This window comes from Sebastes umbrosus, chromosome 16 (assembly GCF_015220745.1).
Source record: "Sebastes umbrosus isolate fSebUmb1 chromosome 16, fSebUmb1.pri, whole genome shotgun sequence".
NCBI lineage: Eukaryota > Metazoa > Chordata > Actinopteri > Perciformes > Sebastidae > Sebastes > Sebastes umbrosus.
In genome coordinates this window covers 16,987,930-17,060,018 of record NC_051284.1, presented here as the reverse complement: position 1 = coordinate 17,060,018, position 72,089 = coordinate 16,987,930, and the positions used below count along the sequence as shown (strand labels likewise).

General features: G+C 42.5%; 1 protein-coding gene across 2 annotated transcripts; it reads left to right on the top strand.

Annotated features, from left to right (window-relative positions):
• Nucleotides 1-28,405: 28,405 nt before the first annotated feature.
• bmp4 (bone morphogenetic protein 4) lies at nt 28,406-38,667 on the top strand. Of its 2 annotated transcripts, none has more exons than XM_037747457.1 (4): nt 28,406-28,655; nt 32,459-32,575; nt 33,241-33,605; nt 36,323-38,667. In XM_037747457.1, the coding sequence occupies exons 3-4, from the start codon at nt 33,248-33,250 to the stop codon at nt 37,174-37,176; spliced, it is 1,212 nt and encodes a 403-aa protein (XP_037603385.1). In that variant the 5' UTR covers nt 28,406-28,655; nt 32,459-32,575; nt 33,241-33,247; the 3' UTR covers nt 37,177-38,667. The 2 variants fall into 2 exon arrangements, with proteins under 2 accessions (XP_037603385.1, XP_037603383.1); XM_037747455.1 differs by having other exon boundaries at nt 32,453-32,575.
• The last annotated feature ends 33,422 nt before the right edge of the window (nt 38,668-72,089 follow it).

The following is a 72,089-nucleotide window of genomic DNA, read 5'->3' as shown; positions in this document are numbered from 1 at the left end:
TGTCAGCTGTAGTCTGCCCTTGTCGGAGGTTTTTCGGCTGATTCAGCAGGTTGAAATGGTGGTGGACCTCATCGGTGAGACAAATCACTCTGATTGGCTGTTCAGCTTAAACAAATCAGTGCACGAGAAGAGAAACAGAAGAGAGCAAAGCAAACGAGTAAAGTCAAAAGGAAAAACACAGAAGGCTCTTCTCATTTTTCATCTTCATCTCGTCTGACCATTCCAATGCACGGATATTTTTACAACGACATGGTCATCTGGAATGAAGCTAAGTGATGAGTGAGAGTGATGTGAAAATGGTCGGCAAACAGCACTTTACTTCATGTACGTATCATAAAAACGGCTTGTATATCCGCCGTCCTCGGTCTTCCGGTTTCCCTTTTGGGTTGACGAATGCAGACTACCACCGCCTGCTGGTGTGGAGAGTTATTTCTTCTCACGCAGGCGCAGAACGTACGTGCTAACCGGCCGTCGGCTGTAGTCTTTGTGGTGTGTTCAAATGCAACTTGTTGGCCAAGACAAAGCTGACGTGAGGCGACGCACCAGTTTAGTTCTTTGATGTCGCCTTGGTGTGTCTGGGCCTTAAAAATCACTAGATCAGAGGTTATGAAGCTACAGCAAAAAAAATACGAAGTTCAGTGACTGAAAAAAGGGTGAAAAGAGTAGCTGTGTTTATGGGGATGAGTGGGGCATCCAAGCAATAAGTCACATCAGACACCAGCCAATGATGATAATTTATAGTGTTTTAATTGGGGGGTGAACGGGTGTGTGGGATCCCTCTCCAAAAAAACCCCTGTGGTTGTAAGTGATACTTAAGCGAGAAAAGGAACCACTTGAGATCTTTTTTTTTTTCGGTCCTCCTCCCCTCTCCTGTTTTACTCCTGTAATTGCATCATCACACCATGTCTTCACTTCCTTCTCCTTCGGTTCTCTAGTGACACCTCTCCGGCTGACTCACAGCGATACCTACGTGGTGTTATTATGGCTACCGAGCGGAGCATTTGGGTGAGGCCCACTCTTTGTTGTTGACAGGATAGCGGTGATTAACGTGCCTTCTCCTGACCCCAGCTGCAGCCCGCTCCCTCGTCCCCTCCCTCCTCGGTCCCTGCTGCTCCTGATGCCTGAACCCGCGGCCCTGGAGACAGCCTCAGCCTCCGCCGTGTGTGTGTGTGTGTGTGTGTGTTTGTGCACATGTGCGCCGCTTTGTATGTTTGGGGAGGCAGTAACGACGTGTGAGAACGATGGGGGGTTTGTGTAGGTTTCTTAATTATTGGCTAATCGCTTCCTATAACTTTATAGTGTTTCCACTGTTTTATAGAGAATAGCTTCAACCGTTCCTTTTTTTTTCTTTCATATGGAATTTGCCTAAATGGTGTGATGTCAGCCTCCCCCCCGCCCCCGTCCAACCCGCCTCGGGGCACCATAGACAAGGAAAATTAGAGGGGAACTTTCACATAAAAGACGAAGGCTTGGCTGGTTTCAAGTCAGGTGATGCGAAAGAAAACAGGTATTCACCGGCCGGGTTCATTTCTGCTGCTCGGTAGCGACAAAATTCATTTTTAATTACAGAATAAACATCCTGGAAGTCGTTTCATTTTCCAGCCAGGGCGCTGTAATCAATTTCTCTTCAGCGCGGCTTGGTGGAATGGGTAGTTGACCACAAAGCCTGCAAGTTAGTTAACCGCATTAAAGTTGCTCTGTTGAGAGACGTTGGATTAAAGAACAGGCCTAAGGGGAGCTCCCCATGCCGGCCCTGAAACCACCCACTGTTCCTTGTGTGGTTCAAATGCATGTGGGTGGAGATGTGCATGCAAGGTGTGTGTGCCTGTGACGTGTCTTGACATTAAAACGTCTACGTGTGTGTACGCACGCTTACCCAAATTGCCACTGCCCAGAATGAAACTCGCCACAACAGGCTGTGTGAACTTCCATCTCTCCTCACTGTTTGCCCAAACACAACTTTGTTTCAAGGCAGAAAACAAATATTAAATGCACAGCTTTCTGCTTTTTCACCTCTCCTACTGTGTGCATCTGCCCGGCTCTCGCTCGCTTCTGTTCCTTCACGTCCCAGATATAATTATAGCTGTCCGAGGGATGATTATATGTTTACTCTGGAAGCTGGCCGACTGCCTGTCCCCAGTCCCTGAGGAGCTGCCTCTCAAAGGGGTTCCTCTTGAAAAGCACCACAAAAAGACGCTTCGGCCGTGCTCAGGGGAGCAGATAGAACGACTCAAGACGGAGAGGAAGACACAGCGAGAGAGAGAGAGAGAAAGTGGCGGTGCCTTTATGTTATAATTTCTATTTAAGCGGGTCGATCCACCACCAACTCTGCCTCTTCCCTCGGACGGGCTAGCGAGTCTGGCCAACGAGCAGCAGACGAAGGGTGGGATGGAGGTTTTGGGAGTCATGAAATGAATGCCTTTAGTAGACGACAATACACTTATATTTATACAGACATCAATCCGTCTAACATGCCCCGGAGATATATGTCGTTGCTGGCGTTGAGGCTGAGCGAGAGAACAATGAACAAAAGCTTTAATAATACCGTTCATTCCTCGTTTGCACAAATAGCTTCTGTTATCTTTGCATTGTTTAACATGTCGCCGCTTTTTAGTCAGCAAATAAGTATACAAATTATCAGTTATTTTGGGTAGCCTAGCATTAACAGAATATAATTTATATGGGTTAAATCATAGCTTTACAGAGCATGTAGTTCTGGTGTCGGCATGGCCAAATGAAGTGTTTTTAATGACTTGAGGACAGAATTTGCAGACCGCTCCTTCATGTTGCCTAGCAATACCTATTAATCTCTCCGTGGCTGCTATGCATAAAGGTCCCTTTAGGCCAGGCAAAGGTCATCATTCCACACCTAATTAACACTCCCCACACACTGACACCTCACTTACGCCAAATGCATTTTCTTTAAATAAAATCAGCTTGTTTGAGGGGTACAGTAGAATGTCGGTCTGCAGCAAAGCTGGACCAAAACATGTGCTTATGTCATGCTTTGACTTGTTTACAGTTTGGTATTTCTGAAGGCAGGCAGGGCTGACCTGTAACTGTTAGTTGACTGGTAATCCTTGGGAATTTGCTACAGCTAATCACCTACCAATCATCAACATGCTCAGAACTGTGGGCCAGTTTGACAGGAATGAGGAGCAAAAGTTGCGCACAAAGAAGCAAAAGCAGGAAACTCAGTGTCTGCTATCAAAATCGTTTCCATCGGTGTGTAAACAACTGGATAGTTTGTTGCCGCCGGGCACCGGGAGGACGGAAGGACAAGCCAATGGCTGACTTTGCAACATTATTTTTGTTGAGCTGTGACCGTCAACATAATGTTTGCCCGAGGGGTCCACAGAGTACATGTTGGCTCCAGTAAGGTTAAAAGTTGGATGTGCACAGCTTGTATATTTGTGGATGTTTGGTTGTAAACTGCTCTTGGTTTCCAGTTACCTCATTTCCTGAATGAGAACAAATAAATACACACTTGCATAAAGAGACTTTAGACGACTAAGCACACTCCAGTTTTATCGCCATAATTCTAGCTCTTTTTTTAGTGGACATACATCAGCAAGCGGACGAGTATCCACACAGATACTCCTTTTAGCTGCAGACATAGCGAAGCCCACGCATCCAGGCTCGCCTCAGTGCTGTCCTTGTAATGGGCGGTATCAGTGCTCCGGGAGCTCGCGAAGGACGATAAAAGCCAAGATAGCTGGGTTTTATCTGCTCTGCTGAAAGTCAGCCATTGACACTATGCACTTTAGAGGAAGTATCACTCAGTAGGAGTGCTCATCTATCCTCTCATCTCCTCAGTGACAGTTAGTTCCCCTTTCTGGGGCAAGATCAGACATATAGACAGCTATTAAATCTATTACTATCAATACAAAATTAAATATTCAGTGTTAAATTGGATTATAGACTCATCAGTAACTCTGCTCTCCTGTTTCTGTCTAACAGATGTTAAAAGAAAATTCTGGTTTCATACAATCTGGGTCTTATTGTCATTGCACACCATGTCCGTATTTTTCGCCTGTGTTTTTTTTAATCAGTCATCCGTCAAAAAATGTGACGCGCAGAAACCTGGCACGCTGAGTCTGGTGCTTTTTATTATTCTATTCCATGCGAAAATTTGAAGTAGAAGACAAAACTGAATTATTTCCTAAAAAATAATAGCAAGAAGCTATCATTGAGCTGCGTAGAGCACAATCACTACTGTGTAATGTTTCGTACATCTTTTGTTTTGCAACCATCACGATTCCAAGCTGTTCTGCGATCACCTGCCACAATCTATCTTTAAATTCTGCATCTCTGTATTCTTTTATTTCTTTATCGTGAAGTGCTTTGTGCTGGGAGACAACTTGCGTGTTTATAATGCTATTTTGGAGGATGACGTTTGCACAGACGGTGGCTCTGAGTGGTCAAACGACACTCATTTGGCTTTTGACGGATGTGAAAACTTTAATGATGGACGAAAGTTTCGTTGTACGTGATTGACACAACGTGCGGTGTGCAAAGGCCTTTATTCTTGTAGTTTCCTTTCATTCCTATTGGTAATAGTAGCCTACTACTGTACATGAGAAGTTAAGAGCTGAGTAAATTAGCTCCATACAGCTGCTTTTAACAACTGTAAATGACAGGAAGTGCAGCATGCTTGACAGGGAAGCGTGTGAAATCAGAACGACCAGTCTTATCTACTGCATGGTGTCCACACTGGCTCACTTATAGCTAACAATGACTCAGCGTCTCCTATTTAGACTCTTTATCCACCCAAACTGGTTGATTTTTGTCAGCATTGTAGTGAATATAATTCTTTCGCAATCACCCACTTCACCAACGGCAACCTCAACAAAACAGTCAATCACGGGCAGCGCCTATTTTTTCACCAACAGACAAAAGGAACAAAACCGGAGTCGGTGGGTTTGTTCGCCATAATTTGATTGCTGACAAGTAAGGGGAAAAAGGTCTGTCAGCTTAGCGACGATACCCGACAAAGGGCAATCTCATTGTAAACGTTGTAGCACTCAATTGCTGGATGATGGGGCGCTGGACAATGGAGCAGCAGGCGGCGCTGGGCACGGCGAGGACCCTCCCCGTGGCTCTCTGCCGCAGTAATGACAGCCTAAGTGCCAACAGCAGGTGTCTTCCATTCAAGGCTGGGCAGGTTAATAAAGTTTCTCCCTGAAAGTCAATAAACAAGAGCTTGTTCACACACTGGCTAATTGTGCTCGTTCTTGTCCCCTCTCTCTCTCTCTCCGTCTCTCTCTCTCTCTCTCTCTCTCACTATCTGTCTCTCGTCTTCTCTCTGCACGTCTGCAGTTTGTGTGGAGAGGAAAGACACGATACAAGATAACAATATAGACCAGACCTTCCAAGTTCTGAAAACCAAATTCAACTAGAACTGTAACAAGATTATCTTGTCTAATGTATGTTATGTGGTCATTTGTCTAGAAAGGGGTGGTCCTTTTTAAATAAATAAATAAATAAAAAACAAACATGCAATATTATTAATATTTCAGTTTTAGCTGCCTTTAATGAACACCGATTCCCACAAGGCCAAGACTGTTGCAGATTAAACATCACCAGATTAGTCAGAAGCCAGTCACTGCACTTTTTATTTCTTTCAAACTCAGCATCATCTTTGCATCAGATATGGTTTGTAAAAGGGGATATGAGTGAGAGGGTTTGCCTTTGTGTTTGTGTATGTGTATGTGTATTACTCATGTGGTGGGGACATAAATCTGTTCACACACTCACATTGTGGGGACTCGCCTTCCTTTTGGGGACAAAATGCACATCCCCATAATGTAAATCATTACATTTTAGGGAGAAGACTTGGTTTAAGTTTAGGTTAGGTTAGGGTAAGGGTTGGGATTAGGCAAGTGGTTAGGGTAAGTCTCCAGGAAATTAATGTAAGTCAATGTAATGTTCTCTAAAGTGATGGAAACACAACTGTGTGTGTTTGTGAGAGAGAAGCAACCAGTGATGATCAGTGATGAGTTCACAGTTCCTGGTATTAGATTTAGTCAATCTACTGTTCCACAAAGCAAGCAGCTCCCTGAGGCCAGTCACTGCAGGAGACAGGAGTTTGCCTCTCGTCACAGACACAAACTTTACCTAACCATGCCTTGGCTAACCTTAACCATATCCCACAATTGCCATGTGCAGATATTGTAGAGGGAAGTTTTTTATTTATTTATTTTTTTTAAATATTGTCATTGTCATTGAATGTAATCTGGGGTTTTACAGCATCATCCAATATCATGGTTCTTTAGACAGCAAAGATTAAAGCAACAAAAAAAAAGAAAAAGGGGGGAAGTGACGTTAAAAGAGAGCATGGGTGGATATCAAAGATAAGGAGGAAACAGTTATGATGAATTGTTTTTTGAATGCTAGCAAATTACATTTTTTGGGGGATTTGTGCTTTAGTTGATACTTATTCATCTTAGAAAATAAACAATAAACCTCAGGAACATGTTGATGTTTTACAGAAAGACAGATGAAACAAGCCCTCAATAAGGTCCAATGCCAATGTTTTAAAAAATTCTTGCATTTTACAATACATACGCAGGGCAAATACGGTCTGGTTAAGGAGCTCAAATACATAGTAATTAAAAGATGGGTGTTATTGTGGACTCCTGCATAAAAGGCCTCATGCATTGGAAACGGTTTGGAAAAGGGCAGGCTCTTTCAAAAAAATACTTGGCAGGTGATTGGATGAACCATCTGTCAATCAAACACTTGCTGAAGCCAGTCGGGAGAAGAGCGAAAACATCGCCTTCAGTACATTGTTCTTCTTTCAATGAAGAAATACAGCGTCTACGCTAACCTCTTCAGGAGCTGCCATTGTTGTCGCCTCTCCGTAACGTCACACGCACCAAAGCCATGGCCGTAGCTGCCAGAAGCTGCTCACAGGACGCTGATTGGTCCGTGATCAGGCTTGCCGGACACAAACACAATTGAAGCCTGACAAGATGGACTTTTGTGTGATATGTGATCCTGTGATTCTAGCGTGATCTCATGACATTGCAAGAATCCAGCTGCCATACAAGGTGAACTACTTCCTGCATTGGCGCTGAATGTCGGCAATAGCCGGTCGGTAAATCACGACGCGTGGAAAGGTTCAATATGGATGTAATTCCTAGAAACACTGAGCCGCTCCTTCTGTTGTTGAGAAACAAGATGATGTGTGCGAGTTCAATTAGTGCACGGGGATCACAAATTATAAACAACTGGGAATTTCAAAATACGTCTTTCTGAAAATCCCCAGATACTTCCTCTGATGTGGAACTTGTCAAATCTTGTTGTAATCCCCTTTAATGCACGCTGACCGTCTCTCCGTGTTATGCAGATCTGTCACGTACATGTTGTTGTCATTCACTCTAACTACCTCAAGTCTCTGAGGCTTGTGTTCCATCTTTAACAAGAGCCAAGTAAACAACTCCTTATGTTAAAGACAAGAAAAAAAAATGAGCGCAGCAGCCGGGAAAGTCAGTGGAAAAGCTTTCACAGCGAGAGAGAGAGAGAGAAAGAAAAACTCCCACACCACAACCATGCAGCAAATTGGTTCAGTGCAGTGAACCTGTGTTCTGTGTTTGGGCAGGCAATAAGCAAAACGGGGGAACATGAAATGATATCTCAGCGCATTTATCTTGATAAGAGCGGAGGATGTTGAGGCGTAATAGGAACAACATGGCTGGTAATGAGAGGAACAAGGCATGATGGAGGAGTAGACATGGATTACCAGCATTCCTCTTGATGGGGTTTTATGGAGGAAAAAAAAGGAAAGAATAGAGCTCCCTCGTTTATTTGATTTTAGAGGTTGTGGTTGGGGAGGAAAAAAAGCTAGATAAATGCATGTTTCATCAGGGCTAAATATTTCCACCCTGTGAAAAAATGCCGGAAAGCAAACACAAGCCAGATTGTGGACTAGTGGTAGGACGATTGTGGGTATTTGTTTACATGCTCCTCTGTGTGTGTGTGTGTGTGTGTGTGTGTGTCTTTGCAAATAAATACCAAGCCTAACCGCTCTCCGTGGCATAGCAGGTGCTTCTAAAACAATGGTAGCTTAACGTTACTGTTTACCGAAGCTGCTTTTACTGTTTAAGTGTTAAACAAATAAAAGAGAGGAGGGATGAGGCAGAAGATTGATTGGAAGTGTTGGGAAGAAGAAAGGCTGAACGCATTCATCGCTGACAGGTTTGCTAAAAGGCTTCCATCAAAGTGAAAGAGTCATAATCTTCCCCGTCTCTTCAAGTGACAGAAAATCAGTAGCGTTTTTTTTTGTACTCACTCTATCTACAGATCCTCAGCCCTTTCCTACATTCAAATCTTAAATCTATTCTTTCACTTTTTAGCGTCATCTTTGCATAAGATATGTTTTGTCCAAGATCTACGTGTGTGTGTGTGTGTGTGAGGTCACACAGACACAATGTTGCAGCTCAGCGGCGTGTTCACAGTTCCCGGTGTTAGGTTTAGTCAATCTCCTGTTGGATCCACAAAGCGAAGCAGCTCCCTCGCATTTCTGGAATGACTCACATTTCTTCCCCTCTCTTTTTAATTATTGCTGATCTTCTTATGAGTTCCACGCCAAGATCCCCCCCCCCTTCTTCCCTCCGTCCCTCCCTCCCTCCCTCCCTAATGACTCGTCTTTTCTGCCGTGTCACTGTCGGAAACCGAGGTGAGATCAAGAGAAAGCGAATCAACCGAGCTGCGGTGAAGGATACCCATATTCCTCGCTCATCTGGACTCCATTTTGTTTCCTTTAGATGCTATCTGTTCGTCAGAGTCAAACAATAAAGTGGCAAGATTAAGAACAAACCCCTGTTATGGTAGTGGATTAAAGTGCTTAAAATAAACAGGACCTGTAAAATGAGAACTGTTCATTTTCTCGACACTACATCACCGGTGCCAAGTCTTTATTTCATAAACAAGATTAAATACCACTTGATGTCATCAGTGAAACGTGTTTTTCCCATGCCCTCTGACAGCAGGGCTGGTATACCAAAACACATTCATGTGCAGAAAGTGGAGGGATGAGATTATATCCCACTGCTGGTCTGAGAACAGAAGCAGTTAGTTAAGTGAGATGATAAAAATGGTGACTATACAAGAGGTACTGTGGCTAAAATGTGGGGAATCTTTAATTTGTTATTAAGTGTTACCGTTTAAATTTAGTTAGTCAATAAAATAATTTCTGTTTGGCGTTCAAACAAGATTTAAAGTGCATGCAAATTTCAATAATTTCAGTGGATTTGGAGGATGTTAATTCTAATTCAGGGCCAGAGAAATTACTTTATTTAAAGCTAAATTCTGGTTTATTTTAAGTCCATCCATCCATCTATCTATCTCAGTGGCAGACCCAGCTGTAGATCTTTCAGTTATTACGAGGCATTTCCAAACCAGATTAGATGCATAATCTCTCCAGTGTGTTAGCCCGGGTCTCCTACCAGTTGGACAAGCCCAGAAAAGCCTCAATGATAGGCGCCAAGGTAAAAAAAGTTTTTGCCATAATTTCTATCAGCTATGATAGCATTTTATCCAACAAAGTATTTGCTGAGAATTGCATGGCAACATTGCTAAAAAGAAGTAAAAGAAGTAAAAACCACAAGTGGTCAGTCAATCAGACATGTTGGAGACAAACCAGCATGTTTAGCCGGGTTATCTAAATATTCATCACAGCTACGGCAAGCCCAACAGGTCAGAGTTTAACCATGAACTCCTTCAGTAAACATGAATGGATTTCTACAACATACAGTGGGAATCATTTTTACTGGTTGCTTTGTTTTCTCTTCACAATACATTTGGCTAACCTGGAGGTTTGTTTAAACGCTGTATGATCATCTGACTGCAGACTAGTTTTTGTGATGTTACCAGATTCCTTGATCTCAACATTTTTTTGCGTCCAACAATTTTTGTAAATATCCGAAACTAATTTAACAAGTATGTCCACTTCATACAGTAATTGGCCAGGTGTGCAGAGGTGAGCAAGAATGCATGTTCAGACTTTTCTCTTTCTTCACACAACTACTTCTGTCACTTTTCGTATGTACAACTGAGAATGAAACTTTTGCCTTTAGACGTGTTTGTGACGACACCTTGTACTGTTTGAAGCAAACAAAACCCTTTAAGGTGCTCAAAAATCACAGCAAGATTGAACAGCTCCGAGACAACTGAGCAAACACGATCTGCTGATGAGGACTATGTGATGCAGGCGATGAATGCTCTAGTAGTGGACCTTGGGCTGAGATTGTTTTGTCCTCAATTTTCCTTTAAATTCTACAACTGTTCCTGCCGTGCACCATTATCCATCATCTGCCCAGAGCTGTTATAGTATCTCAGCTAATGGAGGAATGTTTGCAGCGGAGGTCGATTAGCTTGAGTCTCACCTGCAGATTTATTTTCTGGGAGCTGAAAAGTCTGATGGCAGAAAGTAACTCAATACTTTCACACATTATCCTTATCACCTCAGCCTCCAGTTAAATCACCACTGTAATGGCTGCCGTGTTTTCCTAGCTCGCCACCATCAGTTATCCCGTTCTCTCTCTTCCTCCCCTGTGCATCGCCCCCTTTTTTCCCCCGTCGTTGTTTTTCCCCTCCTCTTTTTTTCCTTGATTTCTTCCAATCTGCCCCACGGAGACTGAGCCGGAGCACCTGCAAGTGCTCACTTTGAAAGATGTTGCAGGCCCAAGAATGCGCGCAGTAAACACATGAGAGCTGTATTTATAATAAATCAGCTTTATGGCCCTCTGATGGAGGTGATATCAGTGAAATTTATGCTGAGAGACCTCGCCGTCCTTTTGCAAAACAGCTGCGAGATAGCACTACACCCCCTCACCCTTCACCCCCACCTCCCCGCCACCACCGCCTCGCCCCGCCCCGCCCCGGCGAATAGCCTGGTCTGACTGGGGTTAGAGAGCCCAACACAGTCTTCTCTATGTGGCGGGGCCTGCGGTCCCTGGAACGGTAAAGTCCAGACTGAAATAGAGTGTGGGCAGGGTGGCGGTAATGGGTAACAGTGTGTGTGTGTCTCTGTGGTTGTGTGTATGTGCAGACATACGTGTATTTAATGTAGGCTGGGTTGCACAAATAGCATAAGCCTCGTGGACGAGACCGGACGAGTGTCAGAGAGTTTTAAGGTTCGTCAGCGCTCCAGCGACTCCAGACCCGGTGTTATCGCCGCGTTTCTTCAACATTTTCTCATGATCTCGCACATCGTTCTCCTGCAGCTTTGCCACAGATTTATAACTTAAAATCTTATAGTGAATCCCAAAATACAAGCGTTTAGTAAGAATGGGCACACATACTGTCCTACACACACACACTGCTACTCCCTTGATCATCCACCAGATGGTTTCCGTCACTGCGAGCGAATGCACAGAAAGCAAATTTAAAAGCAATGATGTCACAGCCATGTCTGCGTCGCACGGTTTCACCTTACAGAACCCATTCCCATCATTCCATGATGAAAGGTGACCACCCGCCATTATTTGGTTTTCAGCAGATGCAGGCAATAATAACAACGGCCGAGGGCCCCGCTGGTAAGAAGTGTTCTTAAAGCCTCTAAAACGCTGTGGAGTTACACACAATCAAGCCCCGAAATAAACGGCGCAAACAGTGAATTACTGTGTTTTCCTCTGATGTCATCTCCTGCCCGTCCTGCCAAGAAGGGTGCAGCAGCTTCTGTAAATGTTTGTTGTCCTTTTGTCAACAAGCCCTCTTCTTCAGGAGCCTTCACTCACACGTGTTTGCCAATTTGGTATCGCGCCGAAATGACACGAAGGTGGATGAGCAAAATCTGGGGAGTGAGTCACGTCGGCCCACTGTATGTCATACTGATTACATAGTGGAAGAGCGTTACAGGGATAAATGTGTTATTCTCTCTTTTAGAAACCACTGCTGAAGTGCCTTCGAGCATGGCACTAATAATAATTTCTCAGAGGCAGTGAAAGACTGCAGCACACAAATCCTCCAGATGTGAATGCCTCCAGCTGAAGAGGCTATTACAGGAAAATGTCACATATTGCAGGTGCTAAAGATACCAGTGAGAAAATCAAATATGATCCAGGAAGTTGTAGTTTGATTCATACAGCCAACTTTGAAGGCTCATCTGTTGCCAAAACACTCCACTGATGGAAAGTAATGAAGTACATTTACTCAAGTACTGTACTTAAAATGATCTGAATACTGCCTCCATCATTGCACAGCGGTTTATAATACTATGATACAGGATTTTACTGCTCTGGAAAATGATCACTGTGACAGTCATCGCCATGTTTGTGAAGAATAATAATGTGATTCACTCTACCAGGCACGGCTGGAGCTACCACTGAGGACACTGAGGTCATGTCCTTGGTAATATTCTTGGGAAATTGGAGGGTTTAGTGACATAAGTCATAAGTTTACAGTCAACCATATATTACATATATTTTTTTTGTAGTAATTATTATAAGAAAATTTTGAAAATATCGAATATCGCGACATTGTTTTGCGGTACTGTATAGATTTTTTTTATTAATAGTTTACATGCAAAGATTAACTCAGTCAACACTTTATTACATTTGCAAAGATATGCGTCCTCTCAGTGTATATGTCCTCTCAAATTAGTGCTATAATGTTGGATGTTACAGGGACTGTGATAAATGCAAATCCAGATCCCACTGTTCTGATTGCATAAAAAAGTAAACTTGTTTTTTACTCAGATTTTATGCATATGGTGGTTTCTTTATAATACCACAGTTTTCCTAAAATTAGATTTGAAAAAAAAACGCAATATATCGCCTTTCTTACAGTATCAAAATACATCTCAATATATTGAATTGTAATCGCTGTATCATGATACGTATCGTATCGCCGGATTCTTGCCAATACACAGCCCTAGTAATTATCATACAATTTAACAAATTATACAAAAACACATGAAATCATTATAATATAATATAATGATTATAATACCTGGCAGTTCAGAGAAGGCTTGAAACAACTTTACAACATAATGGACGGTAATACAGTTTACATAAAATATAACTGAAAATATAAATTAATAGATATAATGTGAAATAAAAAAATAATTTAAAAAAAATACATAGATTGGTTGGTGGCTTTCCCAAAATTTCGTATAGGCCTGGGGGATTCTGCTGGTGGATTCATCACCTCAGTATTTTTAAAAAATATAAAAAATTGGTCCTTTCATGTATTTGATTGGCCGTTGCAGATGAGGTTGTATTGTGTTGCAGCAAAAGCTGACAACTTTTTTTTTTTTTTTGCAATGTGATGACATCATCAAACTGAATCATTCATGCTGAATATGGCCTTCAAGTTTGGGAAAATACAACATGGATAAATAAAACAACACATCAAAAACCATGACCCCTTTTAGCTTCTTGTGTATTATGTATGATAAATAAATAAGAGCCAGCTAGAAGCTCTGAGATGGGAGGAGAGAACAGGAAACCACGGAGAACCGTGGTGTGATTTTACTCAAAGCAGCACGAGGAGGGATGGAGACTTCTGGGAAGTCACTGGGTTGCTCTCTTTCCCTCCCCTCCCTCTCTCGTCTCGGTGTTCTCACCTCTTCTCCCCAGGCTCCCTGTGGGTGGGGCAAAGTGTTGCAGGGGAAACCGGCAGAGTAACGCAACAAATTTGGCAGTTACCCCAACACCAACCACTGGTGTGTTTGAGCAGTTGCCATGGTGACCAGCGGGCTCCCGCAGCAGGGTTTGGGCCTCCCGTTTTTCGCACCTACAGCTCCAGAGGAGAGGAAGCAGGCTTGGGATGGAAGGTGTTTGTTACAGGAACAAAGAGGGAGGGAGGGAGGGAGGTTTACTCACATCCACTTCTCTTTTTTTGGTAGTTGTGTTCTGGTTAGGATCAAATTCAGGATATGTTTATACATATCTTTTTCTGCTCCCGGATATCCCCAAATAAACAAAACATTTCAAATGAGGCCTCAGATACCATTTAAAGTGTGCCAAACCGCTGAAGACAACAATAACTGGAATAACATGCACACATGCATCATTATCCTGGCTAATATCACTAAAACTGTGGTACTTTTTTTCCCCAATAAGCTTTTATTCCATGAGCTTATTTAGGTTTTTGTGAAAAGGATACGATGTTTGCATGCGTCAACACAGAAATGTTGTATTTGTGTTTCCTGAACGATAAAGGGATATTCATATGCGTATAAACACACAGTCATTATAAATTAGATTTTCCGATGGGGAGAAGGGCTTTGAGTGCATGACTTTTTACTTTGAGACGTTGGAAAAGAAAATCCAAACGCTTACTGTTAGCATTCGGTGCTCTAACCCAGCGGGCCCCTCGAGGGCCTGGCCCCGTCTTCCAAGTCTGTGTGTGTGTGTGTGTGTGATCTCCAGCTGCAGCCCTCAAGTATGCTCTTGCAGTAAAAAAAAAAAAAAAAAGCACAACCACTCTTAATGCTCCTGACTCATTTTGGAATCATCAACCCTTTGTGTATTTATTTATTTATTTTATTGTCAGCGGAAAATTTGTGTCATGTCAACGGGCCCCGGGGACCGGCGGTGAAGCACAGAGAGGAGAAAAATGTGGCTTCAGTTAGCTGGATCCGTTACCACGTCTCTGAAACTACAGCGGAGAAATCGGACTGAACTTTCCTCCCCGCTTTAGCTTTAGTTTTTTGGTTTAAACCGGGTTTGTTTGAGATTGGAGCATCTTTTTTTTCTGGTATTCCATTGCTCGGGCATTACGCATCCTCTTCTCCGAAGCAGACTTTCAACAAGAAGCTTGATTTGACGTGGAATTACAGGTAATGTGACTAAGCATGCTTTTAAGAGCTTCCCAGCAGTCAACAACTCGAGTTACATCTGGCCTCTTAACTATCTGATTTAGGATCTGCACCAGCCCACCAGAGGTGCAGACCATAACATTAACGAGAGAGTATTAAAAAGAGCCTAAAGATTGATTCACAGATCGGATTCAGCTCAGCACCGGTACGGAATTAACGCTGATGATATTCTATAGTTTTCTTATTGTCAACAAATCTTATGAAAAGACCAAAACCAACAATTAATTGATCCTATTAACAAGTCTTTGAGCCATAGACCTCCAAAAAGTCTTAATAACACATCAACGAGCCACACCGCTGTACTGGGTGACGTGTCACTTCAGTACAAGGAACCTGGGTGCTGTAGTTTATTTTTAGTCAATCCCACATACACCGTTCTGCTATCGTAAATACTCAGTCACGCAACAAATTCGAGTTGAAAATAGTCCCCCAAAATATTTACAATTTACTCCTGTTTGAGTGATATTTGCTAAATCATACAGATCCCAGCTGTTTTAGCCTGTTTTTATAACATTTTAAAGTATATTTATGACCTGTTTTTCAGTAAGAACAAATGGGCTTGGGGCTGAGAGCCAGAGGCCGTGTTTCCATTCAATTGTCAAGCGAATTTTAAGCAAACACTTGAAATGTTGCAAAACAGAAATGCGTATGAGGCGCATTTCCATCAACTGGTTTAGAGTGAATAAACTAGACAGCATAGTTTCATCAGAAATTGGCAATATAGGCTACGCTTTACGTGATGATCATGTGATTTAAATGTTTGCTTTTTTGACAAAGGCAAAAACCATCTGAAGTGAGCTTCAAATTTTTTTGGGGCAATTGAGAAAGTTTGATCAAATTTTGCCATTTTAAAGTGAAAAGCAAAAACACAGTTTTTCATTCACTGGTCAATTTTGAGATTTTGCTTCCATAACATGTCTTCTTTCAGACTAGTGAAAAGAAAACTTCCTAAATACACATTTAGGTGTTTATTTTACTACTTTGTCTATTTGTGTCTGAGGATTTCTCCTAAATTCACCAAAAGTTAACATCAGATAATGACTCATTTGCATATTTAAAGATAATATTTCAGAAAACTTGTAATACAAAAAATAATGTCTTAATATAAGTAATCAACTGGGGATGTTTTATGGTGATATATATGAATTAAACTGTCCTGCATAATGTATATAGTTTTACAATATCTTTAAAGGCCGTTTTCTCAAAATATTTTTTTCCCATACTGTGAACCATAAATCTCCACTTCAGTAGCACCAGTATCCACCAAACTTTCCAGATTAATTCCTATCTACTGAAGGTTCTGAGGAGTTTGTTCATATATCATTCAGAGCCTTATTTATAGAACATTTTATTCCTAAAAACATGACAAACATTTTTTTTTCTGATTTATGGAGTGATAAAAAAGATATCCAAAATTCCCTCAGTAATAACCTTTGACTCTATTATGTCAACAAAATGAAACAAGAATTTTGAACCTGACGTGATCCAATGTTCATTGATTCATGATTTCTGTTCTGGACATGTATACAAATTTGCACACATTTCAAATAATAATGCCTCATTTGCATATTTACACACAACATTTCAGAAAACTTGTGTCACCTTTCAAACTTGTTATTGCTATAATGTAAGTAATCAACTGGAGAAGTTTCATGGTGATACCAAATTTGAATTTGACCCTATTCACCTGATGTGTCTCCTTTAATAGGATTCTTCAAAATGAGCATAAAAATATGTGAATGGAAACACGGCTACAGAGGAAGTAGGAAAGAATGGAGATTTCATAGGATTTGTTGACCATGAGAAAAATATAGAACCATTCTTATTATTAACGTGATGACCTCTGGTTCCTCATGCATGTGTGCATGTCTGTGCGCGCTCATACTGTACAGTGTGTTGTGTTAGCGTGCCTGCGTGAGTGTATGTGGGGTAAACTGTATCCCACCCCTGAGCTTCAGCTCTCAAATCAAGGCCCTGAAAGTAAACAGTGCGCTGCCAGAGGACCTTGTTTATCAAATCTGCAATTGCACTCATAGAGCAAAATGACCTACAATTACAAGCCCAGCTAGAAATTAAGTTTTCAGTCAGCCATCCAGAAAAAGATCATAGGATATCCTGCAAAAGGGAATTCTTCAGTAGTCCTCCCCTTCTCCTTGTACCTTTTTTTTTTTTCCTAAAATGCCATATCGTCATGGCTGCTTCTGTGACTTGCTTCTGAAATATGTTCCTAGGGTTGATGTAGTTACCATGCACACCAACACACGGTGGTTGAAAGTGTATATGTCACATCATGGTCATATTTGTAGAATTTCCTCCCAAAACAACCACAACAGGCTCATTCTTCCAGGCACGAGAGCTTTGTTGCTACCGGCTTCGCCAAGATATTCCGACCACTCCTAAAACGTCAACCGTTCCAGCTAAAGCAATTACGAGCCGCTGCCCTGAAAGCAAAGTGGAGAGGTTCTCTCTTTAAAGTGTGTAAAATTCCCTCCTAGTTTAATTATGTGGTGCTGGGTGGAACCTGGAGGCTACTCTCTTCTCTCTGCTTTAACATAAGTGCATTTTCCATCGCACAGGCGCGCAACATATCGGTTCCCACAGCGAGATCGGAAGCACGGCGGATCCCAAAAAACCTGGGTTACAGCATTCCTGGATCTCGGAGCAGTGTGGTGACCTAATCGCCTGACCACCTACTGCTCCGTGCCAAATCCCAAGCAGCAGGCCAGACACCCCTGAGAGTAACATCCGACTACACCATGAAATATTACGTCAGGAGTGAGTCATTGGATACTGAGCCTCGGTTAGAACAGCTTTACATACTCAACAAACACAGGAGCTTTACTCAGACTGGATTAAACCGGTGAATAAACCGTATCACTGAAAGGAAGCTTGTCATTTCTGGCAGCCATATTGTTCAGTTTATAGACTACAGAACATTTAATGGACTCTGTTAAAGACCAAAAAGTGACCATGGAGATTTTTTTTTTCTCACAAAAAAAGCCTTATGTAAGTTTATGGTTATGTGAAATCTATGAGCTATATGTAATAGCTTCAAAAGTCATTACAAAATCAGTTTAGAAAACAAACATGTATACTAACACGCTCAAGTCAATCACAAGTATTTCTTTAAATTTGCACTCTGACAAAAGTCTCCCCTCTATTCTGCATCCAGCTGTTGTGCTGTGTTGACATTACAAACAAATTTACTCTGACGAATATCCAAGCTGGAGACCCCAAGTTTGATAAACAAATCTGCCTCTCCTAATAAATCAATTCATGTTCCTTTTATTAGTGTTTTGACGTATCAGTCAAGCACATAATCAGTCAGCAGATTACTCACAAAGCAAGCAAGACCGTGGCCATAGACCAGTAGTCCCGACCTCTAGATATATGTACAGTATAAGACATGTATCAGATATATCATCAGAATCATGCTTTATTAATGTTGTACCCATTTAATTAACTAGTGATAACAATTCATAGAGAATCATGTAAGCAATTCAACACAACAGACATATCCATCATCATTGTGATTATACTTTTTGCCATCTTGCTTATCAATTTTGAACAAAGCATTTCCCACAAATTCTACCTGCTTTTGAGCCAGCTCATACGATACTAACCAAAAATTAGCATTTCTGTTTGAATTCAATTTATGTTGAATTTGAGTCCAGCTTCCTGTTGTTATTGACACGGATCAGAACTGACCATTCGTTAAACTCCTCCCCTGAACAGTGATTGTCCAATCATAGCTTAGCAACAGTAACTAAGCACGGCACTTCTGTCACGTAGGCTGTATTCTAAGCCACATACTATACTAGCAGTATGTACTGATTTGGCCAAAATGTAGCATATGCAGTATGCAAACAAAAGCAAAATCTACAGTACGCCAAAAATACCCGGATGTCGTACTGATTTGGAAAAAATCTCCAGTACCCATCGGAGCAGTCTACCTCGCCTACCGTACCCCACAATGCAAAGCATCGGAACAGTCCAGGTCTATGGTCACAACGACAGCATACTGCAAAATAAACTGATTTAACAGTTTCATACTACTGAGGAACGCAGTATGCAGTATGTACTGTATACTGCATACCGCATCCGTCAGTAGTGTGTAGTAGGCGGTTTCAAATACAGCCATAGACTGTATATAAAGATGGACGACATGACAGCTCCCCAAAAGTGAAGCTAAAACATCTTGATCGCCCCCTGGTGGCTGGCTGTGGTATACGGCATAAATCCCGCCTCCTCCATGTTAGCGGAAAGTCAAATAATTTTTTCCCAAAGATGGTTTCTGTCATTTTAAGTAGTTCTTATCACGCTGATGTATGTTCAAGTGTTCAAGGTTTTAAGTTATTTGATGCTATAAAAATAGAGTGTGACGCCATGACTGACAGCTGTAATTCTCTCTCGCTAACAAACTTCGGACGTGCTTGGCTCGTGATTGGCTCGGCGGGTGTGTGGGCGGGACCTCAATACCGCAGCTCCACTGCCCGATGTCTCAAAGGGGCTTCTTATGATGTTATTTATTTATTGGTGTATTGTGAATACTTTCTTGTATTTGGAGAAGTTTACACTGACGTTACATGAGATAGCGTTACGTTCAACACATCAGATCATCCTCATCCTAAAGCCTTTTCTCTTGAAATGTTAAAAGTGAAAACATACTGCTTGGAAAAATACGTAATACGCAAACAGGTTAGAATGAAATAACAGTCTGGTACATTTTATGTTTATAATACTTATAATAATATAGGGGACAATCTGGCTCTACACTGCAGTACAAGAATGCTGCGGTTTCTTTTATTTCCATGTCTTCAAAATAGATTATCATTCAACTGATGCTGACTTCTAGCCGGGGCCATGCAGCTTTATCCTCATTCTTTTAGCTCAACATACATGTAAGCTGTAGCTATTAAGTGCATGTTTAAGACTCCTTTTGGTTCTTATTTTAAAAGTCAGAAATCTGTTTTTTTTTTATTTTATCTGGCCCAAATGAAATGATTGAATGGCCTGCCTGCGCGCACTCTGCCCGTGCACTCATTGCGTGTTACTGAAGTATTCTACAAGCTGCTAACTTGACAGCTATGAGTACTAACAATAGTTATGTTCGTGGTTTACGTACAGAATGATAATTTTGGGGGAGTGGCTTCGGAGGGAGGCCTGAAGGGACGGACTGTCAGTGTTGCCGACTTCTAGATTTAGGGATTTATGGAACTATTGGGCTGTTTTTCGGTTGGACAATTTTCAAATTCTGGTGTAATCTTACTAGTTTCTCAAGATTACCGACCCTAGCTTTAAGTATTTTTCTGTTTCAACACTCCCTCGCCTCTCCTGTTGCCCATGGTTCGCCCACACAGGGATGTTAGCATATTCCAACTGCTTGGAATTCCTTCCTGCCGTCTTGGGAGCACACACTGCGTTTTAAAACTTGTTGGGCCCTTTCAAGTTTTATTTGAAAGTATGTAATTACATTCTTGAAGGAATAACGGGTCCCTGGAGTGATTTACATGCTGTATTATATGTCATGGTTGGAAAAGACGCTGTTGACACTCACCCGAGCTTCTTGATAGCCTCAAATGATTAGACAGCTTTGGACGACACAGATGCAGTGAAAATATAATACCGAGGTAGGTTTGGTTGTAAAGTCTTGTTGATGTCTTACTTCACAGTGGTTTGTTGGGATGTCTGCGGCTGGTCTCTGGTCCATTTATGATTTATGAGGTTAAACCCCTTTGCCGCTGATGGAATTAAAAGCTTTAGTTGACATGCAGTTTGAATTATATCAATAATTGTGACACTTTTGCACTTTCTGCTTTCATTCAGGGTCACTTAAGGTGGTGCATGACTTCCTGAAAATCGGATTAGCTGAACAGCAACTTTTGTACAGTAACCTCATAACCCGATTTCGAGAATAAAGTTTGATTGCCACACAAAGAATTCCAGATATTCAACTTTTAAGCTCTGGTCACAGGACCTGTCATCAGAGTCTATACCGCATCAATTTCCATCTATTCAAGTCTAATCTGTTTTTCTGGAGCACCAGCACAAAACACTTGGAAGGTTCTTCGTCACAAAGCAAGGGCCACCGCCGGAGAATTTATTTGGCCTCCTCTTAGCTTGGCCTCTTAGGGGACCGCGGTGTGGGCAAAGTCAATTCCCCCTCTCAGATTAAAGGAGTATCTTCAAGTGCCAATCCAAATGGTGATAAAAAAGCTTTTTAATCCATTGAGAGAGTTTACCGGCGTAACCCCCCAGAGTCCCGGCATCAGGTGTTGCCCCACTCAGGCTGCGTCTGGACAGTGTTGAGGCCCGAGTGTGTCTCCTTGCACCCTGACAGAGGGAGAGAAAGGCCTAAAAAAAGGCCCCCGCCGCCACTCACTTGACCAGCCCCCTTTGATAACATCTGGCAGGGGCAGGTTTGCGCCAGCGACAGCAGGAGATGGAGGGACATTAAAGTCCTGTCACTCACTTGGCAGGACGGCGGTCAGTAACTCCACATCATTTGGCAGACTGAGCCTCAATCGCTTACGCTGGAGTGTCACTGATGATCTCTCTTTCTAATGGGCCTGATGATTTTCTCCAACAAGAGTGTTATACGAGATGATGGCTTGGCATGGCTGCTTTTAATTCTGAAATCCCTTTATCTTATCATTAAAATAACTTAGACTGCTAATACCCACTTCAGGCCAAACGTTTCTGTACAAAAAAAACAAAACCCTGCGACTTGAAACCTAAACATTCTTTATAGAAGGAAACTTATAGTGTTTATCTAAACAGCGATGTCTGTTGAAGGAGATGGGCCGGAAAAGACTTCGACCTATCTTTGTTCTGGGTGAAAGAGTGGGAGGGGGTTTGCAAGCAGTTTAAATGTGAGTTTCAACACAGCTCCCCCCGGAAAGGCTCAGACCAATTCAACATCCATCCCTCTCCATTTTCTTTCTGTTTACTTCTCGGTTCATGAGTTTACATGCCAATTCCATTACAGGGATTAAAATAGTTTGTCCAATCCATCCTCAAACTCTGCTTCCCTTGTCCTTCTCCCTTCCCTTAACCCCTCACGCCACTTACAGGCTTTCAGGTCCCAGGGCTGGGTTAGGGGATTACAGGACAAGCAGCGCGAGCACCCAGAGAAACACGAGGCGGCCGCGTTGAAGAATGTTCCAACGAGATGTCCAAGCATTAGTGAAAGCTGAGGTTTGATCAATGGCTGTGGCGCGTGTCTGCACTAGTGAGCACTTCACGGAGTGTCTGAGAGAGAAGAAAGAGAAAATGAAGGTGTGTTATGACACGGGGCTCGGGGTCAAGGCGGCCGGGTCACCTTTGAGCTGCTGCTGATTAAGGGCTGGTGTTCACAGGTGAGCGGCTCCGAGCAGGATTTAGTGACACAGGCACAGAGGTGAAATCACCCCACTCTCCGGGCTAACGTCTAAGCAGCAAAGCACTGCTGACCTCTCCCCTAAATGGCCAAAGGCAAATGTCAGAAGATATGTGAGCTCTGTGAGTCTGCTCACGTAAAAAGAAAAGTGACGGCAGGTGAACTTTTCAAGTTTTTAAAGTCAATTTTCACCAAATTATGTACCAAAAAAAGGAGAAGACTTTTTTTGCACTGTTTTCTCATCCACACACACAAAGACCCAGACTTTGGGATCAGAGGTTCATATTGTAAGTAGTGAAATAAGTCAATAGTGAGTCGCTGCCTGTGGGTCTAAACCACCCGCAGTTGGTAATCTCCTTCGGAACTGGAGGGGCTCAAAGGGGCTAAGCCTGGTCAACACCTAGGAAGGGACGACCACAGCATATCTTCAAGTGCTCCCAGCAGCCTGGTTGGTAAAACACAGCTGAGGAGGCTTCATGTGTGGGAGAAGCCCGTATAGGCCGCGTCGCTGGAGGACATACGACTGAGATTTTAACTTATTAATGATAGAACAAAACTTAATAGAAATGTTTCAGTGTGCAACCACAACACAGTCTCACGGAAGTTCATGAAATAGTCACGGAATTGAATCGATTTGATTCGCGTACATAGACAAGAATTTCCCTATTTTCCCGTTTTTTTCAATGCTCAGCTTGACTTTCAACAACAGACACGTGTCAATTTCCACTCCAGTCTTTTCAAAATAAAACTACTTAGTTAGGCTTAGGGAAAAGATCAACTTGGTTAGGCTTAGGCAACAAAACCACTAAGTTAGGTTTAGGAAAAGATCAGGGTTTGGGTTAAAATAACACCGGAAGTGCCGTAACTTAAATACGGAAGTTACGTGACAAAAACAACTTTGCCTAACAACTTGGTTAGGCTTAGGCAACAAAACCACTAAGTTAGGTTTACAAAACCATTGTGTTTTGGGTTAAAATAACTCTGGAAGTGCCGTAACTTAAATGTTCCAAATAAATCAACTTTGACTTGTGGTTTCACACGGGACACGAACAGCAGTCTCCTGGGTGAAAGTCTTGTGTTTTTGATCCACCCCAACATCCTCCCTACATGGTGTTAGCAGCACTTTATACTTCCCAGTTCACAATTACATGGATTACACATGAATTGATTTCGTGCTGACTATCACGACAAAAATGTGAAAGTCGTGTCTGTGTACTCTAATCAATACATTACAGTTTTGTGACTATTTCACAAAGTACTGTGCAACTGGACTGGCAACCAATCTCTTAAAAAAAATAAATAGTGAAAGAGAGCGAAAGAAGGCCAAATGTTCTTTAAAAAAATAATAAATACATAAAAAAATACACTGAAAATCTCTCAAGTCCTAAATAACAAATAATATATGCATTAAGTAGCTACAGGCATGCTGCTTATTTGATCACCAAAATACAGTTTTTGTTCTGAAACAAGGGTAATCATTTATGAATGAAATATTCATCTTTTTTCTGCATCACATCCATGACATGGAAAACATGATTTTACACAAACCGATGAATATATTTGTGTGTTCTGGCAAGAAAGAGAAAGACAAATGGATGCTCTAAAGAGTAAGATGATCAAACTTAAACTCAGTTTAAATGATAAAGAAAAGTATCAGTGACACAGATCCTCCCAAATAAATAATGTCATGGAAATGTTTCTTTGTTTCTACAAACTCTCCTTTTTCCGTTACAGGTACATGCACAGGTACAGATTGATCTTTGTGTTATCTGTCCATCACAAATTGTTCCATAACTCTGGTTTGTTTTTACGTGTTTTTGAGGCTTCTTATCTGCGGTTTGCATCTCGTAGTCTAAAAGGTAATGCTGGTGTCATCTTGCCTGCTTGTCTTTGACACAACCACAGATTACAGTACGTGTATCATGCTGACATATTACAATATCTCTTACATCTCAAAACATCCTTCTCTAAAATATGTTAGAATTTGCTCATTGTTAGTTCACCCTACAGACGTGATATTATAATGTCTCTGTTACACTGCACCAGTGTCCTGTCACTCATTTTATGCACAGTCACGCGACATCACATGTCTAACAATACAACATGTCAGTGATGTTAAGCTGCAGCAATGTTCAATTCAAAGTGTGATATGTCTTTTTTTTATCAATGTTGAAATCAGTAGAGATGATTAAATGACCTACACTGAAAAACACAACCTTGAAAACAGTTCCAATACTTTGTGATAATAATGTAAAATATCTATCCATCTATATTGCCAGTGAGCTGCGACACTTGTTGACCTTTTAGAGCCTTCAGCTGTATTCAATATGAAACTGTGGCTCCAATAATCGAAAGATATGAAACCGTGCAATGTGGCTGACGTAAAGGAACATTTGATTGTAATACGATGGTGCAACATCAGGTCATCAGCACGATCAGTCACATTAGTCATTAGAACTTGAAAGTGAAAACATGAAATATGGATCCCACAAGAAAGGCTGCGTGATTGACCAAAAATAAATTGCCCATGACAAGGTCCCCATCAAAGAGACAAATGGTTTTAGTAATAGCGTTGAGATGAGACGATCACAGCCAGTGTCATGCAGAAGGTATGAGCGTAGAAGGTGAAGAGTATGACGTGGCCTGAGTCACAAAGGACATCCCAAATGCCACACATTCACACACATAAACACATGTGGACACACGCAACATGCCAATTATCTGCAGTTTTTGCATAACTGTTTTGCGCAGGGATTTATCCTCAAAGCCAAGCAGTTAAGAGGTGAGCGAAGAACCAAAGTCTGTCACGGTGACTGAGGAGATCAATAATGATTAACAAAATTAATTATCTGATTTAAAGGAGCCCACGGTGCAAACAATGTATTGGAGTAGAACAACACAAGTGAATGTAACATGACAAACAATGTCAGATTCAGACAGTTCAGTCAACATGGCCTCACAACCAGAGCAGATTTAAAGCATGAAAGAATCCCTGAAGCCAATTTATCTCCATGTTTCAGCAATAACTGTCACACCTATGTGTATACGGCATTAAATGTTTGGTGGAAATTAAACTTTCTGAACTATTTTCAACCAAATCTGTCTGAAGCTATCTTTAACTTTCTTGTTGCACTCTCATTGGACATAAAATCAGTAAAAATGTTTGAACCAAACGTAATGATTACCTGAGGGTAAATCCTCAGGCTGTGACAACGACACTTCGGAGATATGCAGCTTATCAGTTAGTTATTCTACTCCAGCAGTATTGGTCATTATGAGTACGTAAATTCCCAAGAACCTGGAAGCTTGACAACATGTTGCACCTAAAGACAATAAAAAGCTCCTTACTTCAAACAATAGCAGACCAGCTCCGTATAAACTATTGACAAGTGCAGTGTGTAAACATCTACGGGGTTATATTGAAGAGAATTACTTATTTTTTGAAAGTCTGCATAAGAATAAATGTGCTATTCTTAGATTTTAGTTAAGGCTGTCAATCGATTAAAATAGTTAATCGCGATTAATTGCAAATTATTCGCTAATTTTCACACATTTTCTTATCTGTTCGAAATGTACCTTTAGGGAGATTTGTCAAGTATTTAATACTCTCATCAACATTGGAGTGGGCAAATATGATTGCTTTATGCAAATGTATGTATATATTTACTATTGGAAATCAATTAACAACACAAAACAATGACAAATATTGTCCAGAAACCCTCACAGGTACTGCATTTAGCATTAAGAAATATATGCTCAAATCATAACATGGCAAACTGCAGCCCAAAAGACAACAACAGTGTGTCAGTGTGCTGACTTGACTATGACTTGCCCCAAACTGCATGTGATTATCATAAAGTGGGCATGTCTGTAAAGGGGAGACTCGTGGGTACCCATAGAACCCATTTACATTCACATATCTTGATGTCAGAGGTCGAGGGTCCCCCTTTGAAAATGGCCATGCCAGTTTTTCCTCGCCAAAATTTCGCGCAAGTTTGGAGCGTTATTTAGCCTCCTTTGCGATGAGCTAGTATGGCATGATTGGTACCAATGGATTCCTTAGGTTTCTTAGTTTGATATGATACCAGTACCAGTTCAGATACCAGTTCACTCTGGCTGTTTTACAGCCCGGTATAACCTCTGGAAGATCGATTACGTTAAAGAAATTAGTGGCGTTAAAACAAATTTGCGTTAACGTGTTATTATCGTTATTATAACTTTGACAGCCCTAGTTTGAGTGCAACTTTTGATCACAGGACTACAGATGAAATTGTTGTACTATCATGAGATCAATTACAGTGTGGTGTGCCACAGGTCGGCTCCCTGGGTCTCCTATTTTTTTTCAAATATTCATAAAATATATATCTTCTGCTTTGACTAAATGTCAGACAATATTGTTATTTTGAGCAAACTATCCCCCTAAGAAAATAAACGGTGTCACATGACGTGTGCAGATGTCTGGAAAGGTGCTACAAGGGGAGACATCACTGCAAACAACACGAAACAGAGCTTCAATTGTTATTTTGAAATGCTGCAATGCTTTTGGCTGTTGGATCGGTCAGACTGACATAAATAGGAGCAGAAAGTATTGGTTCCATCTCTCAGACATCTTAAGGAAAAACAGATTTGTTTCTTTCTGCCAAACAATAAATTGAATTAAACAAGCAATGTCTGAGAAATGCTTTTGAAAAGTATGAAGAATATTAAAGATGCAATATAAAGATACTAAAGATGAATGTGTAATTGTGGTGTTCTAACCTTTTCTGCATTTTCAACATATGACAACATGTTTACATGAGGAATCGTGGAATGAAATGATTAAAGGGTGTTTTTTTTTTTGAAGAGCTCTTGAAAGAGTAGCGCAATGACGTTTCTAATAAAATTCCTGTTTTACAGCTCCACATGTACAATGGGAGTCACTCCAAAGATATTCAAGCACACTGGTTTCCTCTGGGGTTTACACTTATATTACACCCTAATGACCATCAGAAGCTGTGTAACAATTCCTCAAGGGTTCATGTGCACAGTATTCATGTAGCTCTAACTCTTCTCTAATGGGGTTCAGGGAGGAAAACTTCTAGTTTGCATATTTATTTATTTATATATATCAGAACTATCAAGGCAAGAGCCTCATTAACACCCATGATCACCTCTATAGAGACCAAATCTCTGAATAAATGTCCCCACATCTGCTTGAGGACAAAAGAAACAAAAAATACTTATTTTTTTTCAGGGAAAACTATTTATAGCTTGACCGCCCAAAAATGTAATTTGCCTGGGAGGATTTTCGGTGGATGGATGAATTAGCAGCAGGTCAACAACAATTCAAAACAGAGTCCTGCAGGGAACGTTGTTTATGAGAACGTGTCTAGTTTTTCATTTGATTTTTTACATTTTAATGAGTCTGATTTGCTTATTTACTAAATTGCTAAATTTGGATATGGTCAACAAATGCCACTCAAATACTCTTTAGACGTATTTCATTTGATTTTTGACAAATTTAATGAGTCTGATTTGCTTATTTACTAATTGCTAAATTTGGATATGGTCAACAAATGCCACTCCAATTCTCTTTAGACGTATTATTTACATCTGCAGGTACACATGGGGTCCCTTTGCCACAAGTAGGTTTACTGTCTGGATCCCAGCATTTAAATGCAGATTGAGCATTTGAACCGTCGGCTGTTATTCACAGTCAAATTACAAAGTTTCACATAATGAAAAAAGAAAACTTTTTTCATTATGTGAAAAACAGGGTTCAGAGCCTGTTTATGAGAATGTGTCTAGTGTTAGTTTTTCATTTGATTTCTGACATTTTAATGAGTCTGATTTGCTTATTTACCAAATTGCTAAATTTGGATATGGTCAACAAATGACACTCAAATTCTCTTTAGACATATATTTACATCTGCAGATATACATGGGGTCCCCTTTGCCACAAGTGGTTTACTGTCTGGATCCCAGCATTTAAATGCAGATTGGAGGCTGTTATTCAGTCAAATTACAAAGTTTCACATAATGAAAAAAGAAAACTGTGCGCTCTCTTTATTTAAAGTGGAGGAGGAAGGAGGAGAGAGAAGGGGGGTTATCCAAGGTGTTTGAGACAGATGAGGGAGGAGGAGGAGGAGGAGGGATGAATAGGAGGAGGAGGAGGCAGGGACGGTAAATTGGGCGGACACATAAAAACTGCAAGGGGCCATAGATGCTGGATCATTTGGTAAAGTCTTGCCGTCCTCTGCGCACCAAAACGAGCTGAACAGGAGACGGATAGAAGACCCGGAGCGTCTCCTCTGGTGCGCGCAGAGGTGTCTGTCGCTAGAAAAAGGATTAATGAGCCAAAAAGGCATCCAGCTGCACCTTTAAAGGCTCATTTCGGCGCTTTTACGCCTGGACTGCCTCACACCTTCCTCTTTCATATTCATATCGAGGATACCTGTACCTCTACTGATGGTAAGCTGCTCATCTGCTCAACATATTTACACAGAACTGATCCAGACATGCGCTGCTTTTAGAAACGTGTTGAATAATACAGGAGGGAATTTGTGAGTGTGTGTTTGCGCGACTTCACTGACAGTTTGGATAGGGTTCCCGGTAGAAATGTAGAAGGATAAGTGCCCATAAACATCTTACAGTCTTCCTCATTGGCACAGAAAAAGGAGATAAAGTGAAATAAGAGCGTATTTGGAGACAGAATAGCGCAGTGGTCCCGGTGGAGCGTTTTGTGCCGGAGAGTTGAGCAGTGACAACATATGAGGTCATTTCCAAAAAAACGGAGCGTCTAATTGCTTTACGTTTGTCTTTCTTCAACACAATTAAAAATATTTATATTCTTACCGATTTGTACCGTTTTCCAGAAGTTTGGCACCGATTTGGCAAAGATTAAACACCTGTATGTCAACGCGTCATCCCGGTGTGTAATATGGAAGATGGAGATGACACACAGCTCAGGATTTCAAAAAAAAAAAAAAGTTGATTTCTTAAGCTTTCTTTTTTTTTTTTTTTTTTGAAATCTTAATTAATGACAGCTTTATGATTAAGTTCTCAACAATAAATCATTGCGTAATTGAGCCTGAGATTTTTGAAATGGAAACATCTCTTGTCAAGTTATGACAAAGTCTGCAGTCGGTGCCAACACACATCACAGGAGGCACAACCAGAAGTGATTCCGGTTTGCTATTGTTCGACATTATAATTTAGGGTCTCGCATGTTTTCACCTGCTTCATAACAAATTATTATAAAGTGGAATTGCGTCATTTAATACAGTGAAAGCTGCAGCAGTGAAAACATATCGCGGCCTGCAGGCGCATGGCGTCCTTGGCACACTGCTGCACTTTATCTCTGCTGTAGTGAAGGAAACAGACACGCCAAACTTTTATAGACCTAAAACATATAATTATGTATTTAAAAAAAAAAAAAAAAATCACGTGCATCTGGCTAAGATGGGTTCAATTTATTTAGGTCATTTCAGGAGAATAATTTCTTTGATGATATTTGTTTTTTGGGGTATATTATTTAACATTTCTTCAACCTGTTATGCAAATAAGCTGAGAGCATTTTGACAAAAGTGATTTTATTTCCTTGTGTTTTAATTTCTTCTTTAAAAAGAAGTGAAATCAGCAGAAGAAAAGTCATGCAACTCATCATTTCTCTGAGAAGCCACTACAGCAGCTAACAAAACCATTAACCTGGTTTCAGTGATCTCACTGACTGTGAATGTTCTTGCTCTTGAACTGCTCACTGGGAGCAAATAAAATCCCCAAACCTACAAAACAACAGGAGACATTACAGGCCTCTGGTTTATTTCTTTCAACACAAATGAGGATATTGCATTTTTGTTGGGCACACACACAGGCTGCACTGTGGAGTTATTGTTTAAAAGCCTTTGAGCCAACTCAAGGTAAACAAACTCAAAAGTCTTTTTTTTAAAAGGATAGTGTTTGACTTATTTTTTTTCTTTGCAACTACTATGATGATTTGGAGTATAGCCATCTGAATAATGAATACACAGTATCATTATGAACTGTAAAGCTTATTAGCATCAACCAGAGGAGGATATTTAACATGAAATATGGCAGCAGAGTGCAAAAACACAAGAGGTGTTACTGTCATCTAAAATGATAAAAAAAAAAAAATCAGGCCAGAGATTTGGCTGTTCCCGTGGTAACCTGTTGCCCTCCCTCCCTCCCTCCCTCCCGTCTTCCCTCCCACCATCACTGTCAAATTCCTCAGGAAACACATCTGAAGAGCCATGTGCATAGTCTGATCACATTATCTCTGGTCAGAGAGAGAGAGAGGCCAAGGGGGATCGAGCAAAGCCAAGGGCAGTCGACTGCTCCGGCCTAATTGCACCCTGGTCTGCATTTGTTGTTGCAAAATGTGTCTCTAAGTCTGTCGCTCGGTTCAAATGTCCTCTGAGTGTGAAGCCTCTTAAAACATTTTACAATCTGGGAATTCGGTTTTGCTGTTGATCAAGACGAAGAGGAGTGAATATGAGTCCACAATGCAGATGCATGTAGTGGAAAATCATCAGAAAAATGAACAGAGTTTGGTGTAACTCCAATTTTTTTTTTTTTTTTTATCACTGGTGAAAACAGGCCAGCGGAATGCCATGACTTTTTTTTCCAGAGTTGAAAGTTACTCCCCGTCTGCCTTACATCTTCTTTCATCATCATCGCACCACTTTGAGTGTCTGTCTGTTTTAGCCTGCAGCTTTGTCAGTGGCTGGTTACAGTTACAAGATGTTCTGTATGGTCAGTGTTTTTGAGTGCTATGAATCCCTGTAATCATGGGAGAGGCCCTCGCTGTACAATGAACGTTTGTTGTAAGAGATGTGCACACACACACACACACACACACACACACACACACACACACGTTATCCCCCCACCCCATGGGTAATAGAGCTGATCATGTTCTGAACCCTCCTCTCGCTCTCTTTGCCACAGTTCTCACGAACATGCGAGCGGTGGCACACACTCACGCACGCGTACACCGTTTAGCTCATGCACACACTGCACATCACCCTTTCTTCACACACACACACACACACACACACACTGGATCTGGTGTCATGACCGAGAAAGGGGGGAGAGGGGGGTCAATCGGAGGTCAAAGTCTAATGCTGTTAGGAAAAAGATCCTTGATTGCATGTACAGTGAGCCATGCAGGGGCCGAGATAATCGCACAGATACAAACCCAGACATGCTCACACACACACACACACATAATGTTCCTGTTAATGTGCATCCTCACTGTGTAGTAATGCTTGGGTGCTCTCCAGTGATGACCAAAGACCTGCGTCGCTTTCACCGAGTAGAAACGTTTGCTTCGTGGTGGTGCTGTCGTTGTGGTCACTCAAAGTGATTTCATTAGTATGATTCAACAACATTTAGCGCATTTAAATGACGCGTAAAAGAATTGAGTCATTAGAGCCACGTTGATGAGCTTGTTAAACCCACCAGAGGAAAAAAAACAACAACTGTTAAGCCTGAATCTTTTTTATTTTTTGAGGGATTTTTTAAGATTTCTGTTAGAAAATTTGCTCCAAAAAAATGTCGATTAAGAGCCAGATATACCCTTACAAAAAGCCATACACGCTCCAGTGCTGAATGTAGTGATGACAGTGATGTCAAAGAGCAGAAGGCCTGTCATCAGCGTCACTTCGACCTGTGTGATCCCTCAAGTGGGGAAGCGTTACTAAGAGATGAGGCCCGTTTTTGAGATAGATGTGTTCCTTGTCTGAAATTGGTGATCTCAGTCTCACGGAGGGATGAAGGTTGACTGAGTTCATTTGGTTTCTGTAAGCAAACATCCCTCTTGTTTTGGATATAGATTTTACCACCCCTGATCAAAGTGGCGTTATCAGCTCTTTGGTCTTCTTGTGTGTGAACATGAGAGGATAGTTTGAAGTCGGCACTTATCTAATGTTTTTTGCTCTTGGATTTTGCTTTTGAAATAGGTTTCTTATCATTTTTAATGTCATGAGGTGTGTTTTCAAGTCTTAAGTGAGTGTAAGGCATTGGGGGATCTGCTGTCTGTGTTGTGGCACATACCTCCTTACATTCCTGTTACAGTAAATAGCTAGCTTTGCCCATGAGCCAAAATGATAAGCCTTAAAGAGACACAGGGTTTCTCTCTTACCCCCTCACACACTGACACAGATATACCTTCTACTAATAACATGTAACAGTGTTTGTAACTGCAATCGGGTTTATAATTGCCCTGTGTTTTTATCCGTGTCTTTTAGGAACAGGGTCACTCCAACGTTCTCCTGCAGCCGCCCAGCGCCACCTAACATTTCCTGGAAGAACGTGTCCATTGCCTGCTCCCAACAAACATGGACTGTTTTCCCATGCTTTATTTTCTGTCGGTAAGTAAGTGGACCACGCCAGTTCAATTTGTGGCATGTGACACGTTGCCGCATCTCCCACCACTTTCCTCTCTGTCCACTGAGTCACTGATTTATGTGGCGTTCATCCAGATTTGAGCTGAAAGTCCCTTTGGGGTGTTGGGCAAAGCACGTCTTTGTATGAGGAAGAGCCTTTTTTCAGTTAAATGTGTGGCACATAGTCCTCGGTTTGCCCCATGGCTTGTTAGTAGGAGACTGCGAGGGACCGTGGCTCCTTATCGAGTTAAGAATTTGCTCTGACCCCGGGGCTGCCTCTTTTATTTGTCTAATCATAGTGGAGGAGGGAGGAGACGGGGGGGAAGGGAGGGCGGGAGCGAAGAGGAATGGCCCTCGGATTCCATTCAAAAAAAGTTGGGTTCTTGAACCAGCTGTTTACCTTTGGAGGATGTCGCCAAAGATAAACTGCAAGTGGTCTATCTGATCGGGGACTGCTTTACTGTAAACAAGGCAGACTGGACTATTCAAACCAATTAGAGTCAGTAGGAACAGTTAGAGAAGACCTGGTGAAGACATGTAGAAAACGGACAGACTAATCTTTTATTTCAGTTAAATTGGAGGCGCTTTGTTTGCTCTTTTTTGTGCTTTTCTGCTCTGTTCTAATCTTCCATCTCTTCTACTGCCCTCAGAGACATCATGATTCCTGGTAATCGAATGCTGATGGTCATTTTAATATGCCAAGTCCTGCTGGGAGAGAGCAACCATGCTAGTCTGATACCTGAAGAAGGGAAAAAGAAAGTACCGGGCCTGCAGGGTCGTTCGGCCGCTCAGAGCCATGAACTGCTGCGGGACTTCGAGGCCACGCTGCTGCACATGTTCGGCCTCAAGAAGCGGCCGCGGCCCAGCCGCTCGGCCTCCGTGCCCCGCTACCTGCTGGACCTCTATCGGCTACAGTCGGGGGAGGCTGAGGAGGCCGGGGCGCATGACATCGCTTTCGAGTACCCGGAGAGGTCAGCCAGCCGGGCCAACACTGTGAGGGGCTTCCACCATGAAGGTAAGGGAAAGAAATGGAGGATCGTATGTAATAGGGCAGCCCAGTCGCACAGAAGTCCGTGAAATAGTCACAAAATTGAATGTATTGATTCGTGTACATAGACAGGACTTTCACCCAGGAGACCGGTGTTCGTGTCCCGTGTGAAACTACAAGTCAAAGTTGATTTATTTGTCATGTAACTTTCATACTTAAGTTACGGCACTTCCAGAGTTATTTTAAGCCAAACCACAATCTTTTCCTGAACCTAACTAAGTAGTTTTGCTGCCTAAGCCTAACCAAGTCGATCTTTCCTAAACCTAACTAAGTAGTTTGTTGCCTTAGCCTAACCAAGTCCGTCTTTTCCTAATCCTAACTGAGTAGATTTATTTTGAAAAGGCTTGAGTGGAAATTGTCACGTGTGTCACGTGTTGTTGAAAGTCGTGTTGAGCGTAACGACAAAAGTTGTGTCTATGTACACCAATCAAATAGGTTCAATTTCGTGACTATTTCACGAACTGCCGTGAGACTGTGTTGAGTAGGGGGGAATTAAAAAGCACAACTATAAAGCAGAAAATCTTGTCATCAGTAGGAAGAGAGATGATGAATTCATCATGTCAGCACAGAAACATTACGCCATACTCAAAGTCGTTGTTGCCAGGCATTCCAATGATTTTGGTAGTAATGTATTTCATTAGCATGGGCGAGGACTGCTAAGTATTAAGTGTAAAAAAAAACATGTCGTACATCCCTTGAAACATGATTGTAAGGCAGCTCCACCCATCTCACCATAACCAAGGAATCTAAGGATGTGGTCACCAAACACTGTCTACAGAGGGGCAAAAAAAAAATCTGCTAGACAAGCTCTCAAGAGCCTCATTTGACAAAACTCTGCATGTTTGGTTAGCAGCTGAAGGGAAAGCATACCTTCATATTACACTTCTCACCCCACCCAGCAGAACACGGCTTAAAAAAGCCCGGTCTTGGCCTGGAACTGGAGTGTGCTGCTTCTCTCTCTCTCATGTCTCCAGTTTATATGGATGGCTCTTTTAGAAGGACCTTCCTCAACGTGCAATTATCTTTAATGCTACTCTGCAGCCTTCTAAATAAAGCCCCTACTGCCAACAATGTGGGTGCAGAGAGCAGCTCTAGAGATGGAAAAACAGTCTCAGAAAGCTGGTGTGATAGAAAGACTGGAACGTTAGAAGGGTTTCTGTTTATTGTGACTCGGATCTGCTTAGTTTTAGCGACAAACGCAGAGGTCTCAATTAGGCTCGGAGAAATTCCAGGGCACCCGATCTGTTAAATGTAAGAAAGCTCGACTGAAACATGTCGGATATATGCTTGAAAACGACCTTTGGCAGAGAGGCAGAGGGGATGTACCGGACTTAGCGAGCGAGGAAGCGATCTTGTAGCGGGAAAAGCGTGGAGCTTTAGGGCTACAGAACATGTCCGCCCTTAGGGGGAGGAGTGAGGAAGGAGGGATGAGTCAGCCTTAATGGGGCTTGTCAAACACACTGCTAGCGGTAGCACACGGCAGCGTACCAAGATTAGATAGGAAGAAAGAGTACCGCCACTGGAGGAGGAACTTCAGCCCGTGATGCAATGTGTGTGTGTGAACACGTATTAGTTTCTCCTGCTCTCTGCAGGCATTAACCCTCCTTCTCCTTTGCTAAACTATGTTAATAACACGCTTTGAGGCCTTCTGAGTGGGAGTGCTCGCTCCCATGGAAGCACCATTGTGCGATTCAGTCGACTGATCCGTCCAAAACACTGTAAGTTATTACAATCTGCAGCCGATGGACGGTTAGACGAGGGGACAATGTTTACAGGATAGGTAAACTATGTATCATCTTGAATCCAGCAAGAATTGGAGAGTGTAACAGGTGACACCTCCTTGTTTTTCATTCACTTCAAATGTTGTGAATGTACAAGAGATGGTGTATGCACGTTTCACATTTTGAATAAGTTTTGGTTGAGGATTTGAATGCGTTGCATTCCCCTCCTTTCCCATGGGCTTCAGATAAATGAGATTCTACCGTATTGTCTGACTCCTTAATGATTATTCGTGATGAAAATGATAAACGTCTTAAGTGAACAAACGGCGGAGCTAATCAAAAACACAGCAGGTTTTAATAATGAGAGCCACCTGGGTAAGATTAGGGCCTGGGTGTGAAATAACAGGGGTGGATTGAGCAGGAAAATAGTAGACACAACATTCCTTTCCCCAACAATGGTGATCTTGCCAGAAATCTGCAGACTGAGCGTGGAACAGGGAGCCTCCACTGTGTTTATACTGTAGCTGTGGTACGTTAATCACCACCCTCCTTGTAATGCGTGTTTCAGCAAAGTGCTCAGGGAAAGGCATAGAGAGAAGGGCAGGATAATCCTTATAGATAGATAAGGAAGCGTGGACGCTGTATATTTATGTTCCTGAATATCCCAGAGGCCTTGAAGAGTGTGCGTGTACATTCTTCGGTGTCAATTAAGCCGCTTTAGAGTGAGGAAGTGTGAGGTTAGTTTCATAGTTTTATCTGTTGGTGCTGCTTGGAGGGCAAAGAACACAGTGAACAAAAGATACGGCATCTTCATGGAAACTTCAATATCTGAATATGTTTTCAATTTGAAAGATGTACATGTGAAGTAAAGTTGTGAGTTTTAGTTGACATTACAAGTTCTGAACATTAATGAATTACGTAGCTAATCAAAGGTCCCTCATTTCTCCTCTTGCTCATTTTCAGAGCACATGGAAAGGGTGCACGATGTGGACGACGGAGAAACGGCGCCCCTTCGCTTCATGTTCAACCTCAGCAGCATCCCAGAGGACGAGCTGCTCTCGTCCGCCGAACTTAGGCTCTACCGTCATCAGATTGACGAGGCCATCGCCGACGCCTTCTCAGACGACCATGGGCTTCACCGGATAAACGTGTACGAGGTGCTGAAGCCCCCGCGGCCAGGTCAGCTGATCACGCAGCTCTTGGATACGCGGCTCGTGCGCCACAACGCGTCACGCTGGGAGAGCTTTGACGTGAGCCCCGCGGTGCTGCGCTGGACTCGTGAGAACGTTCCGAATTACGGGCTGGCCGTGGAGGTTCTGCACCTCAACCAGACGCCGCGCCACCAGGGCCGACATGTACGCGTCAGCCGCTCGCTACACCGGGAGCCCGGCGAGGACTGGGAGCAGCTGCGCCCCCTCCTGGTTACCTTTGGCCACGACGGGAAGGGTCACCCGCTGACCCGCCGGACCAAGCGCAGCCCCAAGCAGCGGGGCCGTAAACGAAACCGCAACTGCCGGCGCCACGCACTATATGTGGACTTCAGCGATGTAGGCTGGAATGACTGGATAGTGGCGCCCCCTGGTTACCAGGCTTATTACTGCCACGGGGAATGCCCCTTCCCTCTGGCGGATCACCTGAACTCAACCAACCACGCCATTGTTCAGACACTGGTGAACTCTGTGAACAACAACATTCCCAAGGCCTGCTGCGTGCCAACCGAGCTCAGCGCCATCTCCATGCTCTACCTGGACGAACACGACAAGGTGGTCCTAAAAAACTACCAGGAAATGGTGGTGGAGGGCTGCGGCTGCCGCTAACACACAGACTAACAACAACTCGGAAAGGCGCCGTGAAAAAAAGAAACATGGACGCTAAAACAAATCAGAAGGCCTTTACTCCCAAAAATGTTCACTTGGACCCTTATTTATAACTTTTATGTTGAGGTGTATGTTTGTCTCACTTTTTTTTTTGTTTCTTTGACAATATGATCATATATTTTGACAAAATATATATATTTATATCTACATATTAAAAATAAATTGAGTCCTTATTTTAAACATAAAAAAGCTGTACAACTTTTCATAATGTACATTAGATTGTATAAGGTTTTTTTTTATTGAGAAAATAGTAAAAACAATCTAAAAAGTAAAGTTTATTTACTGGTAATATTTATTGCTTTCATATGATATACATTTTGAAGAAAAAAATAAAAACATGAATTGCTTCCAGTAACACGTTCCAGCAGATCACAAGATGAACCCTTTTGTCTATTTGCGTAAATTCGAGCACTGCGTGAACATAACGCATAATCAGAAATGTACACTGACTTTAATCAACCACTTTAAGACCCTTAAAACAAATATATAAACTATAATAACTTTATAATATAAGGGATTGTAAAAATAAAAGTTGACAGTAATGATCTATTACTGTTTTAATTTGAATTTTGATGTAAATTCTAAGCATAATACTTCCTGATGGCCTTTTAAATGTGTTCAAATCCCTTTTTAGCTAAAAGAAATATAAAAGCAGAGGAATCTTTCTGATGCTCTGTCTTTCCCTAAATAAAAAAATGTTTGAATGATTCATCAAAGAAAGAAAAAATAGTGGAAATGATCACCCTGACAGAAGCTGTTACAGAAATGGTATGCCATTTCAAAGCCAGTAGGCCTTTAAGGGTTAGGGCCCTTATTGTTCTCAAATTTCACTTTTATGTCAATTAGGCTAACATGTGGTGGTTGGACACTCGCTAATCCAATTGCAGCCGGGGCGGGTTGTTGAGCCCGGCTGTGAGAGAGTGATTCTATTGTTCTTGACGTCCCCACATTGGGGGCATGATTGTGGCCGATGCGTCCTGGCCTGATACGAGGCGGCTGAGTCCTCAGAAGAATCAAAGGTTAGACGCTCTGTCTCCTGCCTTTGTCTCCGGCGGCTCATGCCGGCAGAGCAAAGACGCCTGTCTCCAACCTGTGCCCCATCACACAATAGGCTTCTACATCACTTATTTACAAGCTGACGGCTGGCCCAAATTATATGATAATGTTTAGAGAGAGCGACTCCTTTGAACTGCAGGGGGACGTTGGCTGTGCATTGTTTCGCAGAGAGCGCCCGGTGCATCATCATGTCTCATGTACAGGGGCGCAAATATAAATAATGAAAAAGCGGACAGTATAATCAGCATGTTTTTAACACTTTATGAAGTTTTCTTAAAAACTACAAATTTAGGTTCCCAGTTAATTGGTGTCTTTTTTTAACTTGAAATATTTCTTGGTTGGTTTGTTGTGTCAAATGAAATAGTTACAACACTTCTTTTGATCTTTTAAGTCAGATTTGTTCGTTTTTCTCTACTGGAGCACGCACAGGCCCTCAGGCCCTCTAATGGCCGCTGGGCTTCTCTTTGATGCCTGCATATCAGCGTCAAAAAACAAGGGAGACCGCTAAAGGAGGAGAAGACGGAGAAGAATTTCATTTTGAAGTGGCTGAAGGCAGCGGAGAAGGGGCTGAGGGGGGGTAGATGTATGTTCATGGGGGTGGATGGGGGTGTCTTTTCAGCAGCTTGACAGTGCAATTACAACATTTCAACTGATCTTCCCCCTGAAGTTTGAGATAACATCAGCCAGTTATGGTAATTGTCCGGCCTGTTCATTATCCCACTACCCTACACAAAGCGAGGATGCGTGTTTATTAAAAGGCCCAGAGAGGGACGTTTATATAAGCTCAGCACACCCAGTGAGCCTGCAATTTAGTTCACCAGCCAGCCCTCAAAAACTGGGTTTACACCAGGACTTTTAGTCTCTGGAACTACTTTTCAAGGAACTAAAAGGTTCCTTCAGCCCACTGTTGTCTGCGTTTCCACTGCAAAGATTAGGCAAATTAGTCCGCTGACGTATGAAAAAGCAACATGACATGGGACGAGGGCAGCTGGTGTTCACAGCGGTAAACACACTCTGTTCAGTGTCCTGTTTCATCTAACACACGATGGAAAAAAATAAACCTTAGAAAAAAACAAACGCTAGGTTTTGTCTCACTGCGACGATATTTACTGATGCACGCTGGATGTAATGTGCAGCGCAGGAAAATAAGAGCATCCGTCTCCACAGTAAATCATGCGTTGAGTGTTTGATGGGTATATATTTGTGCTTTGAAACGTTACGGCCGTGAGACAATCAGAAAATAACTTTTATTTCTCTCATTCACAGCCGTGCTGTCTGTCTCTTAACGTTACCGCTGGCCCTCGCGGTCTCTCTCTCTCTCTGTCTTTTTTTTAATGAGTCGGAAAGCCGGCAGTAAAGCCTAAATTTACTTTTTTAAAGAGAAATGCTCTACCCTCGTCCTAAATCGATACTAGAATAATTACTTGTTTGTGAATGAAGCGGTACACGAGTTGAAGCAGCGGCGCTGTGAGTGTTTGACCAATCAGCAACGGCAATCCCTCCAAACTCCACCCTGAAAGTTCCGGTACTTTCAGAAAGTACTACCCCCCGACCAGGAACTTTTTGGGGGATAAAAATGCCCCATAAAATGTCCCGGGACTTCGTTTAGACCCTGGTCCCTGCGGTCGAAACGCAGTGAGTTCCTCAAAAGGTTCTTAGTTCTGGGTGAAAGTTCCTGCAGTGGAAACGGGGTTAAAGTTTGTGTTTGGAAGCATCATGCTTCACTGAGTGTCATCAGCCACGTGACTCTTAAGAAACTCAGATAAATGTGAGCGTGTGTGTGTGTGAAAGGAGGTGGGGTGGAGGGGTTGGGGGTCAATTACAGAATGAGTCCTTAAAACCAGATTGAGGGCTTTGTCATTCCTATGTGACGTGCCATTCAGTCTCCTGTAAGTGCTCGTTCTCACGCAATTACAGGTGAGTCATTATGCAGCAGCTCTATTGACACTGCTTGACTAATTGACTGGGCGAAGTCTTCAAAAAGCTTTTTATTTGGACGTTCCACCGTAAAAGCCGAGTGTTTATAGACAGTAAACCTCCCCGCAGGAACAAAGGAGGATGCTCCTCGCTTGCATTGCCTTGTTTGAGTGGGTGCACTCCATACCTCTATCGCTGAAATCTCCCTCAGAGTAACCAGATGTTACAGCTCTGAATGTGTGTGTGTGTAAATCAGGCTGTCATATAAGTCATGTGGCACAAAAACACGTTACTAACATAATCTTTACCTATGAAAATGAGATATGTGACTGGGCAAAAAAAAGTGGATCCAACTTTCTGAGACCTGACAGAAGAATTAAACAGCAGAAAGAAAATAAAGCATTATATTTCATTATGTTGTAGATTTAAATATTTCATGTTTTATGGTTTTGTGAGCTGTGGTTGGCTGGGAGATCATTGGTGAGTAAGTTTTACCACCTCTTGTGAAAAAAAACCTCACTATTGCTATAATGTTTTTTAATTTGTTTATGTTAAACTAGTGCTACATAAATTTGAGGTCTCTCTTCCTTTAGGTTATCACACTTTCATGTTTTTACGATGGCAGCCAGGGGTGGTAAGTAAGTAAGTAACAAAGGCCATGTGCACTAGGGCTGCAACAAACTATTGTTTTCATTATCAATCATTTAATGTATGAAAGGTAAAAAACAACCAAAAAAAAGCTTGTTTTTTGCGACCAACTGTCCAACACTGAAAATATTCAATTTAAATGATATAAAACGGAAACAAGAAACAAATCCTCACATTTGAGAAGCTGGAAAGAGCAAATTCATGTTTGCCAAAACCATTATTGCCTATTGATTTTCTGTTGATCCAAAACTCAATTATTCTTTTAAATCTCCGTCATTATGGAGCTGGAAAACCCTTTTGTCGCACTGTCGAAACTGGAAAACAGCTACAGTATCTCATGTTGTAGCGTGGACGGGAAAACGTTTGCAGGAAACTTTCTGAAATTTGAAAAAGTCGCCTTTCTTTCACCTCCAACCCTTTTCATGATCTATCATTTTGCACATCCATTCAACCAATGCAATACTTCTGACATCTTTTTGTTCATCCTGTTAGATGACTTTATGAGCATGAAATAGTGTTTTCAGTGAGTCTGAATGTAGTCCCTCATTAATGACCATTAGCTTGGTTAACATGTAACATTTACAAAAACCAAAAGACCAAACACCTGTTGAGTGTTCAGCTAAATTAAAACCTTAATAAATTATCGGAAGAGACAAAACATAGATATAATCCGCTAAAACTAAGCTGAGTATCCTGAAATATGTATTATTCCAATCATTCACTGCAAATCCTGAGCACATAATGGTGGTAATACACAATTTTGTTGGCAAAGTTTTGCGATAGATCATCCTGAGTACCGGGGGTATTGTTTCTGCAAGCACATGCTGCTCTTTAATTTTTCAAATATGTTTTTTAAATGCCTTGAACACCACAAAGGATATTCTGCTCACTTCCATCCCATTAGAGTAATGTGTAATGGGCAATGGGCAATGTAAACCCACCCGCGGCGTTATTTGAAGGACAGAGCAAGTGACGTAGTATTAATAGTGTGAGAGTCCGCTCAGGGGGGCGGGAGTGGCTGCTGATGGCTCAAACAAACACAAGACGTTCAACCAGGAGACCGCTGTTCATGTCCCGTGTGAAACTAAAATTAATGTTGACTTATTTGTCACGTCAGTCTTTAGTCACGTGTATTGTCAGTATTGTCAGTCCCGTGAGTCACGTTAACCATAACCGTTTTTGAACCCTAACGAAGTGTTGTGTTGCCTAAACCTAACTTCCTGTGAAAAGGGAAGTTTATTTTGAAAGGACACTATGCATGTACTCAGTATATATTGACACGTTGTCCCTGGTCCGTCCAAAAGTAACGCAAGAGGGGTACACCGTGCGTCGGTCTCCGATGCCGATAGGCACTGACCAAGCGGCGGTATTAGACGAGTTAGGAGTGAGAATGTGTTGCGAAGTTGTGGACAGCAGCACTCAAAACCTCTGCAAATAAAGCCCATACTATCTGGTGGACTAAATTCCCCTAGATGTAAAAAAAAAAAAAAAGTGGTTTGAGTGAGCGGACCCTTAGAGAAAATAAAAAAACAAAACAGTGATGCTCTACTGTACAAGAACAAGTGTTTCTGTACCACGCATAGAGGACAGGATGCGTCACGCTGCGCTGCGCTGCGCTACAGTCCCAAACTGGAAAGAGTTAGTGGACGCTCTCTCTCTGTTTGATAGAGAATCAGGAGGGGCTATTGTGATGATAGCTCATGTCAGTGCTGCTCGAGGTCACGGCCTCTTGTTTCACTCTCCCACTCATACTTCCACGCACATGCATAGACACACACACATTCTTTCCTATAGCCTTTTTCAGGGTATATCATTTTTACACAAAGACATTCACACGCACACACACACACACACAGGTCTGAAACCTTAGAGCCTTCCCGCTGTCCATCTGTAGGGGTTATCTGTGTGACACCTCCTCTCACCCCTGTCTGTGACTCATCTCCACTCATCACGCACACCTCGCAGCTAGCAACACATGGCAGCCGGGACGCTGCACGGTGCATTTGAGGGGATAAGGCTGTCATCGATGGAATACTTTGACCTCGGGGTCGCAGGCACAAAACGCATACACACAGACACACACACGCACACACACGGTGTGTACAGTGCAGGTAGTGATGGGTAATAGTAGAGGAGGATGTTACTCTTCAGGGTTCAGGCACAGGTGACTTCAGTGCATTGCTTTAGTTGATAGAAGCTAATTTACAATTATTTTAATAAGAGATTAAAACCTGGTAACAGGATATGGATTAAGGACAAATTATACATCACGTGAAAGCAATTATTCTTCACAGTGGCGGACTCAGGCTGTCTGAGGGACAGGGGCGAAAAAAATAAAAAAGGGCACCACCTGTATGCAGTAGGGCACCAGTATGCAGAAGGTTTTCTAGCATTTAGGGCAGCCTTTATGGCACTGCATCGCATTTTTTATAGATTTTAAGGCCGCTCTAGAGGGCTTTTATCAAGTTTTATCATTTAAGGGCACCCGATAGGGCAGTGCATCATGTTTTCTCTACTAGAAGGCCACCCTAGAGGGGACTTTATCACGTTTTCTCCACCGGAAGGGCACCCTAGAGGGCACTTCACTGTATATTTTGTAAAAGCAGTGCAAACAAAACACGACTGCAAAATAAAAATAAAAAAATAGGTGAGAGAAAAACTTGAATTTGGGTCAGTATCACGTAGACTAACTCTGATTTTTTGATAGTAGACTCCATTTTAATAGGTAGGTATTTGTTTGGGCTTGTGCACAAAAAGGCTGTGCTGGTTATTGTTTGTCATTCTCTCAAACAAAAATGCCAAATATTTGTTTCGTTTTTCGGACTGTATAAGTCAAACAAAATGTGCAATTTTAAGCTGTCAGACATGTCTATGATTTTTCACTATTTCCTGACTTTGTATAGCCTAAATGATTCGTTGTTTCACTGGAATTGTAATCAGCAGATTAATCCATAATGGAAATATGTTTAGTTGCATCCCTACATTGCCTCTCTGGTTCCATTAAGGACAAAAAAAACACTGTGATTTTGATTGACAGTTGTTAGGGTTTTGGTCATTCTCACCCTCTTTGAACTTCCTTTAACTTACAGTGTGTGTGTGTGTGTGTGTGTGTGTGTGTGCCTTCACGTGCACACTTAAGTACACAGTTGCAAATCTGCAGTTGCTCGCTCCGTTCAGGCTGTTAGCACCCCGGTGTCTGTCAGTGGTGTTAGAAGAAAAACAATGAGGGCCTCTCAAAGAAAGCTTAATAACAGTAATTGCTGCCTGAGTGATTAGAAAGAGTATCAGATATTTCCATCTTGACAACTGTTCCCAAACAAAGCGTACAGGAACGGAGGGTCTGGGGAGTGTGTGTGTGTGTGTGTGTGTGTGTAGTTGGGGGGGTTACACACTGACTGTGTGATTAAACCCCCTCGACACTCGTTTCTCTCACCAAGCCTCCCCGACTGGGAAGGGATCGCAGTGGAAATTTCCACTTGTCGGAGAAACAACGTGCGGGTTTAAAATTTGGTGTCAAGTGCCGTTGTCGCTGTGAGGACGGAATGCTTCTTTTGTGGGCGAGTCTCTGGTGTAATTTCGGGCAGGGCAGGGTGTCCCTGCAGTAGGCCTTTCTTCCTCGGGCCCTGTGCAGTTTCATTAGATACGGCTAATGAAAAGATGGCTGCTGGACAGCCCGGCCCCCCGACGCTGCTCTGGCCTGTATTTAGAGCCCCCGCCTCGCATCTCCCACTGAACAGGTGTGCTGGCTGGCCCTCCAGCACTACAGCAGCTCACTGAAAACACTTTTCATCCTTCACAGGCTACGGAGCGTTCATTGAAGCAACTTGTTTACTTCCATTAAAAAGGTCCTTTTTTACAACTTTGGTTTTTATTATCTAAACACAAAAGCAGGTGCCTCTTTCTGTGCCTCTTCCTGTTACACTTATTTAGTCTCCATACTGATACCAAGATGTCTAAACCAAGAATATAAAATAAAACATGATTTATACATTTATTTAGATTTATTTATGGTATAGCTTCTTGTTTATAGCTTTCCATAGTCTTGACCATAACATACATTTATGTTACTGCTTGTCAACAGAAGAATACGCAGCCTGTTCACACAAAAAGGCATATAAATGACACAATAATGCGTAAGGCATTTAGCGTGCAATGTGAACGCTTTTCTTGCTTGTGGCGTGTCATTTGTATGCAATGTTGTCTATACTGTCTGCAATGTAAACGCATCCACGTAAATATGCTACGCTCAGAGCTAGTGACGTAGAATGAAAGCGGGAAAGGTCGTTTATGCCGGGCAGATCCAACAAACATGACTTTCAACCAGGAGACTGGTGTTCAAGACCGGTGTTTAGCTTTCCGTATATATTTTACTTAGTTTCCATACTTATTTTGAGGCCAACCACGATGATTTTCCTAAACTTAACTAAGTAATCTTGTTGCCTAATCCTAACTGCGGACTTAACCGTAGGTGTTGCGTGGCGTACAAATGACACGCGAAAAGGCTAAATGTAATGTCGTGCTGTTTATATGCCCCTCCCATGAGACCGGATTGAAATATGATACATATGTGTGGAGATTTACTGGTGTAAAGCTGTACTTTTTGTATTATATACACACTTTTATAATGTTTTCAACTTGTACTATATTTTAATGTTTCTTTTCATGTAGCTAGCAACTGTATTTTCTTTTACATTTTTGAAATATGTTGACCTGATGAAGACCAAACTGGGATCAAAACATTATATAAATGTGTGGTTTGGGAGTCAGTGTGCAGGTATTACTCATTTTATTAAGAGAATAAGCACTTTTCTATGAGGCAGTGTTCACTACTCAAATACACAAATTTGAGAAAAAAAAGAAATATATGGATCACGTAACTATTTCACATGCTCTTCTTTCATATGAATATTTATTGCCCTACAGACAGTCTTGTAAAAACAAGTAGCAACATGAAGTGTCTTCTCACATCTCTGTCTTTATTTACACATATGGCAGGAAATTAAAGACAGTGAGTAAAGCGAGTATCCTTCAGTTCATTTAACAATCTCCACCGCTCTGAAGCCTCTGGCAAACTGAGACGTTGTAAAAAAGCCTCCTGTAATTACACAAAGCTGTTTATGCACAACCGCTCCATCTCATTCCACCATTCCCTTCCCTATGAGACACTAATTTGCCTTTCAGCGTCATAATAGTTGATATACAGTTCGGTGTCATCTGGTGACAGCTCATTGTTTCGCTCCGGTTACTTACAGAAGCCTGTTTTCGGCTACTGGCAGCTTCTCCCTTTCAGGTGCATAAATATCTGAGAGGAGAAGCTGGTGTTTGGCTGGAGCGCGGCCGAAGTTAGATCTCTGTGTTTATTTGCTAACAGACTCCCTCTGTGTTCATACGCTGACCCTTTTGTGTGGCTCTCTGAGAGGCAGGTGGATTGTGCCTCGGGCTTGCGGGCTACAGTTTGAAAGCAACAACGTGAAACTGGAGCTGTAACGCGACCCCGAGGCAATTAGGCCCACAATGAGGACGTTTTTTTCACATTCACTCCTTTTGTGTTGCTAAATACTATTTAAGAGCAAATAAAATGAGGAACCTTGGGTGTTTTGGCAGAGAGGCATGAGGAAAATGTACGACCGGGTAGCAAATCAGCGATAGATTAAGTTGTTGTGTCGGAGCGATGGCGGCGTGTTGGGAGTTGCTCCAACGCATGTCTCTCTTTTGAAGTTGCCCTACCTTGTTGTCCTGTGTGTGTGTGTGTGTGTGTGTGTGGAGGGGGAATCGGGTGGGGTGGACAGGATTGGAGGATGCAAGACTAATGGAGTCCACTTTAGGGGAGTTTTAGCACCGCAGACCCTTTACCATGTGGAAGCGGGAAAGGTGCAACGAGGGCTGGAAGAGAGAGAGAGAGAGAGAGAGAGAGAGAGAGAGAGACCCTGCAGCTCCTTCCCTCCCTCCTCCCTTCCGTTGCTATATACCCTTCCCTGAATGGAGTGTGTCTACCGGATCTGCCCAGGATGAAATGTCATATCTTAGACTGATCCTTATCTCTTAATCGCTTCCTTTGTCTCCCATGATTCCCCAGACCCTCCCTGACTTCCCTCCTCGGACGCGGACCCTTTGATGTGTCAGCCACGGTTAGGGACGCTGGGGGTGGGATATTTGTGGTGTGTGCATGCATGTGTGTGTGTCTTTTAAAGTGGCGGTCTGGTTCTGCTCTGAACTAAACTAGAGCCCCAGAGGTTATCAAGATTCAATGGTGGAGACTACTGGAAATGGTTGTTGTTGTTGTGTGTATGTGCTCCTGTGTATGGAGGACTGTATATGCTGGAGGGCAGAGGTTGTGTGTAATATAGACGTAAGGTGCTCCTGTGTGTGTGTGTGTTTATGCATTTGCATGACTCTACTCGAGGTAAAATCCTAAACTGATGACACATCAGCCTCACAAACTCTCTAGGGCTACCCGTGGATGTTTGCATGGGTCACAGACAGTCAAATGGGAAACAAATGTTGAAGGAAGAGTGTACAAAGTATGAAAAATACAAAAACTGGAACAAAGAGCAAATTCAGAAATCTCTGGGTATGACAGAATCATTTTGTCTGGGAAAGTTTATATCACAGGTTATTTACATCCTACATCTGTTGGCCAGTCAAGTCAAGTAAATTTTATAGCCCAATATCACACATTACAAATTTGCCTCAGGGAGCTTTACAATCAGTACTTTACAGTCAGTCCGCCACTTTGGTCCAGACTGTAATATCTTCAAAATGATTTGATAGATTTTCATGATTTTTTGTACAGGCAAACGGTCCCCGTAATGAATGAATCCTACTGGTGATCCATTGACTTTTACTGTAGTGCCACCAATAGGTTGACATTTTTAGTTTTTAGTTACCTGTCTTGACAACTATTATATCGTTGCCATGAAATTTGGTACAGATATCCATGGTGCCCAGAGGATCAATCTCACTGACTTTGGGAATTCCCTTACTTTTCCTCCAGAGTACACAGGTGCAAGTAAATGGACAAAATTGACTATCTTTTGTGTTATGGACATTAGCGACCTGATATCACGCCAAAGCGTGTAATAGACGCCTGTCTACCAGAGGATAGCGTGTCAGAGTAATATTACATATTATGTATATATACTGGAAAAACAAAGTTCGGAAACTTGTGTTTGGTGGATTATTTCTCTGTTGTTACAATGCTAACTGGCATTGTATTTTACATCGTTGGAAGCCTGTTTATTTACCTTCACAATGATGTCCAACTTGTAAGGATCATGCATTTGTGGGATGAGCAGCACAGCTGATTATGTGGGTAGCGCCCAAGATAAATTTGCCAAAATGCTCTGCCAATGGTAAACAGTGTATTCTCATAAGGCTACCAGGAAGCCTGCAATGACTGCCCTTCACCGTCAGGCCCGTTTGCGCTGGTGTCGACAACACAGACAATGGAACCTGAACATGTGGGGGAATGTCATGTTCAGTTATGAGTCCAGGTTCTGTCTGCCAAAGTTGCAAAATACAATGCCAATTAGCATTGTAACAACAGAGAAATAATCCACCAAACACAAGTTTCCGAACTTTGTTTTTCCAGTTTATATTACATATATTACATGAATGAAGGTGCAGTACCAGCAGGGGTTAATAAAACCACTCACTTAGGTTTAGGCAACAAAACCACTTAGTTAGGTTTAGGACAAACGTCATGTTTGGGCTTAAAATTAAAGTGTACGGAAACAACGTAACATAAGTACGGAAAACACGCTACAAACGTCACTAAAAAACACGTCATTAACGTAGCTTACAAAACAAAACACCGGCATCGTGATTGAACGTTTTGTGCTTGTTGGACCCGTCCACCATAAGCAGTCTTTCTCACTTTTTTGTTCTGTGGCTCTAAGCATAGCATATTAACATGAAAGCGTTTACATGAAGTCAGTACAGACGACATGGCGTACAAATGACACACCTAAAGCAAGAACAGTGTTCTTATAACACAACGTTTTGCCCTGCGCATTATCGTGTCATTCACACACTTCTTGGTGTGACCGAGCTGACTTTAGACTTGATTCAGGCTCGATAGTGACATACTGTATGGGCATTACTAAGACAACATTTCCACAAAAGAAAAAATGTTCATCAAACCCCCCCTATTGGCTAAACAGAATAAAAACATCTCGTACAGAATGTGTCAGAAAGTCACGATAAGCTAATTTCAACATTGCAAGGCCCCTGAAAACGTTTTTTTTTTTTTGCGATTGTTAACATTAGCCTTGAGCTAATACCTCTGCTGTTCTTGCTGTAATGTCAGCTGTGTTGACTATAGGCTCATTAACTTCCAAATAGTTCTTCACTGTATATTTGATTTTACCGGGCATGCAAGAATTTTAGACTTGAGATAAAAATGAGAAAATATTGTTCAGTCCCTCAAACTGAAAACTGCTGCTGATCTAACAGATATAGGAGGTTTCATAGTTTTACCCTCCCTGCTTCCAGTCAGCCCTGGACATATTGTATTCACTGCACTGATGAAGTTTCCATATTTATACGCAGGTTTAAATAATTCAACAAAAGAAAAGCTAGAGTGACCTGAGGTCTAATTGAACACACAGTAGATCTAATATTTTTGACCTCCCTACCTCTAGCTGACCTAGTATTCACCGCTCTAATGAGTTTTCCATGTTTATCTTCGGGTTCGAATGATTCCACACAAGCAACTAAAGTGACCTGTAGCAGTTTGGCTCAGTGTTTGAGTTCTTGGTACAATACACTGAAATTATTATTATTGAAAGTGCAGATTTAACTTGACAACATCAGTGAAGCTGAATTTATATATTTTTTATTCAATATTTTTGAAATTGTGTGTTGTTTAAAACGTTTCAGACATATTTTGTTTTTATCACATTGATGTAAATCAAAGTAGAATAAAATAATGAATTTAAAGGAACAGTGTAGCATTTCAGGCGATCTATTAGAATTTTTTCTTTAGTGTATAATCACCTGAAAATAAGAATTGTTGTGTTTTTGTTAGCTCAGAATAAGCCGTTTACATCTACATCGGGAGCAGGTCCTCTTCACAGAGTCCGCCATATATCTACAGTAGCCCAGAACGGACAAACCAAACACTGGCTCTAGAGAGAGCATTTCACGTTTTTACTTTACCTGAAGGCCACCGTAGTTCTCCGACACGCTTGTGAAACTGCGGTAACGTGAGCTGCCGAGTGAAGAAACGGTTCCGCCAGCTGAAGTCTGACTTCCGTTGCTCTTAAAGAAGTGTTTTTATGGTAAGGATGGCCTCTGAGCGAGGCTTTTGCGCTTGGCGGCTCACGTTACCGCAGTCTTGGAAAGGGAGGAGTGAGCGGAGGGGTACTCAGTTGGTTGCAATCTGCAATCACACCACTAGATGCCGCCAAATCCTACACACTCTACCTTTAATACAATTTGTATCTATTTGCAGTCGAGCATGGAATATACAGTAGAAATGGGCCTGTGTTCTGCAACTGCACAGTGCAACAGAGCAGCATATGTAGTCAAAGATAAGAGTGAAAAGAGGCCTTATAACAGTATAATGGAATCAGGTAAGTGTACCAAGATTAAATGTAAATACAAAATGAGTGTAATGAAATGGAAAAACTACAGGCTGAGGAGTACAGTCAGACCTTTTGGGTTTCATTTGGGGTGACTTGAGGATTTCCCACATCTCCAGTGAGAAGGTGTGTGAGTGTTACTTGTGTGTGTGTGTGAGTCAGAAAGAAAGAGAGCAAAAGAGATGAGAGGCCGTGAGAAAAAGAAAAAGACAGACGGAGCTTGTTTGAAAAGGCTCGTATCTTGCAGGGCATCTTCGAGCAGATATATGCAGTCATATCTTAAAACATGCGACTGTGTATGCAGGAGTGGAAAATGTACGTGTGTATCCGATCGCGGCTCATTGTAGTCTGGTTGGCTCATTTTGCCGATCCAACATCCGGAGGCTCATTCTTTGGTCCCTAAAGGAATTTCGGGCTGAAGCCAGGGGTGATGGGGGCACATTGTCTGCACCCTCTGGTGGCAGGATGCAGCACAACCTGTCCTTTTCGTGTGTGTGTGTGTGTGTGTGTGTGTGTGTGTGTGTCTACGTGTTAATCTGGAGACCGTAAAAGAACGTGCTTCCTCAGGTGAGAGCACAATACTGTATGTTTGTGTGGGGAGGCCACCCAGCATCAGCTGCATACCCCTGACAAAGATAGGAGACCCATGGCTTACAATTAGAGGTTTTCGCTTCAGCCAAAAGCAACATTGTTCATTTCAGTGAAAGAGCGGGGCCCTCGCCGGGTGCGGAGCCACCTGGAGATGAAGGAGGGCGGGCGGAGGCGAGTGGAAAGTAGAGAGAAGAATAACAGCATTAGTGTCAGAAAGAAAATGTCACCATAAGAAGAGATTCGTCAACATGTAATGGTAGGGCTATTATTAATGCTTCGTATGCGGCCCGACGTTTTCAAACCCTGGGTGGATTTTCGAGCATTGTTTCAGCCACTGGTGTATCTGTGTGTATTTGCACATCCAAGCCAGTGTAGAGAGAAAATAAGCCAGCACTTTCCCCCAGATTTAGGCCTAAGCTTGAATAAACTCTGACACTCCCTCCTTTGCGAGTGATTGTCAAGAGGCTGTTTGTTGCTCTTGGCATGAACATACACAACTGTATACATTTAGCTGTGGACGTCGGGGGCATTCAAGAGTGAGATCATTAACATATGGGGCAAGCAGTTAAGGCCTGCAGCCGTGAGCCCTGGGGGACAGCCTGGCTGTGGAAGTGAATACTGATCATATACTTCAGATGTTATTACCTCTCCCTCTGTGGAAAAAGCATGTTCACTAACTACTTAAACCAGAGACGGAGCAGGTGATAGACGCAAACAAATCAGGAAACATGCATTTGTATTATAAGGAGTTTTTTTCCTGAGATATTAAAGGCCCAGACACACCAACCCAACATCAAAGAACTAATGGCGACGAAGGCCGACCGTTTAGTCAAACAACACCAAACTTTTAACCACGAGACCCGTGTTCGAGACCATTGTTGAGCGGTGTTTTCTTTTGTAAGTTACGTTATTGAAGTTTGTCGCATGACGATTGTCATGTGTTTTTTTTCACGTTTGTGACGTGTTTTGTCGTAGTTGTTTCCATACACGCTTTACGTAAATTACTTACTTATTTTAAGCCCAACAATGACGTTTTTCCTTTCCTTACCTCGGTGGTTTTCTTGCCTGAACCTAACTACGGACACGCAAAAAGCGGGGTAAGAATAACACGCGGAAACACTAAATTGCGTATTCAGGACACGTGGAATATCCGTGTAATGTCATGGTATTTATACGCCTTCCCGTGAGACCGGGTTGGATTTGCTTAAGCTGAACAGCCAATCAGAGTGATTTCTCTCACTGACGGTCGCCACCGCCGATTCAACATGCTGAAACGGTTGAAAAAACTCTGACACGGGCAGACTAGAGCCAACGGTGTGTCGCAAAAACTAGGCCAACAGACGCTCACCGACGGCCCCAAACTGTCCGACGGCCGACCGTCGGCTTGTTGTGTCAGACCTTAACTTTAGATTGTTGCTTTGATTTAATGTCTGGGACCTTTATATGTTGGACATAATAATAATTGTATAATAATTGGTTTATAATAATATCGTTTATTGAAGCAGTTTTTCTTCGTGCATCTGTCTTCGGTCATGAACTTGTTACTTTCATCTGCGTAATATTACAAAACTTTCCCAGTTCGCCCACTATAGTATACTCAAAATTACCCCTTTGTTGCTACAGCCGTAACCCAAAGACTCCAAGAGGAGGATAAACTGTGAAAACGTACAATTAAACATTTCAGACAGTAATAAAAAAGGAGTGGAAGAGTCACACCAAACAAACAGACCTGTTGCCTTGGCGACGGACGAGGCCCCTGCTGAGGTGGTGCATACAATATGGGCCCTCCGGACTGCCGGGAGAAGGTGTCAGAATGAGCTATAACTAGAAAGTATAGAGGACCACTAGAGAAACGAGTTGAAAGACGTGAGTTGAGGAAGAGAAACATTTTTTTTTTGTTATGGTTCTAGTGTTCTGCAAGAATCTGAAGAAAAGGTAAAGAAGAACAGCATCCTAATGAAGTCCAGGTTATCCCAGAGGATGGTGTGCTCTCTTGGATACAGCTAGGGGGGGTTTCCAAAACACTCACATTCATTTGTCCTTTACATTAGGGAGAGGACGTACATGCTGCACATGTTGCCCGGGGTTCACACGAGCTCCTGCCACATGTTAGCCCTTGTTGTTGCCACGTACCTGCCATCAGAGATATTTTAATGGCAGAGCAGAAAGATGGAGGATCTGACTAAGGTAGTTTACTTTAAAAAGGGCCAGGTAGAAAATATGGTGACAGTTCTGGTGCTGGATGGGACGGACACATGACTAAGGCACTCCGTTTGACTGGTCAACACGTGGTGTGTGTGCGTCTGTGTTTCTGTGTGTGTTTGCGTGAGGCTCGCGGCCACAGCCGTGCCCGGAAAGGCTTGGAGCACAACCAGTCATTAGGAAGTCAGGCCGTCTGGAGTGCATTATGGGCTGGGTACTGTAACTCTTACAAGCAAAGGCTGCTATCAAATCAGGGATGAGGGGAAGAAGGAAAAGAATCATCATACCTGTGTCACATAATAGATACGAATAACTTCCTAAGCTTCTTACTTGTTGGTCACGAGGGACAATAGTACAAGTTTTACAGATTTACAAGAAAAGTAGTTGATGTTAGTTTGGTGAAATTGTCCAGCTGCAGCTACTCAAAAGAAGTTTTACGGGTTAAATTTGTTTGGCTCAGGTCTGGTTAAAATGCAGGTGACAGCTTGGAAAGAGAGAGGACAAGAATGGAATCGATGAGGAGTTAATGGGAGAGCAGGGAAAAAGTGAGGAGAGCTGAAGAGCAGAATGGCCAACGTGAGATTGTGACGTGTTTCAGCCATCCAGAAGAAGGGAGGAAGCATAGATGGATGGATGATGGATGGATGGAGATGGTACCCAGACTGAACCTGTGCTACAATGCAGTCAAAACTGCAGCTCTCAAATTTGACAGGTTTTGGTGTTTCACATCAAATTAGTGCTCACATTGGTTCTGCTTATCAGATGGACATGATTCACTCCAGACCGTACAAAGACAGTCAAACCGAAAATAAAAGCATAACGAGCATAAACAAAAGTAAGTATTGGTAAATGGTGAATGGACTTGCATTTATATAGGACATTTCTGGTCTTCCGACCACTCAAAACGCTTTACACCACATGTCAGCATTCACCCATTCACACACACATTCATACACTGATGGCAGAGGCTGCCATGTAAAGTGCCAACCTGCCCATCAGGATCTAATCTAAGCGTCTTGCTCAAGGACACTTCGACAGAAGGACAGAAAGAGCCGAGGATTGAACCGCCGACCTTCCGATTGGTGGATGACCCCGCTACTGCAGGCTTTGTTGAATACTTTTAATGGAAAGTCTTGCCCTAACTCTTCTCTGCAGCGCGGCTAATAAAGCTAATGAATAGTAGATAATCAGTAAATATCTGCACAGGTCTGGGCCTGCAGTACATGTTGACAGTGCAGTTTTTCTGTGGGCAGACACGCTGTAATGTGTGATCATAGTGCAGTCTGCCATAGCTCGCCACATTCGCACCAAATAGCTGTTTGGCAACACTTTCTAAATAATAGCCTGTCATGTCTTCATCACAGTAAAACATTATAAACAGGAGATTGGGCCTCCCAGAATCAGGAGAGATAAATCTTCAAACTGCATACTGTGGTGGGAAATACGGTAGTTTGCAGCAGGTGGCTGTGGCAGAAAATCCTGTGGGCACAGGTAGGTGTGGTCTTAAATACAGACATCTTTCAAGTAGTATGTCTAGAATTCAGCACCATTGCCAAACAGAGTTGAGTTTTCAGTGAATGTTCCAGTAATGCCAAAACCGATCACCATTAGCACAAGTATGGGAAATCCCCAAATCATTGGTATCCTCATTGGTTGCCACCGCCATGTTGAGTTGAGTGGTAGAAGAAATCAGTCTCTGCACCGTCAATCTGAGTTCATATGGGAAGTCCCTCTGGGAAAACACCCACATCTCACCCACAACACCCATGCTAAGAAAGCTACACTGCAACAGTGGCTCAAAGAGTTGCAGACAAATAGAGACTGTTTTTCGACAAAGATTTAAGATCAAAATATTTCTGTGGTGATTATTGGTGTATGTGGAAAGCTCAGTTTACTGGAGGCACCATGTTTACACACTACCGCAAACTGGTTTCAAAATGCACATAATAAACTCCGTCATATTTATTCACCAAGCACTAGAAGTAAATTTCCAAATATATCTATATCATTTGTGTACGTTATCTATTTCTCTCTACGTCCACAGTGAAAAACGAATTGCCTTTTGGGTCTGAAAAAAAAAGCATACGAGTCATCGCTGTGCATCATTCAACCACAAAAATACAAACAGATTTTGTTGCTCGGTGAGTCTGGCGAGGAGGCGGTCAGGAGATCTGCAGAGAGCCGAGCCCTCGCAGAAGGGCAACAAACTGTCAAATGATGTTGTAGCTACTCCGTTCAAAGAGTCCTCTGTTGATTTATCAGTTGGATTTTTTTGCATTTTGGCTAAACTTATGAGACAATTAGAGCAGGTGGCTGCCATTTAAGGCATTGATTTTTGACATCTTGATTTTATCCCGGTTCTTTGTTTTTTGATTTAGCAGCAGGAGAGGAAAGAAATTGCCTGGCGAGCGTCTGGCCTTCATGTTACAGCAGTCGACATATTGAAACACCTGTTTAGATTTATTGTGTTTGGATAGTTGGCAGTGGATGGATTCCAGCGCCCAGCCTCTTGCACGTGCACTGCCAAGAAGACACACACACATTCACAACTGTCTTATACACTCTCACACACGGACAAATAAACACCAAGAGTACATATTTGTACAGTCCAACACACACACTTGTCTTACACGCCGTTACAAGTTTTACAAATGGTTTGGTCAAAAGATCAATCGTAAAAAGCAGACTTTTCTGGAAGTCTGTGGTAATACCTTTCGTTTCTGAACGCCCCCCAACTGAGCACAGGCACACAGAAGAAGAAACAAGAGAGCAAGATGGGAGGGAGAGAACGGTCCAACAGAGAAAAGAACAAGACCATATGTCAGTCTGCCCTGAGATCACCTTGGACACATGCAGCCCCACCTGTCAGCATGGACCTGAATCAAACCCCTTTTTTCTCTGAACCCAAGTGTATTAAACTCAGAGAGCAAATTCACTGCACGGCCTTTTTCTGGTGCCGTGCCAAAGTTCCTCTTTCTGCCGGCCTGCATCTATCTATCTGGTGCACAGACTGGAGTTAAAGAGGAGCAAATAGATACGCCATCTGGCAGTTGTCTGGCCTCAGCTGTCTGTGGGACATATGATGGATTCTATCGGGACGACGCCAAAACACAAAATGGCCGAGGTCAGTAAGTTTAGGAAATCCCATAAGTGGGAGAGGGCTGCACAGCTTTGTTGTTGTTTCTGTGGATTTGGACGCAATGCAGGTTAGTGTCTTATATCACACTTCAACCTCTTTTACCCGACGAACCCAGTACTGAGCTTTAAAAACTTTATAAAATGCTGTGCAAACTTCATAAAATGCTTTTTTTCCCCGAATTGTTTCTAAAAGACGAGGCCTTAACGCTACTAAAACAACTCTCCAAGTGTATTTCGTCCAAAAAAACGTTTGTTTGGCAATGAATTTCAATATTATAGTTACAAAGTTAACGCACAAGATATTGTATGTATTGTAAATCGTATTTTTATTTTATAATATTTTTGAACGTTTTTATATTGAATGCACAAACTTGACTTTGGATTATTTTTGGTAACTTATTTACATTGTTATTTATCTCATTTTGTTATTATCTAAGTTTTACTTGATCATATTTCATTAATTTTAATAAAACTACTTCATTTGGAGTCAAAATTAAACAATTTAGTTGTTTTTTATTGTTTTTATACTGTGAACAATGGTAGAATGTGATGATGCACAGGGTAAATGTCATGGCCAGAGGCTCCAATGTGTGCACATAGCCTCCTGTAGTGGATATCAGTAGTATTTTATAGCCAGATTCCCTTTCAGGAGGTAGAAAACCCATTTGGGTATCCAAGTGGCCAAATGGAGAGTCCGCCTGGTCTTATCCTTGCTAAAACCTTTGTAGAATCTATGTGCTTTGTGTTATTTATATCAGCTTTGGCACAGTTGTAGTCAAGGAATTGCTGAATGAATTCAGTGGCATCTCTGTGCATGGCGTCTTTGCTATAATGCTGTTATCCACTGTCTAATCTAGAAAACATTTTAGGCGAGGATACAAATGTAAATCTTTCCTTTGGTTCATCACAATTTACTCAGGCATAGTAACAGTCACAATGCTACTTACACTGGGGATGAATTCTCTGAGGTCTTACCTATCCATAGAGACCAAGATCATGCATATAGACCTGGTAGTTGTGGAGCTATTCTTGATTTATTTTGGGTATGTCTGTCTAGGCGAACCACACTTTCCATCACCCTAGGGCTTAAGAAGTTAAATCACAAGTAGTGTCACTTTTTCTTTTTTACGGGTTTTATACTGAAACACAAATCAGAGAGAAAAATCTGTCTATCATTCGATTCCCTTGAGGGAGCAGCTGGTATCAGCTCCGCCCGTTCTGGTGGTTCACGGCTGTCGTCACGTTGACGCATGTATACGCGATCCTAATTAGATGTTTGGGGGACCCAGACGATCGTTCGCCGAGGCCAGACGGGGTTCATCCCATTCCTGTGTGTCATAGCATGACGTCACAGTCTGGGTGCCAGGGCACCTTATTATTGGTGTGATGGGGCAGGACGTGATGTGTTCGGGGAGTGACTGAGCCGACCTCAGATGTCCTGTCACAGCCCCAGTCCGCCACGCAGACCAGGAGGAAGTCGCCCATGTGCCAAGGAAGTGTGGGCTGTGCCACTTCAATCCAGGAATTCTTATCATGTTGACTTTTCAAAAGGGATGCACCACACTGCGGTTTAGTCTGCAGCTGGGACAACAAAGTGATGGATGGAGTGGCTAGTGAGGAAGGGATATGCCCACACACTCACCTCCTCCCTTCATGCCCTTAATCAATTCACACACACACATACTGGTCTCAAATCCTGCGGCAGCCATCCGGGTGGAGATTTTGCGAGCTGTGGGGCTCTGCAGAGCCACTCTCCAGGGCCGTGGCCATAAAACAAAAGCACTTGTAACATGAAAGAATTCCTGCAATTTACAAGAGGAAGTGGAACATCTGAGAGACGATGTTTGAATTCTCAGTTTGCTCTTCTGGGCGAAGTGTCAAAGCCGGGGCGGCTGCTGTTTCCCCCCCCCTTCCACCACCACAAGTCAAAGCACCACTCCATCCCAACACCCTTACGCACATCTTTCAATGCTAAACGCACTTCCTGTTCCCCATTACACCGCCATGTCTCAGTGACCAGCGAGACCTCAGTAAAACATGTCCACCCTGAGTGCAGGCACCCACCGCGCGCCGCTCAGGGGCCGTCGAGGGCTTCACTTTGAACCTGGCAGCTCCGGGGAACATTCCTGCCTTGAAAGGTTTATTTGGTTATCTCTCCAAATGTCCCGAGGTGAAATATACTGTTAAGTAAACTTAGCTGATACAAACCAGTTGTAGGCATGCAATAGTAAACAGATTGTAGCCGCTCATGAAATGGTTGCTGCCTGCATCAGAGCAGTGTGCTGCACTCTGTCTGCCTCCACGACGCGACGTCAGGAATAGCAGGTTTTTCTCATAACGGGCAAGAACTTTTTAGATGGACTTTTGCCTCGAGGCGATGTGGGGTCGGAACTTTTACAGGTCCTCTGGTTTTGTGTCTTATTATTATTATTATCTCAGCCTCGTTGTACTTTTATGACAAGATATATATTGCAAAGTTTTATAGAAATAACAGCTTTGTTTGTTTCAAAGATGTGCAAAGGTGCAACCATTCTTTGCGAAGCAGTGTGTAGCGAGTGTGTAACCTGCTTGTGTTTGTGTGTGTTTGCAGTTTTCCAGAATTTGGTCTGCATTCATGTGGATAATTATAACTTTATGGAGATTTTTTTCCCTCCCTTCCTTACGACCACATCTGCAGCAGAGGCAAATAGTAGAGGAAGGGTGGAGGCCAAACTTTCTGGTTCTCTCTCTCTGTTTCTGCCTCTTTCTCTCTGCTGCCTGCCTCTTCTCTCTCCTTCTCTCTACCCCTCCTTCCTTCTGTCGCTCATCTTCCTCCGTGGCCCGGACCACCTACGTTTGGGGCCTTGGGTGGACCCAGAACCGTTGCTATCAGCGCAAGTGTACTCAAACGTCCCATAATGACTTCCACTTAGAGCCAGTCCATAAACACTCTCAGATGCACAGAGACACACTCTCGGGGCTCAGGCAGGCCGGCTGCATGCTTTCCTCCTCCGCAGAGGCTGCAGTCACTTAGCCAGTTTCCTTAATTCCTTTCTTAATAGGAATCTGTTTGTTTGTTTGCGCATTGGCTCAGCGCTGTTTATTTGGCTGCCCGTTTTATGAGATCTAGCAAAGCCCTTCGAGCCACCCCGGGAGCTGTGCTAACCTCATGTGTGTGTGGCAACAATCACATATTAAACTCGAAGCTTTTTACAGTAACTCGTTGAGTTTTCCGGCAGTGGTTAGAGACCTGCGGCGAGGCTACCTCCACGAAGATTTGCCCTTCAGAACGGCTTCATGACTTTGTTGCCGGTCCCCAAAGCTACAAGTCCCACGCCTGTGTGGACGATGATGTCACGACACATTGCGCAATTATGTTTTGCGTTATGTTAAATACCATAAAAGTCATGTACGCTGCGAGGGTGGAGCTGACATATTCCTTTAACTCATTGAATGACCTCAAGCTCATTTAAGTGCAGCGCGACACTGCGATCGGTTTGGTACAACCCTGAGGAGGATGTTGTATGATTAGAATTGTCAGTTTGCTCCGTGTTATTTGTTTGTGTTCTCACAGATGTCACTTTTAATCTACGCAAGCATCAAACTGAAGAATGAATAGTAAAATGATGAACAGTTATGACATTATGTGATCAGCATTTAATGTGTAATTCACTAGGCCTACTTGGATTGCACTTTTGTAGTTTTGGCAATAGTTGTGTTGTGGCTCATTTATGTGTTTTGAATTGTTTTTGGACAACAGTGCAGCTCTATCAGGCTTTGGCTGGACAGGCAACACTTGGTAGTGGAATGAATCATTGTTGGTTTTGTTTTTTATGGGATTTATTGACAATAAATAAAATACAGAATACCACCAGACATATCCATTAATTAAATTAGCACTTAAAGGGTAACTTCGGTATTTTTAAACCCGGACACTATTTTCCCATGTTTTTGAATCCAGGTAACTAATGGGGACAACAATTTTTGAAATTGGTCCAGTATTGAGGGATAACGCTGTAATCGGCAGCCGCTAAATGAGCTGCGATGTAATTTCTCGGGGCAATTCCTCATCGTCTTGTAAGTCCACTAAGAGTGCTTGTTTTTGCCACCGACAGGCTCAGATGTTATTATAAGTGTCTGACGACATTATGGAAAGAACCCTACGGATGAATAATATGTTTTTCTTACCTTTCGCTTCCGGTTTGTTATTGTGTCATGTGACTTGTGGAGGACAAATGTGGAGACGTGAGTGAGAGCTGGAGAGAGGAGTGCCACAGGACACCGGTGTTGTCACAGTTTGTTGTGTTGGAGAACAGAAAGCGTAGCTTAGTGTTAACTAAAAGATTTTCACTGTCATGCCTGAATATTTAGCTGATTTCGATAATGTGGATGCAACACAAAGGAGACTTTTCGTCATGACGATGAGGATTTGACTCTTCACTAAGCCCCGCTCCCCGCTGCTACTCTTTCAAGCTGTCAGAGCTGCATGGAGCACACGTCACTAACCGCACTCTCAGCATAAATATATTGCTATTTTTTTGGGAAAAACGAAAAAGCGATGTCAGAGAGAAGCAGACAGAAGGGTCTACACTATGCATTTAGAGGATACATCAGGATGCCAAACTGATTCAGCAGCAAAAACAGGTTTAAAAAGATAAAGATAGAGGCTAAAGCCTACGGATCACAGTGTGAAAGTGTACCACCACATCTCCAGGTGATCGAAACAGAAGATAATGAAATAAAGGAACATCCTGTAAAGCTGCAGGTCTTTATTCACTGTTTCAATCACCACAAAGCAAAAGCAGCATGTATATACATCCGGTATACCTTCAGTAGCTAGCGTGGCATAGTGCTAATGCTAGTTAATGATGTGCCAGCTGCAGCATTACCCCTTAATACTGGACCAATTTCAACACAAAAACATGGGAAAATAGGTTCAGGTCCAGGTTTAAAAATACCAAAGTTACCCTTTAAGCAGAACAATGTGATACACCAGTCTGACACCTGTAGACACTAACGTGAACTTGATCGTGCCAGAGGAACGTCAGAGAAGTCCAGCGACACCATCTCTATCACAACACCTGGGGTTTATCTACCAGTGAGATAAACACGAATATTCACACATCATTCTGCGCAAAAAACTCTTAAACACATCACATACTCCCTGTTGTCAGAGATTAGGCGGACTATCTCCTGCCTGCACTGACAGGATGAGAGAGATAGGCCTTTTGGAAATGACATTTTTGCCAGTAGACTGTAAAGACTGTTACGTGACAACACATCATCTCCTGAAGGTTGTAAAAAAAAAAAAGAGGAAAGGAGAGAAAAAGAGCAGATTGAGATCAGACCTTTAGCTGCTCTGTTCCCATCTTCTATCAATGTTGACATTTCAGTGTTTTATATCATGTCAGAATGTGGTTTTGAAAGTGTGCCACTGACGTTGAGGTTCTGAAGCTGGAAAAAAGATTTGAACGTGTTTTTTTTTGGCTGTTTAGGATTTCCAACATGAATAGACCCTGATATTCTATGTAAATGACAAGCATGTGCTCATGTTCACGCACACACAAATCCAGAAATGAATCAAAGACAGTGAGATAAAAAACATCCCATAGCCTCTTTCATCTGGCTTGTTCAGAATTTTTCCATCTCGTGTTTATCCCTCCAGCAAAACTATGCATCTCGTTTTGCAATCAGCTCTCCTTTTAATCTGTTTGGGACATTGTCTACCCTTCTATCAGTACACAGGTGAGTTATCGCTGCAGCCCTGCATCCTGCCAAGCGTGGGGTTTCACAGCTCAGGGGCCACTATCTGGACTTGTACTGAACAGATATCTTCCCATGGGGGCCAGAGGGCGGACATGTCCGCAGCTCACGAGATCAGACACAGCTGAGCTGAGCCCTGCTGCCATGATACGCCTCCTCTGAGGTGATGTTGCAAACCTCAAGGAGATTGCAGATGAGCAGATTCAAGATAGCAAACATGCGATGGCGCAGGTGGGTGTTATTCTGAGGCAAAATGAAAGTGAGATGATCTGCTCTGAATCAGAACATTATTTGGGTTTTCAAACACCTTAGGTTTTCTGATTAAGATGCTTTTACGGGAATTTGAATAAATATCCCATGAAGACCAAACATGAGCAGATAAAATCATTCAACTTATGTAAGTTTAAGCGCATCGTTAAACTGTCTGCATGGCCGTCTTGGCGGACCAGTGTTCTTAGTAGCGCACCATATGACCAAAATGTGTGGTTTTGTGGGCCTTTAATGTGTTGGGGTACTTTCTGTTGCATGTCATCCTCCTCTTTCTGTCTTTCTGTTACCCTTTACAGTCAAATAAAATGCAAAAAGCCAAGCAGTAAAAAATTGCCTCGAGGGCTCATTCTTGACCTTAGAAACGTTCACTTACTTGGTTTTTCTGAAGTTTTCAACCAGAGCTTGTGGCCTCCTTCAATGTAGCCGTTGTGGTTCGTTGTTATCACGCGACCTAAATGTGAAATAACAGTCACTTGATCAGATTTTCATATGAAATGAGATGTGATTGAAAGCTGTAGAGAGAAACAGTGGACCTTGTGATGATAATTTGTGTCAAAATGAAAGAAATCTTCATTAGCAAGTGGTTTTAATCCTTGATGGATCGCCTCTTGTAATGGCTGCACCTTAGTTTTCTATAGTTTACGCTTCATAGTTCATTTTGTCATTGAGTTTGTTGACCTCTTGACCTCATGCACATTGCACATATACCAGCAAACAGATAAATTATGACACATAGCTTTTGTTAGTGATGTTACGTACTGTGCCGAGGCTTCGGAGCGTGTGTCGAGTAATCCAGGAAGTGAAGCGCGTATCGAGGCTTGTATTGTTTCAGGCCAGTGACGTCGAGAAACACAGTTGAGAAATTATTGTTCCTGAATAAAAACGAATAAAGTGTCCCCTTTTTCCTATAGTTATACAAGCACATTCACTGCCCTCTTCCCGGTTAAACCACTGCCACACATACTGTATGTATTATATCTGCCTGTTCTACACTCTTTCACCAATAGGTGGATTCGTGTGCATATGAAGCCCAGATGAAGCCTTGTGGAATGAACCATTTTGCGAACCAATTTGCTGAAGAGCTTCAATGCTTCATGAAGCTTCATCACTAGCTTTTGTTTCACACATTTAGTTAGCTTCTGTACAGTCACACTTTAGTTTGTCTTGAGTGGTTCTTATTTGAAGGTTACCAGAGCTGAAGGTGCTGCTTCTGGAGGGACATCTTGACAGGCTGGAGCAATTGATGCTCAACACAAAGCAAAGATGTTAAATACAGCAGGTGGCCAATCAGAATGTACCAAGTGCCGCCACATCACGGGGGGATTGGGATTTGTAGATATTTTGTTTATTTCTTTTATATTATATTAGTTTGTTGGTGCTTTTGTTTGGTTAATTGCTAAAATATCTAAATATCTATACTGATAGATTGTCTTGTTTTGTTTTATTTATAGTTTAGCTGACAGAGTTTGTCTTTGGGTTACCCCTTTTGTTTAAAAAATGGTCCGATCAGCCAATATATATGTTCTCCTTTGTGTGGTCAGTTATTCTATTCAGTTTTATTCCGTTTTTGTTAAATAATTAAATAGCATAGCCAGAATTAAGTTGTGTTTATTTGACCTCTTTAATGGTCCCAGAACTTTGTTGCTAATTTTGTAAATTGTTGCTTTCATAAATAAAACTCTTGTTTTGAAAGTCCACTTGTGACTCCTGATGCCATCCAGCTCAGCCCCTCATGCTGGCTCTGTATCTGTTTATGCTATAAATGTGTCATGGATCCGGTGAAACCTGTGTTAATTTAAAAACACCTTGCTACCTAGAGACCAGTTACTACGATGGCATGCGGCGGTGGCTTCCCTCTCAGGGTCATGTGGAGTTCCTCAGATAGTGAGTCAATTACACTTGTGAGTGAGTCAATTAGTGCTTGTGACTCACTTTGTGGGTCCATTTTCTCTGTGAGTCACCTAGACGAGCCACGGCGTTTCCCGCAACACAAAGAGACTTTCTCGTCTTTTTTTTCTTTTTTAGGTCCCCACTGTTTGGACAGAATAGCTCCCTTAATTGACCCCGCTTTGATATTCCCAGTTAAAGGTTTAGTTTGCGTAGTGTCACTCAGCAGGAAACATGAACTAATGACAGCTCTCCCTCTCACTCCTGAATGGTTTGGTTGGTTTCTTTTAGGACAACATGGTCTCTGATGAAGTGTTTTCCCCAATACAAGTGCTACCCTTTATCTTTTCTTTTTTTAAGTCTTGTGAAATCCTAAAGCCACAGCCACAAAATAACAACATTAATTGGATGAGTACTACAGGGGCTGTAAGTCAGTAAGCCGAGTGAGTAAGTAAACAGTCACTGAGGCCTCATCCAAACCCAGGTGGATAAATCTGGGAAACTCATTAACAAGAGAAAAATGACTTCCAACCAAACCAGTATCCTCAAGTTGTTTTTTAAAAGTTCTCTGCCCAAACAAAAACACCAAAATAGCAGTCAAACAACCAAATCTCTTGTTTTTCTTTCAGTTGGAAAAAACAAACTGAAAGGAAGTCATTAAGGTGCTTTAAGATAGCGAGTGGTTACCATTTAGCCTGCAGCATGGCGACACTGGTGTTCTGTATGCTGGCGTGGCCGTAGGGAGCATCTCCACCACACCAGGGCTCTCAACCTTTTGTAACTTAAGGCCCACTTGTGATTGTTTAAAATATTTCCGACGACCACCTTCCCAAATAAATGAGAAAAAACATAACATGACAAAAAAGGGAGAAAAAATAAACTGGGCTGTAAATATGTGTAATGTCACTGTCAGCTATAATGACCAAAATAAATACTCTGCTCACCCTCAGCCATCACTGCATGTCATTATGAATCCAAATTTTATGTATTCAGGGTCATATTTCCTCACCAGACGCTTTGGAGCTTTTACTGGCACAGAATTATTTCCCACATCGCTTTTTTGTTTCAAAAACCATTCTGTGTCACTTCATTCGTAAGCTAACTTACACGTTTGTCTCTACCTGATGATGTGAAATTATGCATTTTAATTTTAATTTTTTTTATTTATGTGACTTCTCAAGCACGTTTAGATATAAAAAACAATTAGCGTTGTCAAGTAACAAAAAAGATAAATGTTTAATTTAATCTAACCATTTGATAGTGCCTCAGCGGCCCACTAGATGGCGCTCAGAAGCCCACGAGAAGCTGCTCTAACCTCCTCACGTAGCCAAATAAAGCGGGCTGTAGTTTAAAGCAGTGGTTCTCAACCTTTTCGAGTCGCGACCCACCACAATAATCCGGTTGTTATTTGCGACTCCCCCGTCCGGCGTAAACAGCTGTTTCTATGTGCCTCCCTCTCTCTTTAACAGCTAGCACCTAGGCGTTCTCCAATGTGCTCCAGGCAAGGTGGATTTTTGATGTTTCATGACTTTTTCTCTCCCCCTGACCGCCAGAAATCCCTCGTCAGAAAATCATGTCAAAAAGCATGCACAATTTGACTGTCGCAAACACACTCAATAAAATCTATACTGAGGCAAATTATATCACTAGTACATGTGATGTTATATATGATATATTACACAGCCCAGTTACGCTGCCTGCATGGTGTCCACAGATTGGAAATCACCTGATAGTCCCTTCTTTATGTACGTTTCACAATTGCCAAACACACACTTAAAGTGTTTTCACTGACATCTTTTTCAAGTAAAATAGCACAGCCACAAAGTGTATAAAGTGTTTTAGAAACACTCATTTATTGGGTGTGAAAAGTGGTTGCCTCATTTAGATGGAACGCCAAAACGTAGTGGAAAACATGACTTTTTAAATGTAGTCAGCTTACACAGGACATGGCCTGAGTCATCCATATTTGTACCCTCACACACTTAACTCTGCCCCCGTTACGCGCCTCTATCTCTGGGGTGCTGAGAGCAGAGATTTTGGTTCCGTCGTCACAGGCTGAGTGGCTGCAGACAGGAAGAACCGGCCCATCTGCTCAAGTAGTTTTGCGGCTGACTGCGGAGTGCTGTTTTTGTTACTTAACATTAATAACAGCCAGCTTTCCAATACAGTTCAGTTCAGTTCAGTTCAATGTGTCCTTTATTGACATGATAAAATGGACAACATGCATATACGCACACACAGGGTGAATCATGACCACCTGTACAATCCAATGCAATACACCATAATAGCCCCCTTTGTGGAGCGTATGATGTTGATACTCTGTCTCTATGGTAACCTTTGAGGACTAAAAGTCCGCTTTTGTATGGGACCTCCAGGTCTGAAAAGTGAAGCCAATGCAGATGTGCCTTAAACTTCCTTAAAGTCTATGAGAAAATGAGCCTACTTCTCACTTGATTTATTACCTCAGTAAACATTGTAAACATGAGTTTATGGTCTCAATCACTAGTTTCAAGTCTTCTTCAATACAGCATGATGTTCATTTAGTACATTATGGTCCCATTTAGAGTCGAATAGACCATAAAGCAGGGGATGCCTTAGGGCGTGGCTACCTTGTGATTGACAGATCACTACCACGCTGTTGTCCGGTCTTGGAGTTGTCCGTGTTTTTGTCGTAGAACTTTAACCCTTTCACATTGTGTTTTCAGCTCATGAAAGTTTTTTCTAACATTTTGGTCGCCTAGCTCCACCCTCTCGTAGCTCCTCCCTCTCGTGTCCCTTCTGGTTGCAAGAAAACAACATGGCGACGACCAAAAGGCCGAACTCGAAGCTTCAAAATGGGAGTCCACAAACCTTTCAAAGTGTGTTTTCAGTTCGTGAAAGATAATTATAACTTTTTTGATCATCTGAAAATGTCTTATTCAGCGTTCGGTGTTACTTAGCTCCACCCTCTCATGTCACTTCTGGTTGCAAAAAAACAAGATGACGACGGCCAAAATGCCAAACTCGAGGCTTCAAAACTGCAATCCACAAACCAATTGGTGACGTCACAATGACTACGTCTACTTCTTTTACACGGTCTATGTCATATACCCCATCAGCCTGCTACCCATATAACTACAAAGTTGCCCGACACTTCATTAAGTAATCTTAAGTTGCAGAATGCTCTAATGTAAGTATGTTTTAGAGCAGCAACGCTACATACCCCAACACCACAATGGACACACACACACATACACACTCAACACACACATACATAGACTTCAAAGGAAGCAGAAATTATAGCCTGCATACTAACTGGGGCCTGGCATACTCTCCTTGGCTCTCTCCTTGGCTCTCCTTCATGTGAAATAAATACACCCGCAAATACAAAACAGGCAAATACAAAACCAATGAAACACATGTTTTCCTCGCAGTCCACAGCTCATTGTTTTTCCTTTCGTTTCTGAGGCAGACGGTTGAAATATTCAGGTGAACCCTCACCCAATTTACACATTCAGGTAAGGACGGTAGGTAACAATTTTGTGCACATAAAAAGTGCACACATGCATCATTCATATACATTAATGTTGTGCTTGGATACAAGTTAAGATACCCACATGTGTCGAAGAGATTTATGCCCCTCAGCATCTGAGATTAGCAGCATGCAGAGTGCCAGTCATGCATGTTGGAGACCAGATAACAGCCTGTGAGGGTTCAAAATGTTAACAGCTACTCCTATTCCCATCACTCTGCTACAAGCCGTGACTATCACGTTTCGGTTCTTAAAATTTGATGGAGTGATGGCTTCACTTCTCTCAGATAGTACGCAAATAGCGGCATCATATTTCCAGTGATTGTCACAATATATTTCTCCCTGGAGACAAAGTTAAACAAAACCATTCCAGGGATTCCTGGGCTCTGAGTATTATCTGCTGTTTGGACCACCGTCCTCGAAAGAAGCTGGCGACCTGCAAGCTTTTAAAGATGGGGGTCTGGACATCGAAGAATTTGGAGCTGCACACAATGTTTTTGACGTGTCAAGCGAAAAAAAACTCAACAACTGAGAGGATGGTATGTTTTTTAGTGCGGCGGGTTTATAAAGTACATCTGCTTTCTTTGTTTAGAGAGAAATGTTCTCTCTCATCTTTCTCTTCCGCTGTAAATCAGAGACCACAATGGCACAGCGAGTAAAAGTCAGGGACAGCGAAGCTCTGTTGTACATCTCACCAGCAACAGCAAAGTCTGTGTTTACGCTTTCATACGGTTGTTTGTGCTGACTCCTTGTCTGTCTGTCTGTCAGTCCGGGCTATCCATCATGTAAAATATCTTTATTTTCAAAACACTGCTTGTTTCAGGAAATACACACTGAGGAGTGATGAAGGGGAATATCATACATTGTTAGTATAAATGATTAAATTCATCTCCCTTGTTAACTGAATCCTTTAGGGAAATTGTGGTGGATATCATCAATTTACCCTCCGTCATTCTTCCTCTCTGTCTTTGAACGCTTTGCCCACTGCCTGATTGGTATTGAAACTGTGGAAAGATTGGGTAAGCTATTATTCTCGTAGTTTCACTCTTCCCCCACTCTCTCTCTCTCTCTCTCTCTCACACACGACGCTGTATAGTTTCTCTTACAACTATTTTCAAGTGTTCCAAACACACACACGAAGAGCCAGCTGGATGAGGCCCACCCCGCAGCCTGATCTTGTTAGCGGTGCGGTGGAGAGCGCAGCCACACCTCAGAACAAATGAAAGAAAAGATAGGACGGAAAGAGAGCGGTGCTCCGGGTTCGACCCCTCGTCTCTCTCACGTTATCCCAGCAGGCGTGGACCAGCTCGGGCTCTGTGGTTGTTTCACCTGCCTGATGGTGCTCCGAGGATCCCCCTACAATCAGAGTCATTCCGCCACGTGTGTGGGCACAAACAAAAGCACGCTCGGATGCATCCACACGGAGTTGCTGTCTGATTGAATGATGTCTCAATCAGGCAACAGTCAACATCTTGTGAGACCAAGAGATTTATGTGTACAAGTTTACTGGCTAGTCAAGAACAAAACAAGCACTCTATCTATCTTACTTAATAGGTTGTGTGTCATCGCCTTCCAAAACAATCCATGCGAGCGTTTTCTGATCTGAAACGCCTATGATTAAGGTTTGATTGGGTTTAGACAACTTAACTTGGTTGAGATCATGGAAAGATTGTGGTCATGATTAAAAGAAATCAACATTGCCGGCCAGTAGGAGACAGAATGCGAACCCAGGTATTCGTTGTCAAATTTCAACACTTTGTATCATGTAAACATAACACACGTGTGCCAAAGCAACATGCCTTTTATGCCACCGGCGGCATCTTTATGTGTCAGTATCAAGCCCCCAGGTAGAGCGCCAGTCGATGCCAATTTCTGTAGTGGCCAAACGGCGGTACTACAACTTCCGTGTCCGTCACTTGCAATTGGGCCCAAAAAAACTTTTTCCCATAGACTTACATTGGGAAAGAGACGTCTGTAACTCAGCGGATCTTTTTTTTTAAGTAAATCAACTTCCCGGTATGAACACTTGAATAGCACTTATTTAAACCATTAGGTCCTTAAAATTGTAAAATGCACTAATAGCTGAATCCAGAATTATTTCCCTTCCTCCGTTCATGTGAATGAGACCCAGACCGAGGCCGAGCGAGGGCTGGGAGGCGGTGTTAGCAAGCCGTGACAACAGCGTGACGGCTGTGACCATGTGACCGATCGGACGCTACTATGCCTGCTCCATGGGCCCAATGGATGCGGAAGATCCGGGTACTTTTGCAGTCAGAAGTTGAGCCATTTTGGCATCATGCGCCACTGAGCAACTTTCATAGGAATGAACGGGGCCCCGCCTCCAACGCTGTATCCAGTTCTCGTAATACATATAGGCAACTGTGTGTTTCACAGTCTTAACATGCCTACATGCGCACCTTCTGTCTGTGTCGTAGGTCCAGTGTCTGCACCACAGGTGTCCACTGTCACACCTCTATTCACCATAGACGTATATAAGAAGTGGACTTAGTCACCGTGACGTCACCCATTGGTTTGTATACTGCCGTTTTGAAGCCTCGAGTTCTGTATTTTGGCCGTCATCATCTTGTTTTTTTGCAACCAGAAGTGACACGAGAGGGTGGAGCTAAGTACAACCGAACGATGAATAAGACATTTTTAGGCAACTGAAATGTTACAATTAACTTTCATGAACCGAAAACACACTGTGATTAAAGTTGTAAAACGAAAATACGGACAACTCCCAGACTGGACAACGCCGTGGTAGCGACCTGTCAACCACAAGGTAGCCACGCCCTAAAGCATACCCTGCTTTATGGTCTATTTGACTCTAAATGGGAACATAAGTTACTAAATGAACATCATGCTGTATTGGAGAAGACTTGAAACTAGCGATTGAGATCATAAACTCATGTTAACAATGTTTATTGAGGTAATAAATCAAGTGAGAAGTAGGCTCATTTTCTCATAGACTTCTATACAATCTGACTTCTTTTTGCAACCAGAGGAGTCGCCCCCTGCTGGCTATTAGAAAGAATGCAAGTTTGAGGCACTTCAGCATTGGCTTCACTTTTCCAAGCCAATAGTTTAGCCAGATTAAGTACAACTTTATTTGGTAGTAAAACTGAATGTGAGTGCACCTGTAGTGTTGCAAATATGTCCTTATTGCACAGGAAATCCCCGAGTATTTGATAATAAGTTCAGGCAGGAAGTCGGTGTGGAAACTCTGATGGATGTTTACAGAGAAGATTTGACTATTTTAGCTTGTTTACCTCCTGTATCATCGTCTAACAGCTCTTTATGTTTCTTGCTCTGGGCCCCAATTTTTATTGATGTTGCTCCCAAGTTGCAATAAACCATAGTTTTTCTTCAAAGGTTTTATGGCACTATAACATCTTTATAATGGCATTTGTGCCTTTGCTTCTGAGAGAGAACAGGCCTTATTTTCATGACCACAAGAGGACGCTGGTCAGGAAACGTAGATCCTTTTATGTGTTTGAACAAAACAACCAACGCTGTCTGTTTTTTCTGGCGAGGACAGTCTCAAGGCACACGTGTAACTACAATTTACTGAAATCTGATTTAGATTAGGCTGCACTAATGCATGCAGGTTACAGTGGAACGGAGCGGAGCAGCATATTGCCTGGGAGGGGGGTAGTGATGGAGGTGTGTAAATGTGTGTGTGTGTGTGTGTAAGGGGGTGGGTTGGGGCTGAGCTCACAGCTGGGAGAATGGTGTGCTAACCCTGCCAAAGCCTCAGCACATGACTCCCACCACTTGTCAAAATCACCATGTGTGCAATAATGTGATTACAGTCTGGTTACTATTATGATTTAAAACAACAGCTTGTGCGGAATGGAAGAAACGCACTGCCCCACACAATGTGTGTGTTTGGAGGGTAAGAGAGGGGCTGGAAGAGGGGAATATGGGTAACAGGAGTAGGGAGGGGGTGCGTTGGATTCGTGCCGCGGCACCCTCCCTTCGTTCTCCCATCCATGCCCTGCAGGGGGACACTGGGTGGGGGTTTCAGGGTGACTGTCTGGGTCTTGTCATGGATTTACAAGTCGGGGGAACGCTTTATGTCATTTTCTTCCCCTCTGTAGCCCCTTACACCATCCACCGCCTCCCCCTCCTTTCATTCCAGGTTACACAATCACTGCACTGCACACAAGGGGTTGTCATCACAGGTGCAGCCGAGATTGGCCAGGATAAAGGAACGCTTCCAGCTCAAGATGTTTTTCCCCTCGCTTTTCTTTTTTCCTCCTTCCCTCTCCTTTCTTGTTTTCCCTTTTTCTTCTCATGTCCTCTAA

What these genes read in the sequence shown, in the direction of transcription:
- bmp4 (XM_037747457.1), top strand. Translation starts at nt 33,248, where the DNA reads ATGATTCCTGGTAATCGAATGCTGATGGTCATTTTAATATGCCAAGTC. An exon ending in GAGGGGCTTCCACCATGAAG is followed by an intron (nt 33,606 to 36,322) that starts GTAAGGGAAAGA and finishes GCTCATTTTCAG; the next exon opens with AGCACATGGAAAGGGTGCAC.